Below are 72,089 nucleotides of genomic sequence, written 5' to 3' on the forward strand. Positions count from 1 at the left end.
ACCTTTATTCGAATAATGCATTGCTTCACTGACTGAACTGATCCAAATTAACTAAAGCTACTACAAGTATTACAGTAATCATAATCATCGCTGAACTAATTTGAATTGGGGGTGCATGGCTAGTATAACGACAACTATCCCGAGTTCCCGACAGACCACGCCTTCGTCCCGGACGGTAGCTAGGATTTTTTTCAGGCACCCGGCCGCCACATCTCAGAAATTAATTCCCATCTCCTCACATCCGTTAGATGTAGAACCATCAGATACTCCTTCCATAACCATATTATTAAATCAATAGGCTATACAGTCGACTCCTGTTGATACAAACTCAGTCTGACTTAGCAAAAACGTTTGTCGTATCGGAATTTTGTGTCACTAGGAGTATCAGTCCAGTTCATTTTGCCCACGAATGCACAGTCGGACCGATGCTTCGTTAGCTATGACCGGAATTCGTCTTAGCAAAGTTTGTATTGACGGGAGCTGACTGGATATATTTTAATCGAGTGGTTTTATTCATTATCCAGTTCCCTTCTATTTTGCCCTCCTTTTTATACACTTTTTAATTACTGTTCCATGTTTATTATCCTTTTTACTTTCTCATTTGTTTTTCAGTCTTACATGCATTTTGTCTTATCTTGTCCTGTTTTATCTTGTCCGTCATGTAATGCATAGGCGTGCCCTTTTTTTACGAAGTTTTGTAAAGACTGACTTTTTCCATTCAAATGCCCTTTGTTCAACGGCTGCCCCCCCCAATAATTTGTAAAGAGTGCCCTTTTTTACGAAGTCCCCTTTTTTCTGAACAAGTGCCCTTTTCAAAAAAGAAGTGGTGCCTTTTTTTCAGAATTTCGCACCGTCGTCCTGAAAAGCACCATATATTGGCCCTTTGTGTCCAAATTGTCGGTTTTGAACAGCGCCCCCATCAACAGATGGTACCAGCCCCCCCCCTAATTTTACTTACAAATGTGCATATATTTTATATAGTTTGGTTTAATTTCTCTTGTTTATTACTAGTCTTTTTAATGTTCATGTTTATGTTTATTTGAATATTTGTAAATTCTGATGTAATTCAGCCCTTGGGCTGCCATGTCAATCTTTTTATCAATAAACCATTTATAATTATACCCAGGTAATTCCTTTTAAATCACTACAAAGTATACAATATACCATGTACGTCAGGGAAGAGAATTCCCACACAAGGGAACTATATTTATTTGGAGGAATTGGCTATTAAATACAAAACATATATATTTTTCATCACTTGAAATAATTACATGCTGTAAGCATTCTATGGAGTCCCTTCCCCTCAAATCAACACTGTCTTTTTCAGTCGACTGTATATAATTGTCCCACATAATTCTGGCGTATATCTGGCATTCATCTTTTGGTTATGTACTGAAAACAGCCTTTTCTTTTGGAAATGGTAAGTAAAACAGGAGAATTAAATTTCATGCAGTGTTATACATAAAGAAAAAATGAGCTTGGCAATATATCAGTTGAAAAAAAAACACTCACAGCAAATTGTCTGCATTTAACCTTGACCTTCTTTTGTGAAATTCAGTCATCCCAATGCTAACCTCAGCCACATACCACAATAATCGGAAACACAGATGACCAAATAACCTGGGCATATTTCCAGAACTTGGCTGAAAATAGTTTGTCAACAGATTCCAACAACAGACCTTCCATCGCTCATGGTTAGTTAAAGTGGAATACACATACTGTACAAAGAGGCAGTTCGGTGGAAATCAGGAAGTGCTTCCAGCAATGTCATGATGGTTATCATAAAAGGAACTCCAGACCTGCTATACTTTTTAAGCATTCCAACAACAATTCTGGTGAAAACCAACTACAAATTTTTAACATATCTTAAAGGCTTAAAGACGCAAATGTTGAGTTAAAGGAGGAACTTGGATTTGTCTAGCCCCTCTTATCCATACCTAAAGGGGGGTGTTCATCATTGACTGGAAGTCAGGATAATCCATGGCCTACGCTTCTGGTTGACCATTTGCTTGTTCCCCCACTTTGTCCGCCAGCACAAGATGAAGTACAGAATGTTGGTACGATCAGATACACGCATTAAAGGGAATATATAGCTTGAGGTGAGGCCAACATTTAGTTTGAAGCTATAGTACAGCTAAAGGAGAGCACCTAACTGCATCATAATAAATCTGATGCTCTCCACATCCATTCCATTATTTTTTTTGTATCTAAATGAGAAAAACATCAAAGGGGGAAGCAGGTGTATTTCTCCGCCTCCTATCAACACAATTTCAATAGGCCTCTGTATACTGATGACGTCACACTTTGATTATTTGTGCACTTTTTTAGTGGGCGCTGTGTTCCAATGGTTACGGTGTTCGACTCGTGTGCTGTGGTACATGGGTTCGAACCCTGACAGGGAACATGGTGCTTGTGATCTTGGACAAAGCACTTTACTAAGACTGCCTTTCTCCACCCAGGAGTATAAATGGGTACCTGTGAAGGTAGAGACTAAATTGCACTGATCTCGAGCTGCTGCAGAAAAAGTGGTCTCATTCCTGATGAACAGGGATAATAATTGTGATGCACATTTGATCATATACATATGGAGTTTGCGCAATATAAATGTCTAAATGATTATTATATATAATGGGGCTACGAAACCGCCATACTCACCAGGCACCCATAAGAAATCACAGTGTAAACAAAGTGTGATGTCATTAGTGCAAAGGCGTAATTTGGTAATTATATAGAGTATCGAAGTTTGACATCAACTGTCTTTGTTCTGGTTCACCAATGGTTCCCGCGCTGTCTTCACACAACACACTTTGGTACTCTATAACGCTTGAATAAATCCCTGTCATCTGATTGGTGGGTTGCTGCACGTCATTGAATTATACACGTCCCAACCCATAGCCTGGCCGTGCCGCAAGAATAACAATTCCATCCACTGCACGGTCACACTATTGATGGCGCTATAACATGGCTCTAATATGGCCTTGATGACCAAGATTCATTCAGGTGTTGTATAAAACAAATAATGAAGGTTTCATATTCATGCAATGGAAAGAATAATTCCACTAGGAATTATTATTAATTTAATAATAGGAACATTCCATCTGTCACCTCATGAAATTATACGCCGATTACCACTGCACCCATAAACATTTCAATTTTTGTATAACATGTCATTCTCTATTAAGAAGTTTCAATGATGCACTTACATTATACAACAACAAAAATGTGTGGCTGTGTGGCTGTGGCCCCTGATTAGGTTTTCAATCTAAAAATTTGTAAAAATTCTCTTACAAATCAATTAGGTTTCTGGTACAAAATATGTATACATATTAATGACTGGCTTCTGATTCTAGCTTGATTTTTGTCATAAACATATAATTGTTATTCTGTGCATATTGCAAACCTTGCATACTCCTCTGCAACTGACAGGCACTCCCTGACCTTTTGTCGACCTTTGCCCTGTGACCTGGCAAAGGTCATACTACCGCCACCCTTGCCCTGTAGCACCGACATCACAGGACCCATCCATGCATTGGCTGACAGCCTTCCCTTGGTCTTGACATGTAAAGAAACAACAGCACACAAAACAAACCAACAACAATTGTGTTTAAAAACTCCATGACTGATCCAAGGTATGAAGAAATATTCCTGTTTCAGTATGTAAACATTAGATACAAATAAAACTTACATGTTGTGGAAACCTAGTGAGTATCAATTGTTAATTGTTGACTGAGGTGATGTGGGATATGACGTTTTGTCAACACCCAAAAGGCACATGGCACCCTCGGCTTCGCCTCGGGTGCTATGCATCCAGGGAGGGGGGGGGGGGGCGGTTGCATAAAGCTCAGTTTGTTTTTCACAAAGTTTTCAGTCTGAATTTGTTAGGAGGTAATGGTATTTCCTTTGCACTGCTACCCATTTGCAAATCGCTGTGCCAAGCCCAATGCAGTGCACTTAATATCAAGATTGTGTCAGTGTAAAACTACATGTAGTGTGCATTTTTTGCCCATATTTGCAGAAAAGGCGGGGGAGCTGCATATTTGAGGAAAATACTCAATTGCAAAACATAGTTTTAACAACATTTCAAATATCCCAATGTAAGTTATATGTAACATCCAATTACGTAACTTTCAATTGACCATGTTAATCTCTACAGTTGCATGAAATATAGCCCATGAGTCCATTCTCCTATGTGTACTAATTGACATTGTGTACAATGTCAATGCCCCTGAGATAGATAAATAACAGTTGTTGCAGAGAAAATCCTTTAAACCTTCCAAAGTGAAACTGTTTTTCTATAATTTGATTTTGGTTTGGAAGATTTCTTTATCAATTTACTGGGTTATAATTCTGGGGTGAACTAATCAACTGGTGGCAAAATGAAGTCACAGAACATATATGATGGTGGGTTTCAGCGATTTCACTCTGGTCAGTTTTGCTTTTTAGATGTTTATTCCGGGACTCCATCTCAGTAGTGAGTACAGTGTATGTAGAAGGTAGTCCATATATGGGCTACATGAAAAATCATTCAAGAAAGTACGCCACACAAACTGTTGAGGGCTGATTACAGAACATTTTATCTAATTGTTTCTCCTGAATTTGTAACTATAGTTGTACAAAATATTTGCAATAATGCATAGCTACACCAAGTTTAGCTGCGCAACAAGTTTGTTGCATAAATCATATGCATGATTTATAAGTTACTAAACCTGAAATCAGTTGCAGGTTTGACAGGGACAGATTGATACCAGTGGCTAATGATCAGGTGGCAGGCTCACCTTGGGAACCATGCAGATGGCAGCCACATCGTCCTTGCAACCACTGATCAGCATGAGAGGGGTGTCTGGTAACATCTTGGCTAGCTCCTTGGCAATCTCAAGTAGTAACTGAGCAAGTGTAAAATACCGGTAATAGGATAAACTGGCATCTCCACAATCACATACCTTATCAAAATTCTTTAAATTGATGAAACCCAGTTTAAAAAAACATTTACAAGCTCCTTAATTTAGCATCTCTTCTTAGTAACCCATTTGTCACTCTGTCAATTGAGCTGTTTTATCTGTAGTATTTTCTTTAATATAAATACTATTTTATTCCCTGTGACCAGTGTCTATCTTATTGTCCATTATTTTGTTTCTATCTCTTGCTCTAAAATTGTCAATGTATACTTAAAAATAACAGCGTTGCTGTTGAAACCCCTCAGCCAGAGTCAAGTTATCATCCGGAAACCATTTACCTTTAACTCAACGTGGTGACCTTGACCTTTGGCCTTTGACCCCAGAACCAGTCCCAACATGCCTGTACCAATGGGAAACCCCCTACCGAAGTTAGACACCAACATTTCATTTCTAACTCAAGTTATCATTCGGAACCATTTACATTGAACTCACCACGGTGACCTTGACCTTTGACCTTTTGACCCCAAAACCAATCCCAACTTGCCTGTACCCAAGGGCAAACCCCTACCTCAGTCAGACACCAAAATCTCATTTCTAACTCAAGTTATCATCCGGAAACCATTTACCTTTAACTCACCATGCTGACCTTGACCTTTGACCTTTTGACCCCAAAACCAATCCCAACTTGCCTTCTCCCAAGGGGAACCCTCTTCCAAAGTTAGACACCAAAATCGCATTTCTAACTCAAGTTATCATCCGGAAACCATTTACCTTTAACTCACAATGGTGACCTTGACCTTTGACCTTTTGACCCCAAAACCAATCCCAACTTGCCTACTCCCAAGGGCAACCCTCTACCAAAGTTAGACACCAAAATCTCATTTCTAACTCAAGTTATCATCCTGAAACCATTTACATTTAACTCACCACGGTGACCTTGACCTTTGACCTTTTGACCCCAAAACCAATCCCAACTTGCCTACTCCCAAGGGCAACCCCCTATCAAAGTTAGACACCAAAATCTCATTTCTAACTCAAGTTATCATCCGGAAACCATTTACCTTTATCTCACCATGCTGACCTTGACCTTTGACCTTTTGACCCCAAAACCAATCCCAACTTGCCTTCTCCCAAGGGGAACCCTCTTCCAAAGTTAGACACCAAAATCGCATTTCTAACTCAAGTTATCATCCGGAAACCATTTACCTTTAACTCACAATGGTGACCTTGACCTTTGACCTTTTGACCCCAAAACCAATCCCAACTTGCCTACTCCCAAGGGCAACCCTCTACCAAAGTTAGACACCAAAATCTCATTTCTAACTCAAGTTATCATCCTGAAACCATTTACATTTAACTCACCACGGTGACCTTGACCTTTGACCTTTTGACCCCAAAACCAATCCCAACTTGCCTACTCCCAAGGGCAACCCCCTATCAAAGTTAGACACCAAAATCTCATTTCTAACTCAAGTTATCATCCGGAAACCATTTACCTTTATCTCACCATGCTGACCTTGACCTTTGACCTTTTGACCCCAAAACCAATCCCAACTTGCCTTCTCCCAAGGGGAACCCTCTTCCAAAGTTAGACACCAAAATCTCATTTCTAACTCAAGTTATCATCCGGAAACCATTTACATTTAACTCACCACGGTGACCTTGACCTTTGACCTTTTGACCTCAAAACCAATCCCAACTTGCCTACTCCCAAGGGCAACCCCCTACCGAAGTTACAACCCCAAACAACATTTCTAACTCAAGTTATCATCCGGAAACTAAGCTGCCCGGACGGACGGACGGACGTCCGTTCCAGCCAGACGGAATTGTGGGGTGATAGCATTGTGTTCCCATTATCCCTTTTTCTAAAGATTCCCTTCTGGGGTGATGTTTTTCTATTGTGAAAAAAGTGGGGTGATGTGTCCTGAAAGGAACATCACCCCACAAGGGTGGTATGGTCAGAACGGACACACACACATCCGGACGGACGGACGCCCTAGGCGATGACAATACCCCTCGAGCCTCTCGGCTGAGGGGTAAAAACTATATACAATTGTGTTCAGACATATCCATACCAGATTAACCTCTCAGACTCACACCTGAACTTCATAAAATGATTAACGGTCATCCAGTAACTTGTGGATTATTACTTGATGTTGTCAGGAATGCACGATCCAAATGTTTTATTTGTCAGAGTTTCCATTTAAAAAAAATAATTCTCACTTTATCACTCGATCCTGTTCAAACCTCTGAGGGAAAATCATCATGCAAAGGAATTGCATTGATCCCTACCAAAAACAAAACATGTGGTTTCTACATTTGGTAATGGTAACACAAACAACTCAACTGCAAATGCACTCACAAATCTACTGATCAGATTGATGCAGCAGCAGTATTAAGTAACCTTCAAAAAGCAACAACAATTTCAATGGTTATTGTATTCTATGAAATTTGAGTTTCAATGATTACCTTTGAGTTGATTTCATTTGTGACATTTCGGACAAGGTAAGGTGGGACATTGGCATCAGAGGATGATTCTTGGTAGTCAGAGTAAAGGCTTCCAACAATCTACAATTGAAACAAAAACTCTGTCATTGTAAAATAGATAGTGTCGGTTTGGCTATAATATATTAGTGCATTTAATCAATGATTAGGAGTACTTCATGTTCATTCATGTTTCATTCAAATGTAATATTACTTTTAATTCACAGTTAATCCCAGACCACTTTACATCACTGCTCGCTTTCAATTGTTCGAAAAACATGGGGTTGTTTTAGCTCAACTCTATCCACAAGTAAAATATATTGCATTTCCAGCTTTTCATGCTTCTTCGTGTTCTGGGGGGTGGGGGGGGGGGGGGGGGGGAGAAGGCAGGGACATATAGAAGACATTTGGTTATACAATGATAATAGATAACAGCTGTCCAATTATGTCACTGGTAACTCTGAAACTGTGGGTGCAGAATTGGGGGTGCTGTTGGGGTGCAGAATTGGCGAACTATTTGCACAGAATTTTCCGTATTTTTCTTCCTGGTGATGCTGTCTCGTTCAAAAATCAAATTTCTGATCTCGTCTTTGGAACAAGAGAGAAAATTCTTCTTTGAAGGCGACATTGTCATCTGCCAACATTATTACGGTGAAATTACAGCGCAATTTGTACACTTAAAAAAAGCAGACAAGCAGTGATGAACGATGAAAACAACAATGACGGTTGTAGCAGAAATAGTGCTTCACTGTCCCACATGGCATATCTCACAGGAACATACATCAACTTGCGTAGTACCAGCGTAGCTACAACCTCATACCTGAGGTCACACTAATCTAATATAAGTTACGCGGTTCGACACTTCCAACAGCGGGAAAGATCAAGGTAATGTACCATGTGTCACATGATCCATCTCGACCAATAAAACTTGACAATCTTTTACCGTGGTATAACAATATCTTATGTAGCACAGTCCACATCCATCTCCGCGTAACAGGCTATTCCAAGATGCGAATGCCATTTCAGCTGCACACGCACTCGTGGAACGTGGAAAATGCAGTGCATCTGTGTCCCATATACCCTTCAGCCTCGTGGCATGTGGGACGCAGATGCACTACATTATTCTGTGTTCCAATCGAGCTCGCGGGATGATGTATAGGTGCTATGTTCCATCTAAAGCTACATCTGAACAAATCAAATTGGATAAAATGACATATGTTCAAGTTGCTTGCCTGTTTGACCTTTGACCTCTCTGCCATCTTCTCCGTTTGTTTAACCTTCTCCCTCATGGCATGAATTTGTTGATTAATAGTTTCCTTTCTCCGGGCTTCTATCCAGGTGGTGTCTAAGGTTGTAGCAAGTAGATCCAGGGATTGTTTCACATTTGTAATTTCCGCTATGGTGTCACTGCACAACAGTGATTTCAACTGTAAGAAAGAAGAGATGTACGGCAATGCAATTAGGATCATATTTTGTTCTTATTAACCTGTTTTACTCTCGTTAAAAACAACATGTTTGCAGTGAAGAATAGGCACACATTTTTGAGTCATTGGATTGGAAAGTCATATTTTCTTTTTTTATTCAAGGCTTGGTTCAGTTGCACTGATATTCAAAGTCGAGGAAGTAGTACGAAAGACAAGGGCACCATTCCTGACAGCATTCCGTGATTCAACCACACAACTCCACTTGTAATAATTATTTGTACATGGTAAAGCAATTAGGCTCGTCTTTTTCTTCCAACAAATGCCAGTGAAATGTATCACTAACGCTCTCTTAGTCTTAGCCATCCTCAAGATAATTATCATGATTTTTAAAGCATTGCATTTTGTACAACTAAATCTGAAACCTCCGAAAATTGCACATGTTGGATTTTATCCCCTGGATGTTCAAGAGCAGATGAGGGTACCCGTACCTAACTGGCCATGTGCTAGCGGGCGGCACAGTTGCATATCATCTTGCGCAGTTGTACATGCATGCAGCACACACTGTATTAGTGTGACACATGATTTTTCCATGTCACAGGTCATTGCTTAACCTTTTATCCAGCCGGAAAAGGCTCTGATCAGTGTTGGCCTAGGTGTCGTAGAAACACTCCATTAACGACTGGTGAAAGAGATTGAACCTACGCGTGCGATTTTAACGTGCCATTTTCATCGACTTTTCATCGACTCTTCTTCCAAACTATGATTTAAATATAATGTCATATTGTGGAAAAAGTCGTTAAAGAAAATATGAAAATCGTTGAAAAATTCAAAAAGTCGGATTTCTGATTAAAATCGCAAAGTTTCATCTCTGCAGGCAGAACAACTAGGCTGCCCTACTGAGTAGGATGATAATTTACCTGGCTATCCAGCTCAGTTACTCGTTGTTGAAGGGTATTGGCGACATAGTCAGCTGATAGTGCATCATTGCCAGTGATGGCTGTGAGTCGACGGACACCCGCACTCACTTGCCGCTGAGCTGTGACGAGCAGCTTCTTAATATGACCAGTATTGCACACATGACTACAAATGCAAACAAATAATAGACATACTATCCATAAAAACCAAAACACACAACTTAGAATTCATTGAAACATCTTCACTTAGACTTCACAACCAATTTAAAAGTCAGCTGCTTACTGTTGCAAACCAAATTAATTGATGAAAAAACTTCTTAACTCTAAATGCTTTCAACAAACCATTAACTTTCCCTCAACAGTTTTGCATGGTTTGCTCTATGAAATACAAAAAAAATATCTTTGAAATCTAGCGCTTACTTTCCCCCACACAGTTCCACGGGATAATGCTTAGCTGCCGCACCCTCCAAAACCTCTGGAATGGGAACAGCTACAGAAACCACAGTCACAGGGTCAGTGTAGGCCTCCTCAAATACTGCCCTTACTCCCTCTGTGGTCTTGATGGTTGCTAGGGGAACCAACCCTCTGTAGACAGGATGTTTCTTAGTGATGATGTCATTGACAATCTGGGTCACTTGTTGCAGTTGCGAGTGGTCAAGAGCTGCCTGAAAATGAACAATAGACTGTTCCTGAGTGGGCCATCTACATCTACATCTACGATGGGTTTCATCAAAGCAGCATGTCCATGTTGATTTGTCTATGCTCAGAGCTAAATGGGGTCATCCACACAATTTTATTCATCTTAAATATTTTTCATGGTTTCATTTTGGTTTTGGAAATGGGGGAAACTCATTTCTTCAGTTTATCCAGCTACCTGGTGTCTGATTGCATTTCCTTTACATTTGTTTACCAGTTTGTACATAAAAGGTAATATGTATAACATTTGCTTTTGCTGTAATTTTAAAGGATGGATTTGGGGGTTTGAATTTGTTAAAATGGTAAAAAAACATTATGCTAATTTATGAAACAAAGAACAATGACGTCACATCATTGTTATTATTTAGTGAATTAGTTACATATAAAGCATTTAAAAGAACTGCAGTCCCTGAGCTACTACAGTGCCCATTGGTTAACAAAATGAGCTATGATTCCCTGGTTCGAATCCTGCCATGTCCATTTTTCCAACGACTTTTTTCTCATTGAAGGGCAAGAAGGAGCTCAAAACCTAAGTGTCTTACTGTGATTCTGTGAAATTACTTAATTATAAGAGTGGTAAGACATCTGCACTAGAAAGCAGGAGGTCGTGGGTTCGAGTCCCACCCGAGTGATTTTTTCCAACTTTCACTCGGGAGGTAACACACTGAGTATACAGTGTTTAAACGTTGGTGAAGGGCAAAACCTAATTTGGTACTTAATTATATTTAAGTAGCTTCACCCACCTCATGAAAAAAAATCTGCACGCCGCACGCCATTCGTCGGTTTTTTCCAATGCTGGTCGGCTTACCATCATTGGAAATCGATACAAAAATTCCACTTTTTTTGAAAATGAGAGAACACCAGGTGTCATGATTTCACAGGATGCTTGATGAGGCTATTATCCAGTCAATGGATGTATTTGATATTAATCTGGGCCCAATGTCATGGCTCTGCTTACTGTTAGCCAAAAATCTGTGTTTATTATACCGGAAAATACTGTGCTTATGGTTAAGCGTATTTCACAGGGAGGAATTTTGGCTTCTGCGCAGGCGTACAACCCTTAAATAAGGATTCTGTGCTTACAAGGTTTGTACAGAATTTTTCGGCTAGCGCAGTTAGCACAGAATGGTGATCATAAGCGCGGAATTCTGTGGTAAGTGTTTTTTTATGTTTGTGAATGTTGTATATTACCTTTGAGTACACAAGCAGTCCCATTTTATGTTAAACTAACATGCAGGGTTTCATTGAACCCAAGTAAGATTTGAGGCTTTGCATGGTGGAGATACTAATGAATAAAAGGTTCGCGGAAACACCATGTGCCAATAGTTTCTCAACTAACAGAATGGTTCTGAAAAGAACCAGAGGTATAAACTCGACGTTCCGGTCAGTATGCTCTGAAGACCGTCAGAGCATACTGACCGGAACGTCGAGCTTATACCTCTGGTTCTTTTCAGAACCATTCTCTTAGTTTGAGAAATTATTCGCACATGGTGTTTCTGCAGACCTTTCATTCATTCATTAAACCTATTGGTTTGTTGACATTTCTCACAGAGCATATGACTGAGTTTGACCGAGCTAATGGCAAACAATGTCCATGACAACTGTTGTTAAGTCACTTGATCAAATGGCATGATGACTATGAAGACATGAAGAAAGGCCCCATGAAAAATTACATAAAAAGTTTTAGATACAGGCCTGTTAAGAATAATAAAATGACGTGATCTTGCACACTGCATAGAACATAGGGACCTATCATGAGCATTGATTGCTGTGGGTGGGCAGCGCCTAAAACCAAACCCTAAGGGTCATTTAATAGTTTCTTAATGAAACTGGGTATGCCGAGTCACAATTGCAGGCCTACCTTTGCTGTGAAGTCAAAGCGTAGACGATCCTGGGCAACCAATGAACCACGCTGCTCCAGATCACCTAGGACCTCCCGCAAAGCAAAGTTGAGTATGTGAGTTGCTGTATGATTCCGCATTATCTTCTGTCTTCGTACCTAAAAACAAAGGAGAGATCATGCTGTTACCTCAAAAAGAACAAAACGTTGGTGTCAAAAATAAACACATGGATTATTGTAGATAACGATCAGGATGAGGTGCACAATGACTTCAACAAAACTCATAAAATCATGTTTAGAAACTTATATTTGTATTGATACAAGCAAAATATTTGTGGTCTTCTGAAGTGGAATGGTTTTCCATTCAGTTAAGTCCCTCAAAAACATAGCATAGTGTTCTCTGAGGACTTGGGAGAAAGAATTCACAAGCTTACTCGGAAGGGAATCGAACCCACTACTTCCTGCTTTCTAGTGCAGATGTCTTAACACTCGACCCTTCAGCTTACCGGGGTTGGTTGGCTGGTTCAAATCAGGATGGGTACTGCAATCAATCATGATTGGAGACTTTTGGAGCGAAGTTTGGAATTGGGGATATACGCTTTTGGGTGTTTTTTTTTTAAACATTGGCATTGGAAACATTGGCATTAATTATTTTATGTCACCTTGTTTAGAAACAGCATGAGATTGTCACCAGGTTTAACAGTCTCCACTGCAGTGCCTACATGCAACACATAGCCAGCATACAATTGCACATTCTCCACCTGAAAGACTACTTCCTGTAGAATAAGAAACACAAACAATAGTGTTATATGTGGAATTAGATTATAACACCGCGCTCCCACTTAAATTGGGAAAAGGTGGATCAAGATCCGGCATTTTGGTGCGATCGTTATCTTACCGCAACGAAACCACAAGAAAGGTGGATCTGATCCTGATCCACATTATAACGGTTAGCGTTCCCACTACACACAATTGCCGGATCTGATCCACCAATTGGGGGATCTGATCCGTCAATTTGGCAAAAGGTGGATCAGATCCCCCAATTGGTGGATCAAGTGGGAACGGGGTCTAACATTTCATTTCTTTTCACCCTGTTTATGTGACATTTCAGAATTTCCAGAATGACCACTGGATAACTCTGGAGAGTACTTCACTAATCTTCACAATAACCATTTCAAGAAGCACTATGATCAGTCATACCTCAAATTAAAATGGATAACCCATAGTAACCTACATTCATTTAAATTTTTATAAACAATTTCAAGAAACTTACCGTGACCTCCATTCACTAAAATTCCATGGGGACAATGTGTGACTTGTGGTAAGTTATACATGTAATGAGTCTATTGGTTATCCAATAATACAAGTGTTGTTTGCGCAACATTTCAATTTCTTTTGACACATTTCACCAAAGTTTCACAAGGGGCAAATCTGTAACGTTGGAAATATATTATAGTAAAACTTATGCAGTCATTTTAGGTGGCATAAGTTACGGCATACAAATAAAAAAAACACTATGCACTGCCACACAATTCCAAGGAGAGTAGGTCAAAACTATTTCAATAAAGAAGCTGGAGCTAATTCAATGTCTTTTTTGCGACTGATACTAAATCATACACAAACAGTCGAACACGTTTAATAGCATTGATTTGAAGTAAACTGTGCAGCTGAACAACAGCTCTGCTGTGTAAATTCTGCACATGGCATATATAAGTTACCGTACACACTTGCGTGAAATTGGATGCTGAAGACAGAGCCAACTCACCTCATTTTTGACTGAGTTCAGATGCCCCTCGTCCCACTCTTGTCCCCCTTGCTCGGCATAGAAATTGGTACAGTCTAAGACAATGCCGCATTCTTCACCACTGCTGACCACACTAGCAAATCCCTTGTCTGTTTTCAGTGCCAAGACCCGGGCAGGTAGTGGAGGGAATACTACAGAGACAATGTTGACATCAATCAAATATGACCTGGGTCATATAGGCCTAGTGGTTAACAGAACAGCTGTGCTATGCATATGCAGATGGACCCGGGCATGTCATCACTATACACTTATGAGGCCCCCTTCAATGGAGAAACCATTGTGCACGCTATAGGGCTCGCTCAATGACGGCCATCTCTGTAGGAGAACTACAGCTGCGAATCTTACGCAATCAAGTACGCATTGCGCAGTGTTGAAAATGTTCCAAACACGCGCGCTTGTTGCTGGAAATGTGTTCGAATTATGATGCAGCCAATGCGCGTTATGCAAGTTGACGCTCAAAATGCCGATGCACGTGGACGTTCTGTAGGAAATGACATCATTTGAACGAGACCTATTGTACAAAGTAGCTGTCATCACTATACACTCATGAGGCCCCCTTCAATGGAGAAACCACTGTGCATGCTACTGTACAAAGCAACTGCCCCATGACAAATTATCTGAACAGCAGCAAACACAATGCATTAGCCATTGAAGGGGGCCTCTGTGATATAATTGATAGCATGCCCAGATTAGTCTATATCATTCTGATTATTTCAGCTCATTTTACAAAGGGCTGATAATACTGGAGAATGATGCTTGGTGATGATTGATGGGTTTAAGCCCATAGAAAATCTTGTCGATATTTAAATTTGCTGCCAAACCTGAACTGAGCCATTGTTTACACAAGAATCTTGAAAACTTGTTAAACTGCACAGAACTTGAGAGTTGATTTGCAGCAGTAGATGTTACATCTGGTAATAATGTTGCCAACGTAAGGGTCATCACTACAAGCCTTCATGTGTTTCTAGATGGCCCTCACTCATATCATCCCAAAATACTTAATTATTGTTGAAATGTTACTGTGAAGATGAGTAAAATTAAACCAAACTTTAAACTGCCTGGTTTTGAAGAATTCACCAAGAGTTTCACTTATTTAGGGCTCTGCTTTAGCAACGACTCTTCAACTACTGTAGAAATATTGCACAAACAGAAAGTTTTTTAGTGGTTCAAAAGGATTCTGTGATGAAAGGACTAGCAATGATTATCTAGGCTGGTGCTGTTAGCATAGAATGGTCAACAGAAGTGCAGAATGTCACGGTTAGCTGAGCCATGAAGTAGGGCCCAGTGCTTGAGTGCCTTACCATATTTTCCCGAGTCTGTGTAGCTATAGTCATACTTGGGAGAGTCATTAGTGAACTTGACTTTCTTCCTCTGTAAGATGCTGAGGTCGATTGCATCCAAGCGGATCCGTGGCAGTTGGCCAAGGTTCTTCATGCCTCCTTGAGAAGTTACCTGAGAGATGAAGGAACATCAAGTACATTATGACGATTCAACTATGAATTGAATGTACCAACGCTAGTATCAAGGGAATAATCAAGACTGCTTGAATGATCAATATCAATACAAGTGGAAAAAAATCAATATTGTAGTAACATATAACTAGGAATATAAACAAATAAGTACCTATGTGAACATAAATGGTTAATAACAAAATCAATGAAACTATGAGTTGGGATATCAATGTATGATTCTTGTTTTTTTTTCCATTCCATTTAAATTAATCATTGAAATTATCAAAATCAATTATCAACAAAAACATCAATGAAATAATCACTACATGGAATAAAAACAATAAATATTAATGAGATATCGCCAGAACCGCACCTGAATAATCAACACTTATATGTATGTGGAACACTAAATATAAATATCAATGCAAAAAGTAAATGAAAAGTCCGTCAGATTGTGCAAAATACAATCAATAGAGATAAATTCCTGACAGTGCTAATATCTGCACATGGTAGTGTGCAGATATTAGCACTGTCAGTTTACCTCGTATGCCTTTAATCTAGCCCCCTCATATCCCTCCATGTCAATCTGGATACCATGTCAATTCAGGTTACCTCATATGCCTTTAATCTAGCCCCCTCATATCCCTCCATGTCAATCTGGATACCATGTCAATTCAGTTTACCGCATATGCCTTTAATCTAGCCCCCTCATATCCCTCCATGTCAATCTGGATACCATGTCAATTCAGGTTACCTCATATACCTTTATTCTAGCCCCCTCATACCCCTCCATGTCAATCTGGATACCATGTCAATTCAGGTTACCTCATATACCTTTATTCTAGCCCCCTCATACCCCTCCATGTCAATCTGGATACCATGTCAATTCAGGTTACCTCATATACCTTTATTCTAGCCCCCTCATACCCCTCCATGTCAATCTGGATACCATGTCAATTCAGGTTACCTCATACGCCTTTAATCTAGCCCCCTCATATCCCTCCATGTCAATCTGGATACCATGTCAATTCAGGTTACCTCATACGCCTTTAATCTAGCCCCCTCATATCCCTCCATGTCAATCTGGATACCATCTAGCCCCCTCATATCCCTCCATGTCAATCTGGATACCATGTCAATTCAGTTTACCTCATATACTTTTAATCTAGCCCCTTCATTTTCCTCCATGCCAATCTGGATACCATGGCAATTCAGGTTACCTCATATGCCTTTAATCTAGCCCCCTCATATCCCTCCATGTCAATCTGGATACCATGTCAATTCAGGTTACCTCATATACCTTTATTCTAGCCCCCTCATATCCCTCCATGTCAATCTGGTTACCATGTCAATTCAGGTTACCTCATATACCTTTAATCTAGCCCCTTCATTTTCCTCCATGCCAATCTGGATACCATGTCAATTCAGGTTACCTCATATGCCTTTAATCTAGCCCCCTCATATCTCTCCAATGTCAATCTGGATACCATGTCAATTCAGGTTACCTCATATACCTTTATTCTAGCCCCCTCATACCCCTCCATGTCAATCTGGATACCATGTCAATTCAGGTTACCTCATATACCTTTATTCTAGCCCCCTCATACCCCTCCATGTCAATCTGGATACCATGTCAATTCAGGTTACCTCATACGCCTTTAATCTAGCCCCCTCATATCCCTCCATGTCAATCTGGATACCATGTCAATTCAGGTTACCTCATACGCCTTTAATCTAGCCCCCTCATATCCCTCCATGTCAATCTGGATACCATCTAGCCCCCTCATATCCCTCCATGTCAATCTGGATACCATGTCAATTCAGTTTACCTCATATACTTTTAATCTAGCCCCTTCATTTTCCTCCATGCCAATCTGGATACCATGGCAATTCAGGTTACCTCATATGCCTTTAATCTAGCCCCCTCATATCCCTCCATGTCAATCTGGATACCATGTCAATTCAGGTTACCTCATATACCTTTATTCTAGCCCCCTCATATCCCTCCATGTCAATCTGGTTACCATGTCAATTCAGGTTACCTCATATACCTTTAATCTAGCCCCTTCATTTTCCTCCATGCCAATCTGGATACCATGTCAATTCAGGTTACCTCATATGCCTTTAATCTAGCCCCCTCATATCTCTCCAATGTCAATCTGGATACCATGTCAATTCAGGTTACCTCATACGCCTTTAATCTAGCCCCCTCATATCTCTCCAATGTCAATTCAATTTACCTCATATGCCTTTAATCTAACCTTCTCATATCCCTCCATGTCAATCTGGATACCATGTCAATTCAGGTTACCTCATACGCCTTTAATCTAGCCCCCTCATATCCCTCCATGTCAATTTGGATACCATGTCAATTCAGTTTACCTCATATACCTTTAATCTAGCCCCCTCATATCCCTCCATGTCAATCTGGATACCATGTCAATTCAGTTTACCGCATATGCCTTTAATCTAGCCCCCTCATATTCCTCCATGTCAATCTGGATACCATGTCAATTCAGTTTACCGCATATGCCTTTAATCTAGCCCCCTCATATCCCTCCATGTCAATCTGGATACCATGTCAATTCAGTTTACCGCATATGCCTTTAATCTAGCCCCCTCATATCCCTCCATGTCAATCTGGATACCATGTCAATTCAGTTTACCGCATATGCCTTTAATCTAGCCCCCTCATATCCCTCCATGTCAAACTGGATACCATGTCAATTCAGGTTACCTCATACGCCTTTAATCTAGCCCCCTCATATCTCTCCAATGTCAATTCAATTTACCTCATATGCCTTTAATCTAACCTTCTCATATCCCTCCATGTCAATCTGGATACCATGTCAATTCAGGTTACCTCATACGCCTTTAATCTAGCCCCCTCATATCCCTCCATGTCAATTTGGATACCATGTCAATTCAGTTTACCTCATATACCTTTAATCTAGCCCCCTCATATCCCTCCATGTCAATCTGGATACCATGTCAATTCAGTTTACCGCATATGCCTTTAATCTAGCCCCCTCATATCCCTCCATGTCAATCTGGATACCATGTCAATTTAGTTTACCTCATATACCTTTAATCTAGCCTTCTCATATCCCTCCATGTCAATCTGGATACCATGCCAATTCAGGTTACCTCATATGCCTTTAATCTAGCCTTCTCATATCCCTCAATGTCAATCTGGATACCATGTCAATTCAGGTTACCTCATATGCCTTTATTCTAGCCCCCTCATATCCCTCCATGTCAATCTGGATACCATGTCAAATCAGGTTACCTCATATGCCTTTAATCTAGCCCCCTCATATCCCTCCATGTCAATCTGGATACCATGTCAAATCAGGTTACCTCATATGCCTTTAATCTAGCCCCCTCATACCCCTCCATGTCAATCTGGATACCATGTTCCTCAGCCACCAATGTTGTCAAGTCAAGTGGGAAACCATATCCATCGTACATCTTCCAGGCAACATCACCTGCAAATATTGAAACATTTCAGTATGAGTACTTCATGAAAGTAAATGAAAGTAAAGCTGTATTAAAAGCAGAATAACATCCATGACAAGTACTTGAAGTATAATTTAAGAAAAATGACAAACATCATGCCATAGAGTGCCACCCAAGCAAGGCAGTGACCAACTACCAACATAGGGCTAAACAGCAGATATGGAAATCTAGATGTTGCAGGTTTGAGTTCTACTGTTATTATTTAACTCTCTTTGCTCATCTGAAAATTGTGCAATGTACCTGACAGCTTAGATCCAGCTGGCAGTTTGGATAGACTTTTGGACAGGAATTTCTGGCCCTTTTTGAGAGTTTTCAGAAACTGGTGTTCTTCAGCAGAGATGATGTCCATGATGTGTTGTGGATCTTGTCTCAGTTCAGGATACATGCTACCCTGTGAGAATGCAATGTGGAATTCAATAAGATATTACATAATAAATATGATCGTCATATTAAAATATCCAAATCATTATAAAATAGTTTACTTAGTTGAACAGGAACTATGACATTGAATTCACTATGAAAGTATTCTGTTTTTCATGCTGAGTGGCATATAAGGCAAAACAGAAAATATATCAAAAATTCTTTTAAAAAAATGCCAAGATGTATGGAGATTTCTCCAATGTTTTCTTAATGTAATGATACAATTCACCAAATTACATGTTTTTATAAAGTGTACTAACATTAATAACAGGAGATGGATAACATTCTCAGTGGTAAAGAAATGTTTTTGTTTTAAAATCATGTTCTATTTAAAGCTGCACCCCCTGTGCTATTTTGGAGTTTCACCGCAATTTTGGAGTTTCACCGCAATATAGAGATTATTTTCTTCATAATTTTAAGTTGCCAATTTTCTAGAAATACAAAAGTTAGTCAATTTTTAATGAAACATTCTAAGAAAAAAATCTGTCCAAGTTTAGTTATGGAATAACTACTTTTCAAAATTTGATTTATTTGCAACCCAACTATAAGTCAGGTGGGTCTTTTTGAGAGTTCCAGGTGCAAATGTAACCCAAAGTAAAAGCCTTTGTAAAGGGTTGCAGACACCTACAAATTGAAACAAGTGGTCCACGGACCGCATGTGTCGCCCCTTTTTGTTTTGTGATCTTAACAAAAGTAAAAATGTGGGCATTTTTAAACGACCTGAAATGACCCCTAGATGACCTTTGACCTCCAATTTTGGAAGACTTGTGATGAACCCCCACCCAAGGATCACTCCAGCCAGGTTACGTGAAAATCCATCAAATTTTGTAGACAAAGAAACATTTGAAGCATATTTGAACTATTACCTCTATTGACCCCTACATGACCTTTGACCTCCGATGAGGAATTGTGTCTTTCCACCCAAGGGTCACTGCATCCAAGTTTCATAAAAATCCATAAAAGCGAGTAGAAGTTATGCATGTTTTGCACAAACTTAACCTAAACCTCTGTAAATTGCATCATAATTGACCTCATTTGACCTTTGACCTGAAATTTATTCCACATTAGCTTTGGTACTCAATGACCCTTGTGTCCCAGTTTCATGGAAATCAGTAGTCTAGGGGTTAGAAGTTGCATGGTTTGATACCCGATAACCCGCTGCAGCAATAACCCGCCGCCGCGAGAGGGCGCTATCACGACTAACCAATATTGCCCATGGACTTGTCAGTAGCAACGTGAATCTCCTGAAATCTCCCCCCTGAAAAATGGGGGACACTAGTGCGCATGCGTGACTTCTGCAGTCAATTACGGTTCATTTTCAGTCCCACACATACTACACATAACAAAAGAGCTGACCAGTGAAGTTGCACAAAGGTCTTACTGCCTCTTTTATTGAACTGGAAGAAATTTGAGAGTTTGCTTCGGAACTACTATACATTTTTGAATTGCGTGCTGCATATATTAGGCCAAACAGGTGCGCGCGCATTACACAACCAATAGGAGATTCCCTAGATGTTGCTACTGACAAGTCTGTGGACGATATTGGTTGGTCGTGATAGCGCCCTCTCGCGGCGGCGGGTCATCGCATATCAAACCATGCAACGTCTAGCCCCTAGACTAGGAATTCAGGGGCGTGTTTTCGCGACTGTGACCAGAAACATGTTTCGGCTTTGGTCATTGGTCGAGCGTTTTCGTGTCTTCGGTTGGCTGGAGTGACTGTTCCAAACAAAACCAAACCAAGGCCAAGGGTCGGTTACGAAGTGCATTTCAAGATGGCGGAAAGATAAATACCCAACATTCAACAAAAGTGTTGGGAAAAATAAACTTGCAATGCTTATTTTTAATACGTACATCGCAAGTTTGTACATTTTAAGTGGCCTGTAATAAAATGTCTACAACTAAAAAGCCCACAAGGTATTATCCCAAATTTCGCAGGGACTGGCGGCAAACACCTAAGATTTATCGATGATGTTGAAATGTCCGCCATGTTTGTTTACAACTTTTTGACACTGTTTTCGGTTCAGCGTTTTTGTGCGCATGTGCAAACATGTTTCTGGTCGCGGTCACGAAAACACGTCCCTGGTGAATACTTTGGCAATGAGAGTAATTTGAAAAACTGTAACATAAACTTTAACATTCGGTCATACGGTCATACGTTCGTACGCTCCACGGGTACTTCCGGGGTACCGTCCTGTTCAGACTTGTACTCCACAATTTTTTCCTTCGAAAAACAGTACCCCACAAGTGAAATACAAAAGAAGGGAAATAAAGGACGAACAATGCACCTACCCCACAAGTCTCATCCGTGAAGTCAGTCATACAGAATGTAGGACTGGCAAGTGTCTCCCGAAACATTCGTTTGGGTGACACAAAAAGGGAGTTTTGGTTAAAATAAAGACGTACAAATTGAAACGTCTTTAGGGAAAAAGATTTGAATATGTTGCAAAGTGGAGGGAGAGGACCTTTTCCGTCGAGTATATATCACAGAGTTATTTAACAGAAACCAAACTTGCCACTGCTTACAGTTTTTTATAACACATTGAGCAGCTTCAACTCCAAATTTGGTATTGTGTTTGCACAAAATGATTTGACCACTTTGGCATAATGCTGACTTACCAAGGAGTCTATGACCACCGGAACCAGACTAGCCAGTAACCCTGGAGGAGCGTGTAGTTTCTCAGTTGCATAGCGCACAGCTCGACGTACAACTCGCTTCAACACATATCTAGGGAGATGACAACCAATTATGATGAGGGGATGTTTTATCCATCCAACTTCTCACTACACTTTAGTTTTTCTCACAGGTCTGTCATTAACTGACTTACTTAAAACTAAGACAGTTGTGGACATGAAACAATGATATGAATTTCATGGGTTGCATGTGCGCTCCTTCACGAAACTTTAGATGTGGGAATATGCAAACAATGCTGACTGGGTGTTAGGAATGAACATGTATGTGGTTCAAAACAATCTGCGTGCATATTTGGAATAAAAAAGCGGTTCCCTCAAACACTGTGCCGTGATTGGCCACTACCCAAATGGGTAATTTAGCTCATAGACTGTGTACACACGTCTGGCAGATTGACTAAGTCTGGATTTCTGAACTCACATAAAAATAACATGTATGTGTACATTTTTAACATGCTGGTCTGGCAGTGATGCGTGAGGGCGCGCATTATACACAGCTCATATCTTGACTGTGCAGTGCAGTGTGTAGGCATACGTAAATATTGTATGTGTGCGTTTACTGAACAAACCAAGCGAAACCCAGACTTGGGCCAAGTCTAGGGGAAAGTAAGAACCTAGAGTTTTAGGGGGAGGGGGGATCAATCTCCCATACCACACCACTCCCCTCTTGCTGCTTGATCATGTTATACAATTTATCCAATCCACGTTTCCACCTAGGATCAAACTCACCCTCGTTTGAAATAATCTGGTTGCCCGCCGTCGGCAATGGCTACTGTAAGCATCCTAGCATGGTCCGCTACTACTCGGTAGGCTGTGTCGATATAGTCAGAGTCTAAAGCACCAGTTAACCCACTGTAAGGCCGGGAACCAGACCCCTGTTGCAGGAAGGTGGACAAATTAATGATTGAAAAACAAAAACTTTTGTGAACAGGACAACAAATATTGCTATGGAATCTGTCAACAAATACGCCTTCTAACAATGAGAATCATAACATCTATTATTAGGTGAGAGTAATTTAGTGACATTTCTTGTTGGAATACTTGTGTCCTAAGAAAGCATCTCTCTAGCCAAAAGTGCATACATGTGATATGCTTTATCATGTAGAGTCGATTATGAACAATCAGTTGAAACCTGATTGACTACACTGCCATTTCCACTGAGGGTTCAAGTTGACTTTGCCAAAGCAGCTTTTGCTATGTGAGTGTTCTCACTTGGCTCTGGTAAGTAAGCAGACACAATGCCCTTGACAGTTCCCGTTCACAGTCCTGGAAGGACTTTATGTGACAGGAATTATGTAGACACTTGGCCATGTACAAAAAAGGGATGTATGCCCTTTGTTAGATATCATGGTATTATTAACAGACGTCTTCTTGCCTACCGCAGATTTACATGTTGCTGTATTCTTACACGTGTCTGGCCTTCGTTAATGTACATAAATTGCCATTGATTGAAATTAACTGCTCTCTTTGGCTCTTATGGGTCGCCATACAGTGCCCTGAGCCACATATATGGCTTCTTACATTTTCAATGGCCTTGAGTAGCGGCAAGAATAAGTCAGTCTCATAGTTGGATTCAACACCTTGTAGTATCGCCACAAGCCGCTCTAGCCCCATGCCTGCATCCACATGTTGCTGAGGCAACAGCTTCAAGCTGCCATCTGTTTGTCTGAAAATGACAGGTGCATTTTCATCAGAGTATGCTTAAACAAAGCTAATCAACATTTTCTGACAAGAAGTTGTCTGCTTTTGAGTTTCATTTTTGAGCTAGTTTAGAAGGCATAGTTATTGGTTTCACAAATCATTAATGCCCATGGTCAAGATGTTCAAATGGATTATTGACATCTGTGGCAAACTTGTTGCTTCTGATAATGCAAAGCCACAAAACCGACAAACTGAAGAATATTGGAGACATGGAGACATTGGCAGATATGGAACCTTGCCTTCCACCCAGGTTTAAGTCCTACATCATGTAATTAGGTTTGTTAGTCCCCATGATTCAATTGGTTTTCCTTACAACTAATTGAGCTTTTCCACCCATTTCTAAAACTTGCATTTCTAAAACTGAAACTGCAATTTTCTTCATCACCACTTTCAAAATCAAAGTTCTTATAGATGCGCAGTGTTAAAGCATTAATTAAATGGATACCCACACTAAATTAAAAACAAAATAAAATAAACGAAATGTTCTGCTAAATCCTCTTGCTAACTACATGTAAGCATTTCAACATATCTTAAAGGGACACTGCATCCTGGAATACACCCAACTGGGCTACAAAACGCGTTTTGAACAAAATGATGGTAATGGGAAAGAACATTTAAAAGTAGGATATAAACATCTACAAACTATCCTTTAAACTAGAACGGCGAAGCCGCCATGGCTCGCTGTTCAAGGCAGGAAGGGAGGCTGAAGGTAGGGTTGGGGATGGGCATGATGGAGATCAGGATTCTCGTTGATGTGCCTAGGTGTAGGGGTCAGTTTTTAAATGTCAACATAAAAAGTCAACAGATTACCTAATAAATACATGTGTATATAGGTTAGCCGTCACTGTATTATGGGGGAGTTTTCCATTGTTAGGGTAATTAGGACCCAGTTGTGGATTTTTGCAGCCTCAACAGTGTCTTCTGCTCCCCATACTTGTATTACCATGGGAAAACTCTTGTGTAGTCGCCACAAATGCAGAACAAGAATGGGTATACATGTACATGTAGACACAGCACCATCACCACCTCCCCCAAACCTTACCCCATCCAAAAACCATCCCATCCTCCCCTAACCATCCCCACCCTATCACCTACACATCCCAACCCCACCCAAACTCCAATCCCTATCTCCTTCCCCGTACCCTCCCCTACCCCAACCCCCAACAACACCTACCCTATCTTCCCCTATCTGTCCTTACCCACCCTACACATCCCCACCCTAACCCTTACTCGAATTCCAATATCCCGCCCACCCCATTCCCCCACCCATACATCCCCACCTGACCCCATGCAGCCCCTACTCTGATCCCTATATATTGCCCCCTCCCCTTATCCAACCCCTACAACAACCCATCCCTACACATCCCCAACCCAACCCAACCCCTACTCCGATCCTATATCCCGCCCCCTGACCAACCCCCTCCTAACCCAACCCCTAAGTCCATGCCCATCCTCTCTCTACCTGTCTCCCCTACCTGTCTCTCCCTACCTGTTCCCACCCCACCCCTACAAATCCCCACCCCACCCCAACCCAGTATTCCAACCCCTCTCCCCACCCCACCCCACCCAAACCCACCCCGCCCCACCCATCCTAGCTCCCCTACTCATCCTACTCACACAAACCCTAACTCCAACCCTATCCCCCAACCCACCCCACCCCACCCCATCCCTACTCCAACCCCATCAACTAAAAGATCAAACCAGAAGCTCATGCACATCCCCAAAATGCAAAGTGTACATGTACATGTTATACCGGTATACAAACACATACATGTTAAACCAGTATACATGTACTTGTAACAATTAAAAACTTTAACATTTCCTTGAATTAAAGTTCCTCAATAAAATCATAAAATTTACTGCAATGATATGAACCTAACTGAACGGACGTTCTGACCATACCACCCTTGTGGAGTGATGTTCCTTTCAGGACACATCACCCCACTTTTTTCACAATAGAAAAACATCACCCCAGAGGGGAATCTTTAGAAAAAGGGATAATGGGAACACAATGCTATCACCCCACAATTCCGTCTGGCTGGAACGTCCGGACGGGCGCCCGGACAGACGGACGGAAATTGGTATTACATAGGCTCGCATCTGCTTCGCAGCTCGCCAAAAACTGGGCGCTGTTGTAGTATTCTTGAGTTATTCGTGCGAGAATTACTTTTGGGGTCCACTTTTGCGACCCCAAAAAGTCGGGCTGTCGTGCTAGTTGTGATTCCAGCTGTAAGGGTTCGCCTTTTGCGGACGTGTAAGAAATCACATTTTGTGCATTGGTGATTGGTCACCGCTATTTGTGAGCACGGTGCTGTGTATGTGTGTAATACTAGACACACACAACGTGTATCGTACATTGTACATGTATGAAAATGACGTACATTGTATCATACTCCCTCGTATTCGATGTAAACAATCAGGGGATTTTCTTTTCTTTTCTCGGGAACTGTAAGACATTAGGTTGGTTTCCTTTCAACCACGTGTTTGAAATAGGATAAGTAAACAATCCAAAACATGAAATTTTCGGTGATTTCAGGACGCAGTGCCCCTTTAGGTTAAAGGTAGAAATAAGCTGTGTAACCTTTAGATGGAACAGTTTTATATCACACACAACTCATTTAAAGCAATTCACAACATTTCATGTACCCCAGCATGCCCCATCCCAACAGAACCTTACCTGTTATATTCCATAAAAACCAGATTCCAGACTTCCAGGACATCTGAACAGGGATCATTGACTAGCTTGGAGGCATCTCGGTTACCATGACGATCATAATGAATCTCACTGCAGGGTCCACAGGGACCTATCCCTCCCATTTCCCAGAAATTGTCGGCCATTCCGGAGGGAAGAACTCGCTCTGGAGGCACACTGTCAGACCAAGTTAAACCAAACAAAAAGGACAATTTTTACATGACAATCAGAAAGCTCTGCTGCAACTCTATAAGTGTATCATTATCAAGTTTACCCTAATTTTCTTAGTACTTTTGTTAGAAATCTTCCCAAATCTGAAAAAAACTAACCTTTGTTTGGATCTAGAGTCCTGAATCTACCCAAGACCTCATATTAGGAGATTGGATTTTAAAGAATTCAAGATTTTGTATGTAGATAGAAGTAACAAGTGATCTGCCGATTGCACGTGTCGCCTTTTCTGCAGTCGCTTCCCATATGTTCTGTGTTCTTAAAAAAGTCAAATTTTGTGCCTTTTTAAACGACATAACATGACCCTAGATGACCTTTGACCTCCATTTTCTGAAGAGTTGTGATGAACCCCCACACAAGGAATGGCATACAAGTTACATTAAAATCCATATTCTGTGGACATAGAAACATTTGAAGCATATTTGAACAATGACCTCTAATGACCCCTACATCACCTTTGACCTCAGTAATCCGATGAAGAATTGTGTCTTCCTACCCAAGGGTCACTGCATCCAAGTTTCATCAAAATCCATGAAAGTTATACATTCTTTCAAAACTTTAAGATACATGAGGGTCTATGAGTCACAGGTCTATGAGTCTACGGGTCTACGGTCATACAGAATTTAGGACTGGTTAGTGTCTCCCAAAACTTTGTTTAGGTGACCTTAAGTACAATTTAACAATTTAAAGCTATTAAGACGCGCATGGAAAATATCTCAATGAGATGTAAATATACTACCCAAGTTCAATCCATATATCTCGACACTCTGTATCAGCTTGAAGGTTCAGTAACAGGTCTCCCTTGAAGTATGTGACGTACAGTTGGTCCTTGGGAATGCCATATACTCTGGTCAGTAGGTCCCACGCCATGCAACATGCTTCTCTCTGTAAGTTATTAAATTCAAGATAATAGTGATTGGCAAACAAAGTTTGTATGAAACATTGTTTATACCATTTATATTCTGAGAAGACTAATTTATTAAAGAAGGACACAGTCCCACATTTTCTTTTGAGTGTACCCCCTAAAAAAATCTGGATATCATTTGTCTGGTGGCTGCAAAAAGAAATAAAGTCATTGGTTCCTTCAGGCTAACTTGGGACACTATAAGAAGGACTTGGGTTCAACTACTGATTGCTGTTACGACATACACACAGCACTGAAACCAAAACCACTTCACAAGAACAGGGCTTTATCGGAGTGAAGTCAATTAAGTTCCAGTGCAGAGAGCAACCACTCTAATTGTGAAGAGTCTAGTGCAAATCTGGACTGAGTGTTCTGCTATTCCTCTTTGTAGATTGGTGTATTTTGTCTTGGCCATTTCAATGTGCTGCGTTACGTTATCCTGGAACAAACAAATGAGTCTGTGTCTTTGGATAGGCCAACCATTAGTGTTTGGACTAGAGTGAGTTTGGTTGACTCATATTAGTGTCCCCAGAACAACTACATTGTGTATGTACAGATCTCAATAGGGCATTCTTCAATGAGACTTTTTTGCACCTCGAAATCTCCTCAGCTCATGGTGCAAGTTTTGCAAACATCTAGCAATGTTAAAAGTTAATTTGAACCAATTTATACATTTCTTTCTAGTTTTGATGAGTTCAATTTAATGAATCTTTGGATAATTTTGTGTGAAATTTTTGAAAACCTTGGTTGTGATTCTGTTGCGAGTTTAGGAATTCTCCACAATTTTGGTTAATAAGTCTTTAATAGGGAAGTTTTCTGACCTGTAACAAATTGTTAATGTTGACAATGCCTTGATGACCTTAGCATGTAAAACAATTAAAAGACCAGAAAGCCAGGTGTTCCCTTCAAGAACAATTCCCAGCGTTCTAGTCCTTGTTTCATATTTTACCTTGAAGTAGTCACCGAATGACCAATTGCCAAGCATTTCAAAGAATGTATGGTGATGTACATCCCTTCCTACATCGTCCAAGTCATTGTGTTTACCTCCAGCCCGGATGCACTTCTGAGAATTCACAACTCGCTGGTGATTAGCACCTTCTGCATGAGGGTGGTTGGTGCCTTGAAAAATGTCCTTGAACTGGTAAAAAGGAAATAAAACAAATATTTAGAGATTTCGAGACAGTAGTATGTGTGTTCTGATGGTTAAATCTCCATCTAGATTTCTCTCTGCCGAGAAATTAGAAAGACAACTACAATTGTACTGTATTTGGTCCAACAATAAATTTGTTCATTTTATATTCTTACAAAGATTAATCTGCAACCACACAGTTTGAACTAGCAATACAAATGCTCCTGGCACAAAATATGAAACTTAATTGATCTGTTTTGTTTTTTTTATGTTTTTTTTCCCCAAGAAAGGGGGGACTTTAGATGAGGAGTCTTTGGACAGCTCATAACTAGGAACTTGGAAATATTTCCTTTTAAATGTTTCTATGGTTATGATTCCAGAGGGAATATCTTATATTAAAACCATCATGATCAAGATTCGGAAGGGGTGGAGGCACTGGCTCTTGGGATTTTGCCAAACACTCTTTTTACAGATGGAATGTTTCATATAAAAATACACAAACATTAGTTTAATATATTGAGTCACATAAGACAACTTGAATTCCAAAGAAGACAAGGCATGCAGGGTACACACAATGACTTTCAGCTAACAATCACAGATTTGTTTTGCATGACAGCCAAACCTGATTCATTCCTGCATTTGTGAAGAGCAGTGTTCGATCCTGTTGGGGTATAACAGAAGCTGAAGGCACAACAGTGTGCCCATGCTGATCCCTGAAATATTCAATGAAGGTTTGTCTGATCTCATTAGCAGACTGTACAGTCCTGGCTGGTTTGACCTCCTCATGACTGCATGTCCGTTGGGTAACTCGATGGGTTCCTGATGAGGGGGTACTCTCACTGCTTGAGAACCTTGCTAATCCATTGCAGAGATATCGTGGGGCTGGCCTATGATGCCAATGTTGGCTGCAGTACTTGCAGAACCTGAATAATAGGGGCAATGACCTCGAGAAGGTTGCCACAGGAACCATGATGGACTGCTACATGGTGAACATCATGTTGCACTGGGGAAGATAAACATAATTCATTGTTAGGAGGCAATTGTATGTTTCATTTGAATCTTCTGAAATGCCATCAACTAGAGGACTTGCAAAGCTAAAAAGCACTTTTTGTTTAGGGGTGGGGTAAAACAGGTTTGGCATATATGCATACGACACCGTCAATAATCAGTTATAACACTTTGCAGTATAACAAATATTTGAGCAACACAAACCAGAATTTTTTCTTTTTTGGCGTAAACATTTGGCACTGAGGACTGCTACAAAAACACATTTAACATCACATTTATGGTGTCACGTGACTCATGATGACTCATGATGGCGTCATGATGACGTCAACGTCAACGAGGCCTCGTGATTGGCCCGTCTGACGCCGCCCGCTATATGCGCTAGTATAAGACGGTGTCTGTCAATGTCTGTGGGTGGTACCCAGACCAAAAGACTCTGACGTCATGCCAACAACGCTTCGCTTGCACGTTAAAACTCAAACTGTAGCTTCGGTACAGAAATGGGACTGTTTTCATCATTTTTTTGCACCATTGGGATCAATTCAACTCTTATGTTTTAAGCGGAAAAAATGTTGCAATCTGCATGACCTGACGCCACTTCAGGCATTTGTCAGGGTTGTGTACAAACTACAAAGTCTATGGAGAGTCAAGAAAATTTTCTAAGTATTTCCTAACAAAATTGGAAATGTTTCCCAGTCCCAGTTTCATGTCTTATTTATCATCATTTTTGCAATGACTGACCTTCATTGAGCTGAGATGATGATAAGAAAAAAGTGGCGTCAGGTTGCAATATTTTTCCCCGATCGCCAAACACGACCGACTCCGAGTATCAGCTGATCAGAAAATGTTTTGAAAAAATCAGAAGTTTTTTCTCACCAACGAACGATGCGACACGAAGTGCACGGATGGGCGTACCTAGTTGGTTGAAGTCCGTCTGAGCTGAGCTATCGAAAAGGAGAAAGGGTGTTAGGCCTATGCCTAGGCTAGTGTGACTGACGGTCACCGCACGTACCGATTACTACTACTAGCGACAGATTTCTAAGTTTTAACCGCCGTCGCCATGTTTGTTTTCCTGGCAATGAGGGCGCTTTAGATGTAAACAAACGCACGTGTAAATTCGCTAGGGATCGTACCCCCGGCGGCGCGGCCATCTCTGTTGCTACTATCGGTGGGCGCTGCCCGCCCTAGCCCTGCAAACAGGACGCGGGGAAGGGCTGAAGAATTCACGCTCTGATTGGAAAGATTTTGCGTGACCTGTGACCTGCAAGTCATGGCCCTTGCAAGGTTTTCAACGGCCATCAAGACAGAGTCATTCATCACTCTTTTTATTCCCATTCATAAATGCCTTTTTTTTCCTTTGTAAAAAAACGTAATAATGTAGGGAAATGATCTGTAAATCTGATCTGTTTTGTAAATTTTTAACTCCCGTCCGTTGCTCATAGCAGGCTCAGCCGTTTCGAATTCACGAAGGGTCGAAATGCATATTATATGTATTCAACACTCAAAATTTGTCCGCATGGTCCGCAATGAAAAAGAAATCACATCCGGTATGGAATGTATGCATTTCTATGAAAGTTTTCGGATAGCATTTGCGCGCATAAAGCCATTGAGGAACAAAACGCCATTGAACATGAAGCTCTCCAATTTCAAGTCGAAATGCAACAACGTCAGCTAAAACTCGAACAACGAAGGAGAGCAGCGGAGCTGAAAATGAAATACGCCAGAGCCGACGCTCTGGAGAGGATCTACGCCGAGGCGCCCGGGAAGAGGCCAGTTCAAAAGTGTGCTTCAAACCAACCCAACCTACACCTTATGCAAATCCAAATGTTACACCGAAGCACCCTCTGGTAAGCGAGCCTACTCCCGTCCAATCTTGCCACTCCAACTTAAAGGGAATATACATCATTTGCTTTTGCTGTAATTTTCAGAAATGGATGGAATTGGGGGGTTGAAAATATAAAGCAAATATAGTTACACTGACTTTTTGGAGGTTTTGGGTTCGAAAATGCTATAAAAACCAAGAAAAACGATCATTTTCCTGTAGTCTGGTTCCCTGACTCCATATAAGAAGAAACAGAGCAGTTTACATAAATTGGGGAATTGTAAGGTCAGGGAACCAGTCTAGCTGGCTCGTACCCGTTCATAGGTTTGTAATCGATTGCAAACAAGTGCAATGGTCAATTGGGGCCAGTATTTGAAAAAAAGCCAGTTGTTTCCAACGCTGATCGGCCGATCAGCGTTGGAAATTGATACAAAAATACCACTTTTCTTGAAAATGACAGTATACCAGGTGCCATAATTTTACAGGATGCTTTAGACGGTCATTTACCAACATCCTATTAAGGTATTTCGCAAACACTTGGTAGTTTTATTTTTCGATGTTTGCAAATGTTGTATATTCCCTTTAATACCAACACCTTTCTCCATCTCGACTCCTGCTGCTCCAATCCAACAATACACGGTTCCACCAGCAATCCTTGGTGGAAGCTCTTCATCAGCTGCCCAAAGCTGATGCAACCTTTATGGGGACCCTCTGACATATTGGTCTTTCATTCGAGCGTTCCATAATACCGTTGACAAAGAAACGATCAGCTATGGTGGAAAACTTACCAGGCTCGAGCTCCTACGGTACTGCACTGGGAAGGTTAAACGACTACTCTAGTGCTGCACAGTCAAGGAACCATCCGAAGGTTATGCTCTGGCACTTCGTCTACTCAAGGAGAGATTTGGTGATGAGCATACCATAGCACCAGTGGCGTAGGGGGGGGGGGGGCGCTGGAACATTTCATGTGGGGGGGGGGGGGGGGGGCGTCAAGCAGGGGCGTCAATAGCTTCTCAAAAGTGGGGGGGGGGGGGGGAACATACCTTGATCATAACTGATGCAAGCGCGAAGCCCTTAACGGCGTGGGGTTCGGGGCCCGCTTAAGGGCCCCGAAAAAATTGGATTCCAGATGTTCTGTGGTGTGATTTGAAGCAATTTCTTACGACTTTCCTCCATGCTTTAACTAATATTTTCTTGGCAAAAGATAATTATTTGAACATCGTTTTCGAGGTTGGAGACATTGAATCAGCTATCGGTATTCTGAGCTATTGGCGTGGGGTTCGGGGCCCGCTTAAGGGCCCCGAAAAAAATTGGATTTTCGATGCTCTGTGGTGTGATCGGAGGCAATTTCTTACCACTTTTATCAATAATTATCTTAGCACAAAAGATAATAATTTAAACATAATTTTCGAGGTTTTCTCAGCTAAAGACATAAGAAAATTTTGTGAACATTGTTTTCGAGGTTGGAGTCATTGAATCAGCTACCAGAATTCTGAGCTATAGGCGTGGGGTTCGGGGCCCGCTAAGGGCCCCGAAATTTTTTTGATTCTAAATGCTCTGTGGTGCTATCTGAGGCAATTTCTGACCACTTTAACCAATATTTTCTAAGCAAAAGATACATTGTAGTACATAATAGGGCCCTGTAAATAAGACACGAGTTCAAAAATGGGGGGGGGGGGGACATTTGATATTGTGTCCCCCACTCTTCAAAAGGTGGGGGGGGGGGTGACGTGTACCCCTGTCCCCCCAGGATTGACGCCCATGGCGCCATGTAGATCAATGATAATTTTTTTAGAAACTCAAAATCTCAGTGGGGGGCGACTGGGGGTCGCCCCCCCCCCCCACGCCCCCCCCCCCGGTGGCTACGCCACTGCATAGCACAGGCCTGGAATGAAAAAGTAACTGACAGGCCAAACATCCATGACAATCAATTGCTCCCTGCAGGATCTCGCAGATGATTTGCGGTGCTACCGTGAAACTCTTGACACCATGGGGGTACCTTAATGAGCTCAACAAAAGAAGTAGTCTTCTGCTTATCGTAAAAAAAACCCTCAATATCACCTGAAGTCCAGCTGGCTGAAAGAAGTCCACAGAATAAAGACTTCCCAAACTAGACCTCCCAACATTGATGATGTCACAAAGTTCGTGACATAATGGCGGCCGAAGTAGCTCACGACCCAGTGTTTGGAAAGATCGTCCAAAACTAGCTCTAGTAAAGGAAATGTCAAGCAAAGGGATAAGACAATTAAGTGACCGACGGATGAATTTTGGTGTTCAAGCCACATCTTCACGAAACCTGGGTGACAAGCCCAAGTCAAGGCCGCCTTCACCTCCTCTGGACCCCTGCCCCAGCTGCGGGCAATCACATCATCTAAATCAGTGAAGGGCCGGCTTGCGTTGGTACAAAGCAAGAAGCTCTGCGTCAACTGCTACAAGCCCGACCATTTGGGCAAGGACTGTCCTCGACCCTTTGTGTGCTCCATCCATGGATGCGGCACTGAGAACAAGAAACACAACAAATATCTACACCTCCCACGCCCACAGAACGACCCGAATTCTTCAGGTGCTACTAGTACAAGTAGGCATCCAACACCGAGTGGACCATCAAACCCACCTCAAGCGCAACCGACGGTCAGCCCTATAGTTTTCTGTAATTCCACTGGGGTCGGCCCTGGAAAGGTAGCTCGTTCCCATCAAAGTCAGGGGTCGTGGGGAACAGCAGTTTGTGGAAACGTACGTATGCCCTGTTGGATACTGGCTCTTCACATAGCTTCTGCTCAGAAACCCTGACACGCCGCCTTGGAATCCCTGGTGAGACAGACACCATCAGACTCACCACACTTGACCAGAAGGAAGTTCAAGTAGACACCAGTGTCGCCCATCTTGAGGTGGCTGACCTTGCTGATACACACCTATTTTCTTTGTCTCATGTTCTGACCAGGCCCGAGTTGAATATCGGTCTTAACAGTCTCGTCGTACAAGAAGATCTTATCCGGTGGCCACACCTCCGTGATGTAGTGCTACCAGTCAACGTCGATGATGTGCACCTTCTAATCGGGCCAGATGCCCCAGATGTGATGATACCTGTACAGAGAGGTTCATGCTGGCTTGAAGGGCGAACCCTATGCCACCAAAACTGATTTGGGATGGACCCTAAATAGTCCAGTAAACCATCAGAAGAGAACCACGTCTTCATCTTCCTACTTTGTAGGAAGACGAGACCCTTCAACTTCAAGTTGAAAAATTCTGGAAGATGGACGAAGTGCAGAACCTAGAGAGTGACACCAAAATGCTGTCTGTGAGCCAAAGGAAAGTTCTTTCGATCTGGGAGAACTCACTACACCGTGATGGACCTAACTACACCATGGATATATCGTTCAAGAAAAGGTCACCACATCTGCCAGACGACAGGTCAATGGCGGAACACCGACTCAAGCTGCTGGGTATGCGTCTTTCCAGGGACCCATCACTCAAGAGAAGTACACCATTGGCATCCACGATCTTCTTGAAAAGGGATATGCAGAGCCAGTCCTCGAAAGGGACGTCCGCAGACAAGACTACGTATGGTGCCTTCCACACAATCCATCGTGTTCGACTGTGCAGCCCGGTACCAAGGTACCTCGCTCAACGACACTGTATATCAAGGACCTGCATGACCTGACGAACAAGCTCATATAGTGCGTTTCCGACAGGAACGTGTAACCGGGATGCCCTTCGCTTCCTTTGGTGGAAAGGTTATGATGTTGAAGGTCAACCACTGATGTACAGGATGACAGCCCACATATTTAGAGGAGTCTGGGGCCCTAGTTGTGCCAACTTTGCACTAAAGCGCGCCGCTCTTGACTATAACACCAAGTATGATGTAGATGTCCCATCGGGAACACTTCTCTAAGGTAATTTCTTAAATGTTATCTTGCGTATGTCTGACCCAACACTTATTTAATTAAAGAACCCGTGAAAAGTAATTTTCAATGCAAACCTTCAATACACATCTTTGTGTCACATTTAACCTTATTTTCAAGTTTTATTTTTCCATTTTGAAGGGTGTTTTTGGTGCCTTCTCCATTTTTATGCTGATGCAAAGTTCCATTTTCGTAAGAAAACCTTTGATGTCATTCCGGGCAGATCAGCAGAATTTTGGAAATTTTGCTGTCAGAAATTTCTTTTCTTTGATGATTCTTTGTTGTGTCAGTACGTGTCATTAAGTCAATGAGCAATCCTTTCTCATAAATCATTGTTTTCAATTAGCACATTTTGGCTGAATAATTGGAACGAAAACCCCTAAACTGAACGGTGTCTACCTGAACTCACATCACAGCAACAGCGGGCCCAGTAGTTCGGAAAAGCATGGGAACTTGTAAATGTTAAAGACGTGCACTTTGCAATAAAACTAACCAACAAATGATGTCAAAATGTAGGTTTTCCTGGCCTATGTCAACAAGCTTTCATTCAATTTAATGCCTGGCCCATTCAATTTAGGTTGAAATTGAAAAAATCGCGCAGATCGTCATTCAACAATAAAAAAGAATCATTTATTTTCACGATCGGAGCATTCTATAATCTTTAAGCTTCGCTCGTCCCGTTGATGCATTCAAATTAAAAGTACCCTAAACCAGGAGTAGGGGTTGATCTAGCCTTTCGCCAAGGCCATCGTGGCTTAGAGCGGCGGAGCTGCGAAAGCATGAAGCGACTGGAGCAAAGTCAGCACGCACGAGTGGCGAGGCCAATCACAACGCGGATCCGTATCTGTATCTGTATGGGTACGTTGCAGAAACTTTAATATTCAGGCATTAACGCAACGGAGAGAGAGGGTGTACGCTGGGGTGTTACAATGAGTGAGGTCCGTGGCCGAGGAGGGTTTTAAACCTCTTGACCGAGTCGGCTTGAACAAGGTTTTCCTCAAGATGGTTCCAGTCTATAATTGATTTGTTAAAGAATGAATTTTTAAGTTGATCTGTGTTGCACCAGGATACTTTGAAGCACTTGGAGTTCATGGCGATGGAACTTTCTATAGTATTCGATGACGGATGTACCGTCAATCTTTCTTTGCCTAATTTTCTGCCTTGTTTTCTGGGTGTTAGGTATAGATGTGAGGGGATGGCCGGAACCAGTCCTGCAACTACCTTCTACAGGAGTATCAGGCGTAGTTGCTTTCGTCTTTCCTGAAGGGATGGTAATTTCAGGGTTTGCAGCATTTTAGTAATACATTCTGTTTGCCGTGATCTGTAGTCGCCAGTGATGAAACGGGCAGCACGGTGTTGGATGCGCTCAAGGCAATCGATGTTGGCAGTTGGTAACAGTATGGGGGTCCCAGACCACTGCCCCATATTCAAGGGCTGATCGCACCAAGGCCATGTAGGATGTCCGTTTACAGCTTGGTGGGCAGTTTCTGAGGTTCCTCCGTAGAAATCCTAATGTGGAGTTGGCTCTCTTGGTGATGTTGGATACATGTAAGTTCCATTTGAGATCTTCTGAAATGTGTATGCCCAGGTCAGGTAGCGGATGTTCGACACTTGTTGTAGGATGGTATTACTGAGGCTATAGAAGTGTGTTGATTTGTTCCGGATGCTCAATATACTGCATTTCAATGACTTTCAATGCCAATAGCATTGAAGCGCATTCCCCACTGATGAGCCCAGGTTTCCAGGTTTTCTAGGTCATGTTGCAAGGTGACGTGATCATTGGTTGAGTTGATTTGACGATACAGGAGACAGTCGTCTGCAAAAAGGCGAACTTGGGATGTAACACTGCCTGGGAGGTCGTTAATGTGGCACAGGAAGAGTAACGGTCCCAACACTGTTCCTTGGGGGACCCCAGAGCCAACAGGCACTTCCTCTGATGCTACACCCTCCAGTACGACTTTCATGTTTCGCTGTGTGAGGAAGCAGGTAAGCCACTGGTGTAGCATACCACTGATGCCATAACTGTGTAGTTTGTGAAGAAGTTTTCTGTGGGGTATGGTGTCGAATGCTTTCGAAAAATCCAGTACGGCTATGTCGACTTGCTTTTTTGTGTCCAAGGATTTGAGTAGGTCATCAACTGTAACGATGAGCTGGGTTTCGCAAGAGTAGCCACTGCGGAATCCATGGTTTAGGTGCGTCAGTATATTATGTTTTTCCAGGTGAGCCATGATTTGCCTGTAGATGATGTGCTCAAGCTGTTTGCATATCACAGACGTTACGGAGATAGGCCGATAGTTTTCAGCAAGGTTTTATCCCCTTTTTTGAACACACATGATATGTTGGCATTCAGCCAGTCTGTCGGTAGGTCGCCAGAGTCAAGCGATTTCTGATAGATGACGGCCAGTGCTGGGGCGATGTTTACAGCACAGTTTTTTTTAAAACGATGTTGGGGATGTTGTCAGGTCCGCAAGCCTTGTTGACATTCAAATTACCTAGGAGTTTGGTCACTCCAGCTGAATGAATGACAATGCGACCAATTTGTTCAACAAGTTTACTCACTTGGGGAAGCTCGTCATGGGTATCGTGAGTGAAAACTGATTTGAAGTGATCTATTAAAATTCTTGCCTTGGATGAGCTATCGTTGATTAGGGTGCCTTTGCTCTTCAGGGGGGCAACACCTACATTGTCCTGTCGCCTGGCTTTAATGTACCTCCAGAACGGCTTGGTGTTGTTGTTACTAAGGCCTTCCTGGATGACTTTGTTTATATAGTCCCATTCTGCCCTTCTGATTTGTTTCTTGCATTCCTTCTGGAAGCAGCGATATGCTTGCCATTTGTTGTGTTTCTTGGCACGCCTATAGAGTCTCCTTTTTCGTTTGGTCAGTTTTTTGATGGTTCTGTTAAACCAAGGTAGAGAGCTGTTTCCTTTCCTCATTTTGTAGGGGATGTGTTTGTCGATTGCCCTCAGGAGAGTTGATTTAAACTGGTCCCACATCTGGTGTACATCAGAGCCATTGTCTTGCATGTTTATGATATCTTGGGAAAGAGTATCCATGTCTTCAGCTAAAATCTTCCAGTTTGCACGTGAGTACAAGTAGCATTTTTTGGGTGCATGATGAACGTGAAATGTTTGTGTCGATGTCAGTTATCACGATGTCATGATCAGAGATTCCTGGCGCACAAACTGAAGACTTCACCAAGGAGGAGTTTGATTGCCTAGTTGCTTCCATTTGTGAAAGAAGGGTGAGTAAAGAAAACGTAAGAGCAAATAACTTAAGTTCAGATGAAAAATAAGTTCATACACTCAAATAATTTCTTGAAATACTTTTATAAGTAAAATTAAAATAAGATAATGTAAGAACAATTACGCGGTCACGATATCGTGGAAAACTAGACTCGCACTTTTTGTTTGATGATTGGTTGGAATTTTGCTACCTTTTGCATGTTTTGGGGTAGCAAAAAATCAAGATTGTAAAGAAAAACATAAGAAATTCTTGACAAGTTGGAAAAGGCCCTCGTGGCTTCGCCACTCGCGTGTGTGGTCTCCCGCTCCAGTCGCTTCGCTTTTTCGCCGCTTTGTCTAATGCCGACAAGTTAAGCTACGATGGCCTTGGCGAAAGGCTGGGGTTGATCGGGCATTCGTTTTCATTAATTGGCAAACATATTTCAACTGTTTTCAAGCATATTTTATGTCTTTACTGGTCATTTATTCACCAAATAAGTACTTTTGAATTACAGCATGACTTGTGGGGAAAAGGAGTCCTCTCATAAATCTTAAATATAACTTTTACTATATTAATAAATTAAAGTTATCACATCTTTGGCTTTAGCTTTTTCAATACATAGAATAAATACATAATTTAATCTGATTTCTAAAATTATTGACCTTTGTTAATAATCAAGTGTCTTTTGTTTATACTTTCATCTCGATAGTTAGATATTATCAGATGACTATTTTATTTGGTTAAAGACCTGTTGACGTTATGCCTTGTCAACTACCAAAACGTTTTAATTCAAGTAATTATTGTCGTGAGCTTTATTCATAATATTTAAGTTAACCCTTATCTGTCATTTCCTTTGATCTTCTTTTTTCTCGCAAACTCATTGCAACTTAATTTATTATAAATTTTCACCTTAAGAACTCCTACCCCCGGTTGATGCTGATTATAATAGCTTTTGTGAGTGGACGGTGGGGCGGCGGCGGAGAAAATTTGAATCTGCCAAGCAGAAAATGGCTGCTGTCTTGTTGCTGGCACAACTATTACTGAAGCTTCACATGTCTCCCTGTACGTCTTGGTTGTACATAAACAGGTTACAGTGAATTTTCCATTGTACTTATGATTTGCACGTGTGGTCTAGCGGTGGAGCACAGGATCGAGAGGTTGTGGGTTCGAACCCCACCGTGGCCATGCGTGTTGTGCCCTTGAGTAAGGCACTTCACCTCAATTACTCCTCTCAACCCAGGTGTTACATGGGTACCGGCATTGTTCAATGCTGGGAAGGTAACAGACTCGCTGTGGAGGAGGTGTGGCGATCCCCCCACAGCAGCATATGAGTCTGGCCCAATCGCTATGAAAGAGAGATGGGCACTCCGTTCCTGTGAATACAGGTTCGTCCCCTTTACTTTTACTTTTTTATGATTTGCATTTTCATGGTTATGTAACCACGTACTAAATGGACTAGTTCAGCTTTCTGCTTTTTTCGCTGTGATTCTTTTGTAAGTGCCAGTGCAGCTCACAACTCCTGTTGGGTTGTGATGCACTCAATAATTGAATGACCATTCATCCATAAATTTCATTAACTGTTACTTAATTTATTTTTAAGACATTCCTGCATATCCGTGTTCCTGTAAATGTCTGGGCTATAGCGAATATCATATTCATTTCATTGTCTTCGAACCCGGCGTAGAAGCACGCGGCGTACACCTCTCTCTTAAATTTATAGTCTTCAGACAGACAAGATGGCGGCCCGTGGCAATTACCGTAGTGTACAAAATGTGGAAAGGGAGAGTTCGATCGAGACATTCGAGAACAACAACGCCGATTATCCAGAGCTAGCGGATACTCTGGGAATCAAGAGAGCGACTGCCAGATCCACTGTGGTCAATTATCTACGCAGCTGCTGGTCGCCTTCAAAGACTGCCAACGGGAGGGGCTCACAACACCAAGATGGACGAAGAAATGATGAGGAACGAGCTTTAACACCTGCTAGACTTGAACCCCCTTCTAACTCTAAAACAATTGAAAGAAGACCTGGCGCATGCCCTCCCTGACAACATTGCTTGAGCTTTGGATGGTATGTTGATGACCCTGAAGCTAGTAGAGGAGATGCCTGAAACAAGGAACTCCCAACGCGTACTTAACATGCGCGTCGAGTACGGGCAGTGGTTTCTGCATCCGTGGTTAGCCCATGTCTTCATCGACGAGACAGGCTACAATATCTGGACGAGACGTTCGTTCGGACGAGCCCTCCCCGGAGTCCCGGCGAGAAGAGTGGTCCATGGGAAACGTGATCGCAATTGCAATATAGCCTAACTTTTGCAGTTTCTGGTGAGGTTGGACTGGTACATCATCGCATTGCGTTTGAGACCGTTACAAGAGAGAGGTTCGAGAAATTCCTGGCGGCAACAGCACGCTAGTGCGAGAAAATATTTCCCTGGGACGAGCCGATCTTTCTGATCTATAATAACGCCCGCCCAGCTGATCCCCTGATCCGCTATAAAGCGACTCCCTCCCGACTCACCGTTCCTAAATATGACGGAAATGACCCACGCTGCCTTCAAAGCTAGAGTCAAGAGAGACATGGCCCTCCCAGATTGGCAGCAAAGAGTCGGGGACCGAGAAGCCGCGCATGAAGCAGGAATGAACCTACAGGAGTGGAGATGTGATCTTCTGATGGAAGAGGCCCAAGAAAACACTGGACAATTATTACCCAAGGGAAGTGTTCCCGATGGTACAACAATATTGCTAAATATACATGCCACGATGTCTTGCGCGTCAAGAGATTGATGGGTGAATTGCAGCATACAAAACAGAGCGAAAAGGAGACAGTAAATCAAATTTAAAGGATGAATAAACATGTCAACATAAAGATGTCCCTTACAGATTTGTTCAAACTTTTAAACAAGTTTAAACATTCAACAGTGAAAAAGGAAATTCCGTAACCTTTTTCATTTCATTATTTTGATATATTATCATTTATCCCTCATATCAGTTAATTTGTTAATTATAAATTTTACAGACACAAAGATTTTGAAACAAAAAACCCCAAGAAGAAATAGGAAACTTTATTCATTAAGTGGTTTTTTTTTAATTTGAGTGGCCAAACGATGAAAACGATTGCCCATAAACGAATAAGAAAAAAAAGAGCAAGGTATATAATATAGGTTTTCCCGGCCAATTTCGCAAAAAATAACGTTCGAATAGCATCTTCATAATGGCCAATTTGAAGCGAAGTAGCGCTCTGCTGTCATTCCTTTGGTCCTTATTAAATTTCAGGCGTTCAAATTCGTTTTTAGACCTGGCATTTTCATGTTTAACACATCCTAAATTGAAGTTTTGTCATTCGGTTTAAGTGATCATACATTCAATTTAGCAAACGGTTCGGTTTAGAGTTATTTGCATGAGATTCTTGTTTTCGTTTTCATTTCCGCGCATTCTATTTAGCACTTTTTTTCATTCAAAATAAAAGTCAACGAAGGTATACGACGCGAGTTTTTCATTTCTTTCACTTTTTCATTATTTCTGCTTCATGTCGTGGTCCATTTCTGTGTTTCTGGCCCCTCCTCTTGGCAGGTTTTCCCGTCTGCCAGATCTCAGATACGTCCTACAATTGACCTGGCAGTAGATATCTGTTTATGCCAAGATTGTCTGCAAGTTCAAGATAGTTTTGGGCATCAAACGAACACGGTCTACAATTGAAATTCCATGTAACGCCCATGAGCTGGCATATTGATATTTCTAGTGCTTCAATCCAACAGTTTGCGTGGTGATCAGAGTAGTGGCAGAGTCTTGTGGGAGACAGGTTTTTATATCTTTATTTCCAAATTGGAACAAAAGCACTCCATCTTATTCAAACAAACGACGGAACGACATGGACCTATTTCGAATTACTTTGCTTACTTTACACACATGCTTGTTTAATGGTGAATTCGAATGACCAAATTTACACAGCTGGAAGCTGCGGCGAATTTGGATGCTCGTTTGTGCAATTTTGATTTGAATGCCCTAGGCCTATTGTTGAAATTGCATGATTAAAATGTGAAATCGCATGCTTCTAATGTGAAATTGATTGGTGTTATTAGGTAATTGAATGTTGATCTCAACGTGCATTAAAATTCGTGCGAAAATGGGCGATTGGTCGCCAATTTGGCCGCCACTAATTGAAATTGCTAACTTGGCCGGGAAACCTACATCATATGCGCACCGACGTTCGCTAATTTGAATGCGTCCACCGTCAAAAGATACCATAAACTTAATTTAAGAACGTCGCAAACTAAATCTTGAATGCACCTTAACGAAATAGAATGCCCCAAAACGAAAACGAACGTTTGGGACACAATCTTGGGTGCCTAAAAATGAAATCGAATGTCCCAACGATGAAAAAGAAACCCCATTTGATCGGATGCTTAGAAATCAGACGAAATTGAATGGCTATTAATGAAAATGATCAGAAAAAAAGATGAATTTGGCCGGGAAAACCTATAGATTTCATACATTTCAGAGTAGTAGAAAGCAGGCGCGGTTCTACGGGAGGGGCTAGGGGGTCCCAAAAAAAATTGTGTCTAGCCCCCCCCAAAAATAAATTCCGTAAAAAGAAATTGCTTCAGCAAAAAGAAGGATTGTGATGTACATGCGAACGGTCTCCCCCTAAAGAAATAGTCGTGACATGGGTGCATTTGTAGTTAATATAGTGTGAATGATTTTAGGATTTTATTTGCGCTTCCCATTGAAAATATGGCAAATAAGAAAACTACAATTAAGTCTTGAATGCACCAAAACGAAATAGAATGCCCCAACACGAAAACGAACGTTTAGAGCAAAATTTTGGCTGCCTAAAAATGAAATTGAATGCCCAAATGAAAAAGAAACCCCAATTTGATCCCACGTGCAAAAATCACGCGAAATTGACTAACTGATAATAACAAATATTTAGAACAATTCAAAAATTGGTCGGGAAAACCAAAATTAGATGCAAAATATGACGTCATCGTCACAGGTCCCAGGTCTGCATGTGCAGATCCCTATAGGTTTCCCGGCTATTTTAAAACGTTTATCATTCAAATTCACCTTTTCCAATATTTAAATTCGTCCATTAACATCGATTTCGTGCACCTCAAATTTTGTTATATCGTCTTTTGTCAGACCATTTCAAATTCAGTTCAAGCAATTCAAACACGATTTCGTCCCGGGGTATGCTATTCGATTTCGTCTCGTGTACGCCAAACCTTGTTATTCAAAAATAAAATAAAATTCGTCTAATTGATTGATATACTACGGATTCGATCTCTGAACGCTGCTATTCAGCAACAGCTCAGACGAATGTGATCTGTAATGACCAATATTCTCGACCCGGTGACTTAAAATTTGGTTATTTACAGTTTGTTAATAGCGTGTGAAATTTTTGGTGAACGAAATTGAATGACGGTGAATTTGAATAAAAAATCTTATAGCCAAGAAAACCTTTACCATTTTCTTCCTATCAGCTTTTCAGAGAAGGCCCTTTGGTTGTATATGAAGAAGTGACGTCAACATGACGTCATTAGAATGCGATTAAAAACATTCGACGTGGTCTGACCGTCATTCAACTTAGTGGGCAATAATATGGAGACCTAGAGTATGCAAAACATTTTCAAAGTTTTTCAGTATTTTCTCTTTGCAAAATTTCACATTGTTTGAGATTATCAAATTTATCGTCATTAAATTTAGATCATTTAATGACGATCATATAAACGCCGTGGAATTATTGAGTTTAGATGTCCGAAAACTTTGGGAATCTATATTAAAAAAATACCGGTTTACAATGCATCATACAGTTAATCAGCTAATCTTTCAGGGATGGTCAAAACGTATGTGAGCCATACCCAGAAATTGAACAGAAACTTTGCTCTTTTGAAACGGAACAAAGTTCTAAATATAAATAACCAGATCTTGACGGAGAAATTCTCATTAAAAAAAACAACATAATTTAGGTTTTCCCGGCCAATTTCCTAAAATGTTCATCACTTCTGAAAATCGGCCATTCATTTTCGTCTGAATTTGAGAACCGTTCTGAACATGCGTTTCATTTTTGCTACCAGAACATTCGATTCCATTTCAGTTCAATCAATTAAATAATTGAGCAGCACCTTTCGTTCATGTTCATTCAGATTCGTTTACAAGACTACTTTTTCGCTTTTAGAGGGCGATTTCAAACATTGACCGTTCTATTTCACTTTAAGTTTAATGTTCTGTGATCTAATCTGCTATTTTGAATGAGAAAAACGTACTTTTGATAAATTGAGAAATTGTATTCCAGAACTCTGCGCGAAAAGGTATGCTTGTGTAATGTATGCACAGGTAACGTAATTGGCCGTGTCTGTTTCTCAAAACCGAATGCACGGACAATGAAAACGACTCTTTCGTCGAGAAAACGACTGACTAATGTTCAGAAGTGACTGAACATTTTAGGAAATTGGCTGGGAAAACCTATAGGCCCCCTAAATAAAAAAAAATTGTGGCTTAAACTAGACATTTTATATGTAGGTTTCCCGTGGCCAATTTCCTGATATGTTCATTCACTTCTGAAAATCGGTCATTCATTTTCGTGTGAATTAGAATGAACGTCTTTAATCCCATTTCAATTCAACGAAAGTTCACTATGATCGTTTTTGTCCGTGCATTCGGTTTTGAGATACAGACGGCCAATAACGTTACCTGAGTGCATACATTACGCAAGCATACCTTTTCGCGCAGAGTTCTGGAATACAATTTCGTTAATGTGCAATCAAAAGTACGTTTTTCTCATTCAAAATAGCAGATTACATCACAGAACATTAAACTGAAAGTGAAATAGAATGGTCAATGTTTGAAATAGCCTTCTAAAAGCGAAAAATAGTCTTTCCAATTCCCCATTAATCAATCTCATTCATGCGTTTAGAAGCCATCTCTTCAAAAAAGTCATGCCCCGTTTTTGATGCCCACAAAGCACTTCGCAAAGGGGGCGGGTACGTCCCAACACTTTAGACGTGTAACCAGGAACTGGTATGTACAATGTACACGTGTACGTATTCGTCCTCTACAAGCTCGATCGTTGCATAACCTCTCCCTTTGCTTGAAAATTCAGAAATAATAATTGATTTTATATTAATTACAATGTAAAACCTATATTATCTTGGTATATGAATACTCATTTAATGAAAAAGGGGAATAAAACAGTACAGTGAATAAATTAATGATTCAGCTTTTTTGCATGAAGCAATGAATACCGGCTTGAGATGTAGTCCACTAGTGACCAAAGGTCACACCTCATATCGGAGTTTGCGCACTTTCGAACATCCTTTACTAGACAAGATGGCGGCCACCTTGTTGTACCTTGGCAGTGTGTAATAATCACGAGACACAGTTTGTTTTACATGACTGCTCGGCCAAATAAATAACTGCCAGGTATTGCATGCTGTACGATAGATAACATGACATATGAATTTTAATTTTAACTTGTAATTTCAGACTGAGGTTTTATGCTTCCATTGTAAAACATTGCCGGAAATAGTTTATCATGTTTATTGTCTCGACCGTCGTGCACTGGCACTTGTCCTATCCATTTGTCCGTGCAGCATCCCGCAAAGGAAGGGGGGTAAATGGGGTGTCAGACAACTCGACCGTTGAGACAACTCTACTCAGGATAGCCCCCTAAATGTGGCCAATTTACTGGACTACCTCCGTAAATAAAGGCCACACTTGGGGCGATCGTGTAGTGTAGGGCCCCTGTTTTGACTTTTGTTTTGTTGAACAAATTAGATTAGAGTCAAAAATGTTTTTTTATTGCTAAAAAATTACCTTTACAATCAAAAGCAGACTTTTTTCAATTGCAATGACACCCATTTTGCAATTTTGAACAGCTACTTGTGGTAGAATTCACAATTTTCCTGCGAAGTTTGTGCCTTGCGATTCAGCACGCCGTGCGCACTCGCAGTACATCACGTAGTGATCGCCATCTTTATTTTTGGGTTGTGTGTTGTCGCCGCGCTGTCATTGTCATTTTACCCCCAAATTTCCCTCAAAAATCTAAACCATGCCCTCTATCTATAACATTCCCCATACCTGTTTATTGAGAATGTCGCCAACTAGTTTGGTCGGTGTAATCATTTTTAAGTGGATTCTGTTCCCAGCCCTACACTACACGATCGCCACACTTGAAATGTGTACCCGAAAATGTAGAACATTATTAAATTATCAAGTTTTTATTTTCACCAGACTTTGTACTTCAACACTTAGTCCCTAGAACTTAGAAGCACACTCACCCTCTTTTAAGCGATAGAAAATGAGTCCCTCCCTTTTTCAGACGTCTGCTTCCGTGTAATTTCCAGGTTCATCTGCACACGTTAGCGTATCTTAAATTCCAACACGAAATTACACGAATGGCACATTTCGAATTCAATTTTTGTATCTGCTAGTACCATGTTGAAGATTCCCTCCAGCCCTATATGACAACCCAATGAAAAATATAGGGCTGAGGTAACTTCAGCTATGTAGGGCCCATGTTAAGCATTTAGTTTCGATCAAATTAGAGTCGAGGGTGTCTTTTATTGCTCAATAATGACCTTTTCAACCTAAAGCAGACTTCTCTCAATTATAATGACACCTTTTTTGTAATTTTGGAAAGAATGTTGCAACCTGACGCTACTTCAGTGTTTTTGTGCAAAGTCTATGGAGAGTCAAGAATATTTTCTAAGTAATTCCTAACAAAATTGGAAATGTTTCTCAGTCCCAGATTTATGTCTTATCATCATTTTTGCAATGACCTTCATTAAGACGATATATGAAGAAAAAAACAGTGTCAGGTTGCAACATTCTTTCCGTTAATTTTAACAGTTTCTTAGGGTAGAAATGACAATTTTTCTAAGCGGTGTATGGTTGGTGCCTTGCCAGTCAGTGTGCTGTGCGCGTTCACGGTACATCGCGCGGTGATTGCCATCTTTATTTTCATGTTGCGTTTTGTCGTTGTCATCGTTAAGTTACCCCCAAATTTCCCTCAAAAATTGTGGGCCACTTGTTTGGTATCACATCAGTGCCAGGCCCATTGGTAATGATGTCACTGCTTCCGTATTCGAACGATTGGAACTTAACTTGTCAACGAGTGAACTGTGTAGCTCTTGGGTTTGAATGGGAATTTGTCTGTTACTCTGAACTGTAGGTTACCTAAGCACCACCATTTCTCTACTGCATCCTGAGGTGAGGTATTGGCATAGAGCTATATTAAATTACTAGAGCGCTAAGTCTTCATTCTTGCGCGCGGAGATGCTTTGAAGCCATCCTGGGCGCAGACATTTTGAATTCATGTGCGTGTTTGTACAACATAACGAAATTAGATGGATTGAATTTACAGTACACTGTACTGTAAATGCAACACGCAAGTATAGAACGTAACAACTTAAGCGCGTCACGACAGTTTAAAAAAAGAGTCACACTAATCATTTGCAGTGGAGACATGCATGCGCTGCACTGTTTGCGCAGAGTAAAACAAAACGCTCATTTGCTGATCGTGCGGTGCGGTTCAGTTGGGCATATCGGCCTTGATAATGTATGTTAAAACAGGCATTTTAGAGTTTGTGTTTCTCTGACTATTCTGTCCCTTTGAATTCACACCTTAAACTTACTGTGAAAAGTGCAAAATGAGCTCTTAATTCTGGTTAATTAATGTGATAACAGTTGAAATGTTTGTGATGTTTAATTGATGGGAAATAATAAGTTATTGCAAACGCAGTTGTCTGGTAGAAAGTCTGGTGGAGTTATTGCGCACATATCATGCAAAGTTTGCAAATTTAAATGTGCGTGTGTAAATATTAAAATTTGTGACTTCTCAACTTTCCAAAGTTGTCCTGCATACACCATTAAAGGACAGGAACAGTGAAAGAATGTAGAATCCGGATGCTGCTTCTTTCAATATAATTTAATTGTAATGCTCACCTGAAATCTGCTCACTCATATTTAACATTTGCGTGATGTCAAAATTGCGCTCAACAGAGCTCCAACCATCTGGATGCACATGCTCAAGGAAGGGAACATGTTTGATCTCATGACGTCACAACTTTCAAACAATGTCTTAAAAAAGGGTATCTTTTTGTAAGAAATTTGTAGGTACGATGTATGGGGCATAAATACAAGAACCATTTTAAATCTGACAAATCCAAATGTCACACTGTGCCGATATCTTTTTGGGTTCAGTTTTAAGATATTTTAGGATATTGAAAAATTAGAAACATCAAACTGTGGTGAGCCTTTTATGATTTCTTCTTTCAATCATGGAATTGTTAATGCCATACATATTTTAATAGAACTTCAAATCAAAGTGCACTGCAGTAACTTAGTTTGAAGGTTTTTGTTGTTGAGATTTTCTTGTATTGTTTATAATTCCAGAGGTTACATAATGGCGTCGGTAGTAATGAGGGAGAACAAAGACACAGCAAGTTACTACACAACAAAACACTCGTGGAGAGGAAAGTAAGTTTGGATTTATGGCTCAAAAGCTGAACTATATTTTCACACTTCCGAGTGTTCGCTGATGTACTTGAAATGAGACCAGCTTGCTCCAGACGAGAGGTTGCTTAATTACATAGACTGCTTCAGTCAATTCAGTTGGACTGATTTCCTGTTCCTAAATACTTGACTCTGACTTCGAGTGTAGGGACTGGTACTGCCCCATGGAATTAACATAATAATAGGAAAAAGTAATAGTAATAATAATAATAATAATATTAATACCAGTGCTTATATAACGCAGTTCCAAAGTATTGATCAATGCACTTTACAAAAAGATTACAAAAAAATAACAAATGCAAACAATTACACTAAAAGGGATAAATAGCAAGATCAAGCAAACAGGTGTGTTTTGGGGAGATATTGGAATGCTTGTGGGCTAGCTAGGAGCCAGTCTGATGGTTGATTGGAGATCATTCCACAATCTAGAAGCACAGATAGAGAATGACCTCTCCGCAACCATACACGGGGATAGGGGTGTGCATTTACGGGTAGTACAGGAACACGGTACCCTTTTGAAAAAAATACAGGTACCCGGGTACCCGTCAAAGAAACCCAAGCCGAACATTCAAATCTGGGAAGTTGCTGTTCAGATTTTTCATAAAGGTCTGCATGATAATACTACCACATCGGTGCGGCAATACGGCTAGATAGGGTGTAAACAGTGAGCTATTTAGCTATGTGGTGAAAACTGCAACTCTCACAATCATCATAAAACGTGAAATTGGTTTTGATTTTCCCATGTAACCTGTTTTTTAATTTTTGAAATGTTCCCACTGACTTTCGAAACATTTCGTTTTCATTGACTGAGAAGTTTAATAATACTAAGTAATTTGTAAAGTTGGTTACGAGTACTTACGAGTTCCATTATCTGGAACCGGTTCCTGACATTAAAGGGAAAATACAACATTTGCATACATCAAAAAAATAAAACTACCAAATCATTTTGAAATTCCTTGCTGGACTGTAAGTGAATGAGAGTGTAAAGCATCCTGTAAAGTCATGGCACCTGGTATACTGTCATTTTCAAGAAAAGTGGTATTTTTGTATCAATTTCCAACGCTGGTCGGCCGACCAGCGTTGGAAAAAAACTGGCTTTTTTTCAAATACTGGCCCCAATTGACCATCGCACTTGTTTGCAATCGATTACACACCTATGAACGGGTACAAGCCAGCTAGACTGGTTCCCTGACCTTACAATTCCCCAATGTATGTAAACTGCTCTGTTTCTTCTTATATGGAGTCAGGGAACCAGACTACAGGAAAATGATTGTTTTTCTTGGTTTTTATAGCATTTTCGAACCCAAAACCTCAAAAAGTCAGTGTAACTATATTTGCTATATATTTCCAACCCCCCAATTCCATCCATTTCTGAAAATTACAGCAAAAGCAAATGATGTATATTCCCTTTAACGGTCGGGTACTCGGGTACTCGGGTACTCGGTTCTGATGCTTAGCCCTACACAGGGAGGAGTTCTGCCTGGTGTATGCTAATTACAATTAGCATATTGGCATTCCCACAATGCAACGAGTCTTGGGGATTCTCTCAGTCCCTTGCGTATGATACAGACACAGGGTAGGGAATGTTTGGTCATGCTTACCTCCTTGACTGCTGCATTGTTTCAGAGATTTTAATGCCTTGGGTGTGTGCAGAGGGAATCGTGTACATTTTATAGTGGTAGTACTAGCAGGCACACATAGCCCGTTTTCATATCTACATGTACTGTTTCTGGCTTGCGCTCACAATTAATTGGTCCATGCAGATTACTTCTTCACGTGGGGTTGTTGATGCCACGCAATCTGTAACTGCATTTACCTGGGTTTTTTTCTGTACCATGTGGCAACTGGATATTTGTTTATGTAAACATCATCTCCAAAAATAAAAATGTCTTTCCAAGCACGCGCAAATGTTGTCTAATCAAAAGCTTCATATGTGAGATAGCTACCAGTCCCTTTATTTTATGGGAGTGGAAACCAGTCTTTCAAGTCAGTCCGTAAATCAAATCTTGAGATTTTTAATTTCACTTAAAGAGCAACCCAAGGATGGTTGAGCTTTTCTGCTGAAAATAGGTTGCTATAACGTGCGCATTTACACAACTAAACTACTAGTGTTTTCCTAATGAAGTGCAAGGAATGGTATATTTCAAAGGTGTTTTATCCGAAGCTGCCGGGAGTTGTTCTATTAACCCTTACTCTCTGAGGGTAGTTTACTGCATGTCAGTTGGTTATGCCAATGCCCTCCAGCTGCAGTTTATTGGAGGATACTTTGATGTAGCAGTGAAGGCTCCAATTGGCAGGAGTTGGAGGCCCTGGAGGGTGCCTGATACTGACCAGCTGGGGGCACTTGATTGTTATCAGAGGACTCTCATTGTTCTCTGTGGCATGTATTGGAAGGCCTGTCCAGTTACCCTTGAAATGACATGGCAGATATTGGAGGGCCATGCAAAAAACATAGGAGATTTTCTTGAGGCACATATTGGCATGCGTTGGAGGGTCTAGTAGGGTAAGGGTTAATAGAGGTTGGAAGGTTTGTGCTAAAACCATGTAAATAATATATCTTTAGAGAGGTGTGGTTCAGAGAAAAACCAGTTGTTTTAACTTGACAACTGGTTCCTCTCAGAATTAAGAATGCATGCTTCAACAAAACTTTCAGTGTGACTGTTTAAAAAAAAAGTTTTTAACTGTTTTTTGTGTATGTGACTACAGTATTGCATGCACCTGTCTAGAACCAAAATACTCTTTGTCTGCCATGTCTTGTGTACATAACCTCAAAGTGATCTCATTGTCATTTAGATTCATCCCATGTGGGATCTGAGGATCAAAAACATCTTGGGATATAACTAAAAAGCACTGCACAATTACAGGACAGATATCATAAAGCCAACCGCTGCATTGTGGTAACCCTGTAGTAACTTATGTACAACGTAACCGTTCTGAAACAGGTTAATTCTTCATTCCAACTTTATTGTCTTTAACCGTTTTCAAACATGTTAAATCTTCTTTTTAACTTGATTGTCTTTTATTTGACCAAAGATACAAGCGTGTGTTCTCTGTCGGGGACAAAGGCATAACAACTTACAATCCCAACACACTGGAAGTAACAAACCAGGTAAGAACCAGCACTGTACTCTATCCAACACTTAGGAGGGGCCACACAGATCTATATAATTGATTTCATAACTGAGCCAATTGTAAATGTGAGAGCGACATTTTGATTTTATCAGAATCTTTCTCAAAAGAAGAAAATATAATAATAATTAATAATGATAATAATAATAAACAGTTCTTATACAGTATGTCCCCCAAAAAAGTCCGTCTGACCAGTTTTGAAATAACTACAAAACCTCGAGGTCAATTTTGAAAATGTTTGGTTAGCCTCAATCCCTATGAGTGTCATGTAATTGCAGTCACGCATCGCTACACAGTTGTCAATTGATCACAACATCATTTTTTGACACTGTGTTCCTTGCCTTATTCAATTTCATGACTCTCAGTTCTCAATATCTGGTGATGGACCTCAAGTTTCGATGATGGCCAATGACGCTCTAGGCACCTGAGACTTTACTCAGTTCATTGTTATACCAAAGGTGCATTTGGGCGACATGTTATCAAACGTGATAGAAGGGGGGCATGTTTTTCCAGGAGGTTGCTGAGAACAGCCTCATAATGTGTGATCAAATGATCTAATACTGAACGAACCTAGTGCTAAAAAAGAATGAAACATTGACCATCACTCCAAACAAGGGCCCCCCCCCCCCAAAAAAAAACCCCAACAAAAGATTGTACATGCCCACCCAGCCTATTTTTCATTGATAAAGAAAACCTGACTCTCTTTGTTCAGCTTAACATAGTAGAAAAAAATGCAAGAAAGATTTGCTTACAACACACACATTACATGTACATGGAAAGGAAATGACAGACAAATGATACAAATTGTCAAATGACACTACTTGTACCAAAAAATCGAAAGAATGCATGACTAGTTTGACTTTCTTTTTCTGCAGTGGGCGTATGCAGATTTCTTTGGTATCGCTCCCAACTCCAAATCTCAAACCATCAATGAGTTTGTCATCAACATCAGAAAAGGGAAGAAGACGGAATCCATGAGGTTTTCCACGGATCACCGACCTGACGTTCTCACAGAAGCATTAGTAAGTTATAACTCTTGTTCCATTCAGCTCATATGCACTGAAATTTGCGGAGCACCGAAAAGGTTAGGCTTAGAATAAAAACAAGAGACAAACAAATGAATGAATGATCAAAACGATTGACAAAAATTATAAGCTAAAATGTCATGTGATGTATATTTGTTATAATTGGATTTCAGGTGATTTTTTCCTGCTGCATGAAATTGGAAGCCGGTTATGTCTAACAGGGCTTGCAGTAACGGACCCTATCCAAATGAAATAACGCTTTGAAATCTCTCCTTTTCACTCTTTATAACAATGTTTTTTTTTCTTGGTTTTTTTTTAATATAACATTGACTAGATTGGTTGTCTTCTGTTCTTATCTGTGTTAAATGTAAAAAGAAAAATGCAAAAGGAGGTCTTGTCATGCTGAAATTTCATTGCCACACAAAATGAAGTATATGTAGTTGTAATTTGTGATCAAGTTCTGTGCACATGTGAGAACTGGTTTTCTTTTTTCTCTTATCTCAGAAATTCCGGAAGGATTTCGCGGGTGGGAATAAGTACGATGAGCCGGTAAGTGTTACCAAAAGAGTTTTCTATTTTCAATTATTTGTTTTGTTTTTTATGAGAAGTATGTTTGAAAATCATTTGTTCTTTGTAATGCATAACATTACAAAGATAGAAAAGCGAAAAAAATAAGACACATCTGTGTTAAAGTACACTTGAGAAGTCTTGCGTCTGTCTTTACTTTTTATTGTCTGTATGGGCATTGTTAAATATTATACAAATACTGAGTGGCTCAGCGTGGAATGGGAGGAATATTATCGCAAGGTAAAATCTGGACTTTTCCATTTCACGAGAAGAAGCCGAGTGAACTGGAAAAGTCCAGATTTTACCGAGCGACAATATTTCTCCCATTTCACAATTTATAGCCACTCAATATTTGTTTTATATAACTGACATATAGATCCTTGTCATTTGATATATTTGAACTTTTATTTCAATACAAAACTGGAGGAAAATGTATTTCTCTTTTCCAAACCACCTTCACGAAAATGTTTGAACCCAACGCTGTAGCGCTGGCTCTTTGGAACAATACGCGCTAAGCGCAACGCTGAACGCGCACACCAGCATGCATTTGCACACAAATACCGCGTCATGGAACAAGAATGATCCTAACTGTTCAATAGTATTTCCCATTCCCCATGGGCGGATAGTACTTTTTGAGCCGCGGTGTGAATGGGAGCATTAAGGAATGTCACGTGATGTGAGTTCCACCAATCAAATGACAAGGATCTGTATGTCGGTTATATAACATTGAGTAGTTACTCTTTGCCATAAAAGTACTGATGTTATTTGATATTGCTGTATCTCATTTAGAACAATCAAAGATGACAGATATTGACTACATCATAACTATGGGACAAAGCTACTTTGTCATGATAGCACAGATTTCAGTGGTTACAATGTAGAAGAGTCATGAGATTGAGCCCTGATGTGAAGACATGAGATCATTGATAACCTAGAGTTATGAGATTGAGCCCTGATGTGAAGACATGAGATCATTGATAACCTAGAGTTATGAGATTGAGCCCTGATGTGAAGACATGAGATCATTGATAACCTAGAGTTATGAGATTGAGCCCTGATGTGAAGACATGAGATCATTGATAACCTAGAGTTATGAGATTGAGCCCTGATGTGAAGACATGAGATCATTGATAACCTAGAGTTATGAGATTGAGCCCTGATGTGAAGACATGAGATCATTGATAACCTAGAGTTATGAGATTGAGCCCTGATGTGAAGACATGAGATCATTGATAACCTAGAGTTATGAGATTGAGCCCTGATGTGAAGACATGAGATCATTGATAACCTAGAGTCATGAGATTGAGCCCTGATGTGAAGACATGAGATCATTGATAACCTAGAGTTATGAGATTGAGCCCTGATGTGAAGACATGAGATCATTGATAACCTAGAGTCATGAGATTGAGCCCTGATGTGAAGACATGAGATCATTGATAACCTAGAGTTATGAGATTGAGCCCTGATGTGAAGACATGAGATCATTGATAACCTAGAGTTATGAGATTGAGCCCTGATGTGAAGACATGAGATCATTGATAACCTAGAGTTATGAGATTGAGCCCTGATGTGAAGACATGAGATCATTGATAACCTAGAGTTATGAGATTGAGCCCTGATGTGAAGACATGAGATCATTGATAACCTAGAGTTATGAGATTGAGCCCTGATGTGAAGACATGAGATCATTGATAACCTAGAGTTATGAGATTGAGCCCTGATGTGAAGACATGAGATCATTGATAACCTAGAGTCATGAGATTGAGCCCTGATGTGAAGACATGAGATCATTGATAACCTTATTGTCTCTTTGCAGCGATTCAATGCATACAAGCAGCACTGGTCAGATTCACGCAGGCAGGTCATACTGGAAATCAACGCCTGCGGAATAGATCAGATCAACCCTTCCAACAACAAAGTCTTGTGTTCCTACTACTACAGAGACATTGATGCATTTACAGAGGTACGAAACGCTGTTCATATTATCCAGCAAACAAGTCTATCAAAAAGGACTGTACAGTTTTTGCATGACACCCAACTCTTTTGATTATTATTATTTATTTTTTTTAAACCAAGTCGATTTGTGTCCAATCTTTATGAGCTGTACAACGCTACCCTCCCTCCAAACTTCAAACAGAACATTTTTTTTTTCATTCAGTAGGCTTCATTCTTGTGAACGTTGTTTTTTGTTTCATTCAGTAAGGTGCACTGAATAGTTCTAAGGAGTAAGGAATGAAGAGCTGATTGAATTTTGTTGTAACTTCATGCACCCATGATGGAAATTATAAAGCAGAAAAAGTAGTAGTTTATAAAATAAGAAGTAATACAAATGCATAATACTTGCCACCTTTGCCATGTGTGCAGCCTTACCATGGGTCAACTAACTGCATTCAACTCCTGCATTTAAAAGTAATGCGCCTATCAAATGTTACTGAGGTCACCTCAAGCTCCACCCTGAAGGATATTTTTCAGAGTTTTAAGGGGATCGAAGTGTTATCTGCAAAATCAGCCGACATTTGAAGAAGAAAAAAGTATGGGCAAAAACATCTTGTGTCGCCGCACCACTTTCGGTGCAAACTCCATACCAAAAACCAGAGACTTTGTTTTGGGCTTAAAAAATTATTTTTGTCATAGCATTTGAATGTTTTGTTTGTGATGGACACTGGTTTTCTGATCTTGCATTGTCTTTTCATCTTGAAATTGTTGTTATAGGTTACTGGTTACCCAGGAGGCTTTGCTGTGATTCATGGGGGCTTCGGCAGACTAGTAAGTTGTATTAAAAAGATGCTTCATTTTCTCTCAGACAAATACACATATCACTGCATTGGTATTTTAAGATAGAGTCCCTTTATTGACCCATAAACATACTTCCCTTTACTTTATTACTAGTTTTTGTTTGTTTATTTTGTGCAGCATATATTCGCTTGTGATCGGAGAGATGAGCTTTTAAAGAAAGCCATGGAGTACGCTAGTACCTATGTGGGTGTGACAATCAGAAAGAGGAAAGAAACCATGACCTTGGACCAGAGCATCATCAACAAGATGGGCAAGTACAGGTAAGGACTGCCTGCTTGTGGTTTTTTGTGGCCTTTGATGAACATGACTACTACCTCGGCAGTCAAAATGCATTACTTTCACCAAAGAAGAAATTTACTGTTAAGGGTCATTCCGTGTCACTTCACTCCAAAAATTGAAATTTTAAACCCCATGCCCTTCAAATTGCTTCATGTTTAGTGTATGGGTTAATTTAGGCTGAAAAAGCTTAAATTTTTAGCACCATCGGACTAACGTTTTTTTTCGCTACCGCGTGTCATATTTTTGCAATTTTGGCCAAAAAACGGCATGGTGACCAAGTTTCAGTGACCGTATCTACATAACCTGAGGGCAAAATTTGTTAATCTTTGTTTCGTTGGAAAGGTAACATAATAAGGAATACAAATTTGTTCATGTCAGAGCAGTTTGAAGTGTGATGACCTTTTTTCCCTTGATTTTGACCTTGAATTGACCTTGCAGATCATGTGACCTTGTATGAACAAATATAAACAAATTTGCAGGGGGTGGGGTTTAACCCATCGGGTGATTTGACACAGAATGACCCGTTATCAAAGGACAAGAGAGCACTATTTCTATGTGTTCCCATATTTTGCCGGGATTGATTTGGGTTATCTTGGTTATCTTGCACATTGTAGTAATGATGAGAGCCTGACATCATTAGCTGAGTTCAACGTTCAGAAGTGGTCCAGTCGCCATGAAGAGCCAGCCAAGAGGGTGTTGTGCCTAACAGAGACATGTATCGTGGAGCGAGACCCTGCTAGCTATAGTGTGGTTACAGTCAAACCACTCTGCAACGTAAGTACATGTACACTGGCCAAACAGTTTGATTGAGGACAGTGTCTGGAATTCCAATTCTAAATGAGGGAATTTCTTGTTATTTTCAAAATTTTTGGGACAGCTTTTTTGCTTTGTGAAATAAATCTATATTGAACCGAAACCCTACAGGAAGTACAGTTACGTTATCTGATGAAATTATTATAAGGCGGATTTTGCATTTTTCTTTGGCCTTTAAATCTGATAGTTGAAAGAAATTGAAAATAATGAATCCTACAAAATGCATTAACTAAAAAGTGATGTAGTTATGCGTCTTACTCTTGGACAGGTATTTGCCATTGTGCGGAGCATGGAGAATCCCCAGGAATTCCATCTAGAATCAGTGAAAGGCACAGTGACCAAGTACACATCCACTGACAGGTAAAAATGTATGCATACTGCACAGACCAAGTGCAGCACTCAACTTGGGCCAAGTCTATCTAATCTGAGGCATTATGCTGTGTTATATAATTGACATGAAAATATCTGGGTTGTTTTCGTCCACGGAATCCCTGGTTACTGCAAGCAGTGCTCAAGGATGATTGTTTCAGCCCAATTGCTATCTGTAGAGTCCAGATGTACTTCTGTAAACCCTGATACTAAGGTAGTTGGCAACCAAACCCTCTCAAGTTGTTTTTTGTGTTATTCCATTTTGGGAAATCAGTACAGGAATACAGAAATAATTTTCTAAAAGTCAATAAAATTGCTGTTGAGTTCAATTGGGTTTCTGTGTATGGATATGTCAGCTATTTATGACAATATGACTGACTACCACTGTCACTGAGACTGTACCAGAAATAAAAATTGTTCAATATTACACTTAATGTGTGGCAGAACAAAAATTTACTTTGGTAACATGAAAATTACCTTAATTAAACTAAAAGATGTCTCCACCCAATAAAGATTGTTCTTTAAATACTTGTCCAAGTATCTGCATTGAGATGGCGTTGCTTGCTTGAAGTTTACAGAGTTGCCTATTTGTTGCTAAATTGATTAACCTTTACATTTGCTATCCTTGCAGGGAACATCCCTTAATCCTCTAAAATTCAACACTCCGCATTAACTCAAAGGCAGTTCTTAACACAAACATTTTGAAATATATGAAACAACATCAAGTGAGCTCTTTAGGCCTATATCCAAATTGATCACCCCAGTACATCACCATCAACCAATCTGTTTATTGTGAAATTGAATGAATGATTCATTTTGTTTAAACCATTTGTTTTGTTTGTTTATCAGGGATAATCTGATAGCCAGTGTGCTAGATGGTGTCCGTGCCAGTGGTAATCGAGACGTCTGTGTCAAGCTAGTCATGACTAATCGTGGGCAGAGGCAGGACCCTTTGTTTGTTCCTGTAGAGGAGGAGGTTGAAGCTCATTGCTTACGCTTCCTGGCTCAACCTCCAAGTAAGTCGTGAAACCAAGGATTTCACTGTGCCCCCAATTTACCAACTTTAGTTAGTCCGCATTTTGTTTGCAATCTGTTACACATCCATGAATAGGTGCCAGCTGGCCAGTCTGGTTCCCTGACCTGACAATTCTCTGACGTCTATAAATTGCTCTGTTTCGTCTGAAGTAGGGTCAGGGAACCAGACTACTAGAACAGCATTTTTTCTTGATTTGTCCAGCATCTATGAACACAAAACTTCAAACAAGTCAAAGTAACATTATTTGTTATAAAATACTTACCCCCATATCCATCCATTTCTGAAAATTACATCAAAAACAAATGTATATTGCCTTTAAAAAAACACATACCTTAGTTTTAATATTGAATTGTTTAATAATAAAAATAATCTTGAGAAAAATTGGATTAAGCACCATGAGTTAACCTGTGATTGATTGACAATGAACACGATGAACCTTGCAGATGAGTTCAACATTGGTAATCATCAGAGTTCTTGATGGAAGCTGCTTCTTTTTGGTTATCATGGTATTCAGGGTTAACTACATGCATTTTTCAATAACTTGCACAAAATGTTTTATGTCAATTTGTTCTGTCCCTGCTTGAAACTTTTTGTGTGTCCTCAAATTAATATCTGTTTGAATCCCTAGACAATGACTTCAACTTGGCTGTAATGAGGTTCAACAACAATGTGTCATATAGTGGCCTACTCCATGCCGTTACACAAGATGTAAGTAGCAATCTTGGCAAGAATCTAGGGCTGTCCCGAAATACCGAATATTGGAATATTTGAATAATTGATCATCATCCGAATATTTGAATAACTTTCTGCCGGTTCAAATATTCATAAAAACAATGATAGTTAACGGTATAGAAAAATGCACTGCGGAACTTATCTATGTCCCTTGCAAACATAGAATCACTTTCTCCACCTCCCTTTCGGATGTTTCCACTCTGAACAAATAAAATTTTAAAATAAGTAACCTAAACCTCGCCAATGTCTCCCCAAAGTGAATTCCATACCGAGTCTGTCGGTGTTTGCGGTATTGTGGCAACATCACTCGATATTGTTTGGTTAAAAAAAACCTGCACTACCAGATGCCACATTTTGTCAATGGCAGCTTTTTTGTCATCAGCGGTTCATTGTTCCCATCCCTTGAGCGGATGAAATCCATTGACAGTTATAAAACAATGACTGCAAAGCACTCAAGTGGCCCATAATATCAATGGCTGCATGCAAGCATACATGCAAACTTTAACCAGCGTACTTGCGTGCAACTTTTGACCGGCGCAGCACACAGCTGCAGCTGGCGTGTGCGGAACTTGATCAGCGAGTTTCGAATACTTGAATATTCGGTCAAACACAGTTTCGAATAATTGAATACTTAATTGTTCAAAAAGGAAATTGTTTTCCCTTTTCCCCCCCTCCCCTTTTTTTTGAGGGGAGGGGGTGGTGTCTCTTGAAAAATTGGTCATGGTCTGTGCTCGGTACCATTTGACTTGCTATGTCACATAGCGTAATGCTAGGGGCAGCTATGTCCTTGTGGTTGAAACTTTGATTTTTGTTGTTTCCAGAGTTTCTTTGCAGAGAACAAAGAGAAGTTGATCAGGGGAGCAATCACAGCCATCCTGGCCAGAGATGGTAAAATCTAAGGGTCTTTTCTCATTTTGTAGTCTATGTAGTCTTCACCAAATGTAAAGAATTTATTCAGATGCCTAGTGGTAAAGCTTTGGTTTCAGCATTTCAGTGCCCACACATTCCATTTCTAGTTTCATTTTTAAAATTTTAATAAGGAAATAAATATGTGCTTGGCCGGTTTAAAACAAGCACGTTTAAAAGCGGTTTGAGACTGGACACTGATAATGGCCTGAGCGCACTTGTTTAATACGTGCCAAGCACATATGTATTCCTGTTCATAAATGCCTTTCGCTCAAAAAGTCAAAATAAGTCAAAATTATAAATTTCCACTAATTTTGTTCAACAATTTCACTTCATGTTGTGTGAAACACCCTCTACCGGTAGCTATGTTTATGGTATGTGCCTCACGCGGGTAGTACTAAAAATCTCCTTATATGGAGATTGGTATGCGCATGACGTGTGGCGCGTACTGCCCGATGTGGCGCAGAATGCAGCGGTGCTGGTGTAGTGTGAATTTAGGACTATGAAATACGAACTCATTGGTAGTATTGCGTATGCCTAAGTAAAGACTGTGAATGTTCAACCAATACAAGGGTAAAAGGGACCAGATTTCATTCATGTGACACTGGAAAAAAATGTTTAAACCAATTGGTGTTTTATCAACCATTTAAACCACCCATGTGACAGGCTCTTGACCAGTAGGAATGGGTAAACTGTCTCAGGTATTTATGAATTAAAATTAAATCAATATGTAATTACCTTGTAACTTACACAAATTCATTTGTTCTTCAGGAATTCTGTTATCAATTCTTTTAATTGCACAGATGACCCAGTAGCAATGCCTGCGAAGGAGTTAGAAGGCATTTTCCAAGCGTTACGGAGATTAGTGGCCTCTAAGGCTGGCTTCATGGCCTTCACCTCATTACCAAAGTGAGTTGTCCAAAATACGCATGACTACATGTACTAGATTGTGTTGTAATTTTTGCCTTTTTTGGTCTCGTTCAATGTTAATCCATTCACCTTGAAACCTGAGATCGCTGGCTCGTGTAATGAACGTGTTGGGTGTAGATTCAGCAGCTTTTATGGAAATTGCTATGGTACTGGGAGGTTGAAAACAATTGTTAGCAATGAAGCCTGCTGCACACCTTTCTGATTTTACCGGTTCACCGGATCATCGGACCATTGGACGGGGGTGTGCCCTGAAAAATCTGACCTATCTGACTGTACACCAGGTGACTGGATGATATCCAACACGTGATTTCACCGGATGCGATGTCACTGGAAAGGTGTGCGGGCAACACTCCGATTTCACTGAACGCAATATTTATGTTAACCAATCAGATTCACGAAGGAAGTCACATGATTCCGAATTGACGGCTGCCATTTTGTCATCATGTGACTGATCATCATGTAACCGATTAAAGAATGGAATCATGTGTGCGGGTTAAAATTGTGGTCTTCGCAACGGTCAAAACAACTGTACCGGTGATCCATTGAACCAGTGAACAGGGTGAACCGGTGAATCGGTAAAATCGGAAAGGTGTGCAGCGGGCTTTACATGAATAAGGAGCTTTTTTTCCAATGAAGGCTGTATAGTGTGGAGGTAACACTTGAATACTTGAATAGTCATTGAGGTTTTTGTTATAACTTCAGAATACAACTTATTATTTATTTAAGGCAATTTTTTCAACAAATTTGAATTTGATAATCCTTGATTACAATAATTGAGTTCACACATAACCTTGTTTTGCAATACATAAACTTTTAGCCCAAATAGATAATCACGAAACACTGTAGGAACAATTTTTATTGTTTGTTTTCTTTTGCAAGGTTCCGTGAGCGAGTTGGGTTAAAGATCATCAAAATCTTGAAGAGACAAGATGATTTTGTGATCCATGCAGCCATTGATATGCTGTGTGCCTTGATGCAGGTAGGATAGCGCTGTAGATACATAGAACATCTCACTAGTTTCTGTTCTAATCAAGCTATCTTGCGTGTACCATAACATGTCTTGTGATTGACACGTTAGTGCATTGCTTCCTTGATGCCGCTGCATATTGCAAATGCCTCGAGATGTCACTTATAATGAGCATTAAACACATGACTGCACCCTACTATAAACCACAGACTAAAACAATACCAAATGAAATTTAGGTCCTTAGTTCAAACCATTGTAACCTGTTGTCAGTACCATTATAGATGTAGGTTCAAAGAGACAAATATGTCTTTCGACCTTGAGTCAACAGGCTTTTTCAGTACAGTAGACTGTACCTTGATCCTGATATCCCTCCCCAAGTCTACAAATTTGGTCAGAAATGTAGGTAAATACTAAAATGTCAGTGTTGAATTTAACGTTCATGTGCTTTTACATGAAGTAGCTGAGATATAAATGGAACATATTGGTGGTTATATTTCGTTGAAGCCCATGCATGATGATTACGACCTGAGACAGGAACAGCTCAACAAGTCGTCTCTTCTCTCCTCCAAGAAGTTCCTATCCAGTCTACTGGAACTCTTCAACTTACATGTGGTAGGTTATGAAAGGAGTCTGTCAAAATACTGCATGGTTCCACAGACAATCTGGCTATCCTTGACATTTTGTTGGCATGGTGCAAAACCTTGAGTAGGTTTGCAAATTTTATATCAGGTATTGCGGGTATTATAGGTATTGCACTTCGTCAAGCTATTTTTTATATACCCACTTATCCTGCTTACTAGTACAGACGTCTTCTCTCTCGATCATGCACTGAGCTTGCCATGGTCCGCTGGCCGGTTCAAGTCTGATGTAGCAGCGGGTAACACAGCAAATATTTGTATAAGATGGAATTTGCGTCGGAGAGATGAAAAACATAGGTTTACAAAGTTTTCTTAAACTTGTGAGCACCTTTTCAGTAAGTCATTTTGATTGCAAAACAGATGTTTCTTGTGATATGGTGTATGACTTTTGTAACCCCTCGGGGAGGGAGGAACAGTAGCACCAAGTTTTTGGGCCTTGGTGCCATTTACCGCCTGTGGCTATTTCAAAACTCAATGGAAAATATCAAAAAGACAATTGGAAAGCAGCAGTGGATCTAGTCATTTTCTGTAGTCTGCCTGCATGTTGAGCAATCAGAATGCACCACTTTATTAGTGTCTTATTATTCCTTTGAATACAATGACAAAATTCCAGCTGATCCTATGTTATATCAGATCATGTTTGTCTTAATTGCCCGTTGTCTGTCTTATTTCAGAACCGTGGGACTGGTGCATTGGTCATCACTTCCCTGCTGGACTTCCTGACCTTTGCCCTGTGTGCTCCCTACAGTGAGACCACAGACGGTACCCTCTTTGACTCCTTGCTTGAGCTGGTGGCTGAACAAGGAAGAGTGCTCTTTAGGTTATTTCAGGTATTCAACCTCATTTTGCATATTCATAACATAGTTACTATTTAAGTGGATGAATATACATGTAGACAATTCCATGAGAATGTGGACATGGCTGAAAAATTAAAAAAAGTATGAAGTCTTCAAAACTGCAAGCATCACAACCTCAAATGTGGTATCAAAGTCTGTCAAAATCCATCATTCACTCTACTTCAGGTAATGCTTCAGGACCAAATCCATTGAAATTTACCACTGGTGCTGGTGGATTTTGATGGACTTGGTACACATGGCTTGTTTGCCCAAATCCCCCCGAATGGGGGGGGGGGGGTGGATTTTGATGGAGTTGGGAAGGTTAGGGTTAAGGCAGAAGAGGCTTATTGTGTCGCCTAAACAAAGTTTTGGGAGACTCTAACCAGTCCTAAATTCTGTATGACCGTAGATCCGTAGACCCATATGACTGTATGACCTTAGCCCCGTATGTATGTTAAAGTTTAGGTTGATTTTTTAAAAGTATTATCTTCTACATGCTTTCATGGATTTTGATGTAACTTGGATGCAGCGACTCATGGGTGGGAAGACACAATTCTTCATCGGATTACTGAGATCAAAGGTCATGTAGGGGTCATTAGAGGTCATGTTCAAATAAGCTTCAAATGTTTCTTTGTCTACGGAATTTGATGGATTTTAAATGTAACTTGGCTGGAGTGATCCTTGGGTGGGGGTTCATCACAAGTCTTCTGAAATTGGAGGTCAAAGGTCATCTAGAGGTCATTTGAGGTCGTTGTTTACAAACAATAGAAACGGGGATTGACAGCGGAAAAAGGCGACACATGCGATCAGCGGATCACTTGTATTTTATGTGAAAAGAGTTTTTTTGTTTGATTTTTGTTTCTCATATGCTTTAATTAACTTGTACCAAAGATGGGCCGACAAACTGTAACGCGAGTTACCATAACGCGAGTTTCTGAAATATATCCCTCTAGAGATTTTGTGACAGTTTTTTTAACTAATTGAAATGGTAGCATATTACTTACACCCTAATGATGTAAGGCCAAAAAAAAAGTCTCCAGTTTCTGGTATGCGCGCACGTCGCTGTAGCCATGCGCGTCGGCCAAATTAGAAAGTTTTTTTTTCAATGTAAGATGATGTCTCAAGACCGCCAAACTCACTGGTGTGACTGGAATCCTGCTGCTGCACAATTTTAACGTGTTTTTAGATGGGGTTACGATCAAGTATAAGCTTTATGTGGCCTCTCTGGGCTCCCATATATTTTGCACTAACTTTAGTCGGGCACCATTTGCAGATAGTGTTGTAATTTTGTAATTGTGCGTCTGGAAGCCAGACTGACGGAGCAGATGGTTGTGTATCTGGAACCTGTAAATGCTTTTAATTAGCTCAATATACTTCTCAAGCCTTATGGCCTTACTGAGGTCACCTCAGGCTGCACTCTGAAGGATATTTTGAGAGTTTTAAAGGGATTGAAGCGTCATCTGCAACATCAGCCGACATTTGAAGAGAAAAAAAAGTTTGGTAAAAAAAAAAAAAGGGCGTTGCCGCACCACTTTTGGGGCAAGCTCCATACCAGAAACCGGAGACTTTTTTTTTGGCCTAAGGGCACTAAAATGATGTTTCCATCAAAGCACAGAATAAGGAAGCTTTCAAATACAGGGTATTTACATTTTTGCCATGTCCTTTTCTTATGACGGGAGTTACCAATAAAAAATGCATTGCAAAACCAACATTTTTGTTAGCTTTTTTGTAGTTTATAGTCACTTAACTTAAAGGGATCTTCTGTGAGAAAAATCCACCTGAATGCTTTGACTTTATAGAATAACAGCACTGAGTTGAAAGAAGACCCCTGTTAATTGTAACACAAGTTACCATGGAATTGCCCATATTATATGCTGATTTCTTATGTCTTTTTTAATTTTATTTTTTCCTTTGACTTTTTTCCAGCATCCGTCCATGACCGTGGTGAAAGGAGCTGGTCTGGTCATGAAGGCAATCATTGAGGTAGGGCTTATCATGGAGTACTGTGGTTGTATCATGTTACCTGAACAAGTGTGAATGTATGGCTGTTGACCACTTTCCTCCTTGCCTTACACGTGATATATTGTGCAAATTGTTTTTGTCCTCTCTCACTTTTGTGGCTTGATGGCAAAGGAATGCAAATAACCTTTAATAATACTGAGATACACTACAGAGTAAACTGCATCAATAGTTTTCAGGACCATACTGAGCCAATGTTGTAATGAGTACACATCGGCAGTCAACTTCCAGATGCATATATTGGATGGGGATGGGGCAATTGGATACAAAACTGCCGAGACACTAATGACCTACACAATTTATCACCCACTTGCCAGAATTGTTTGAAATGGTTCCTTGAATGTTCCCGCCTAGGCCCAATGTCATAGCTCTGCTTAGCACAGAAGTCTGCACTTATGGTCACCGTTCTGTGCTTATACATGTAGAGCTAGCAAAGACATTTTGCGCTAACTCCGTAAGCGCAGAATCCTTAGTCATGCACACAAGCTACAATTCCTTGCCTACCCATGAAATATAGTTACCATTCATGCAGAGTTTGGTGATTCTTTGTGTATGGTCAGCAGAACCATGACATTGGACCTTTCATTAGTCACAGTGTGAATGAACTTAGTTATTCATCAGCAACACTTGTCTTATATTTAAAAAAAAAAATGCTTATTTGTGTTTTTAGGAAGGAGATGCCGAAATTGCAGCTAAGATGCAGGAGCTTGCCCTGGCAGAGGGCGCCCTTCCAAGACACTTACATGTTGCAATGTTCACATCTAGTACAGACACACGCATGCTGACAAACAGGTCTGTGTCAACAAATGTTTGTGTGCAGGCTGATTTATTCCTGTGAAAACACAGCATTTCATGATGATAGCAATATTTCACTTGCAACATTCATGACCCTGAAAAATTAATTTCTCACAAACTTGTGTAAAATACAATTCCAGCATTGGGCTGAATATATCGAAAAGAAGAGTCCCCAAACTAAGCCAAGGATGAATCACACATTACTCGGCTACTTATTGTAGTATTTGCCCTTTGTAAGTTATATTTGCTAAGTACCTCAATGTGTATGTGATTTGCTGTACTATGCAGTCTCCTTTTAATAAGGGAATAAATGTGTGCTCTGGAGGTTTTTATCACTCTGTTTAAGACCACTGAGTCTGGGTGCTGATAATTACCCGAGCCGGAGGCGAGGGTAATTATCAGCACCCAGACTCTAAGCGGTCTTAAACAGAGTGATAAATACCGACGGAGCACATATTTATTCCCATTCATAAATACCTTTTCGGTAAGAAAAAATCATATAATTCGTTCAAAACATCCCGATTTTGTTCAACAAATTCACTTTATGCTTTTTGAAACATCCCTCTTGCAAAATAATGGAGTGTTCAGCTGGCGAGTAAGATGTAAACAACCCTTTTATGGAGATTGACGCGCGCGTAGCATGTTCTGCGGGATGTCGCGCAGAACGCACCTGGCGCGTTGTGTATTGAATTTAGAACTATAAAATTCTGACTCCCTGGTAGTGTTGCGCATGCCTACGTGAGGATTGTGAACGTTCAACCAATGAAACGATAAGAGGCACTGGATTTTTAGGAGTCCACATTTTATTGTGACACTGGAAAAGTGTTTAAGACCAGCTAGCCATGTCTTTATCATCCGTTTAAGACCGGCCACGTGACGGGCTCTCGACCAATAGGAATGCGTAAACTGTCTTAGGTATTTATGAATAAGGGAATAAACATGTGCTTGGCCGGTTTTAAACAAGTACTTTTAAAACTGGCTTGGGGCCTACATGCTGATAATGGCCCGAGCCCAACATATTTGTTTCCATTCATAAATATCATTTGGTCAAAAAGTCAAAGCAAGTCAAACATTTTAAATTTCCAACGATTTTGTTTAACACGTTTACTTCATGTTTTTTTTAAACACCCTCTAGCGATGTTTATGGTCTGTGCCTCTCGCAAGTAGCACTAAAAATCTCCTTATATGGAGATTGGAGTGCGGGGGTGCTGGTGTAGTGTGAATTTAGGACTCTACAAAATACGGACTCATTGGTAGTGTTGCGCATGCCTAAGTGAAGATTGTGAACGTTCAACCAATAAAATGGTAAAAGGAACCAGATTTCATAGGAGTCCACATTCCACGTGACACTGGAAAAGTGTTTAAGACCAGCCAGTCAGTGTTTTATCAACTGTCTGAGGTATTAAGGAATAGAATTTGAAGGTTTTGGTCTGTTTTGTTTTGTTACTTACTTTTATAGACAGTTGAGTCGACATCTTGTTGCATTGTGGGTAACCGGCAACCCAACAGCACTAGGACTCCTAAAACGCAGTCTGGTAAGATTGTTGATACATACAATGTATGATGAAAAGATTTCTATAAAAATAATTGTCAAGTTGTAGTTGTCAATCTGAAGTGAAGTTATTCAAAAGTTGCCTTTGTGTGGGTACATTGAATCAAACACATGTAGCCCACCTTAGTTCATTATTTTAGCCACCTTATATCTTGTGTATATGACCTTACATTGATTGTATCTTTTCCTCTGATGGCAGCCTGCTGGGCTCCTGTTGTTCCTTGACTCGGAGGATAAAGTTCCAGAGAAGGAGAGGGACCTCATTCACATGAGAGACAATCTCAAGATGGCTCAGGTAACATTCAAGATCAACAAACAATTGCTTAATTAGATAAAACCCTCCCTCTCTGCCTGGCTAATTCAGCTACGCCAACAGCAGTCAAAATCAATCAAGTGACTGTTTTTTAACAGTTAAGAACCCCCTTGTTAATTTGATATAGCCATGCTTGGAGGTGATTGATATGCCAGCTGTACCTACCAGTTACCTCTTTTGTCTGTTGATGGAATTTGACTAGTCGCAGTGTTTACATGAATGTGATGAGACTGTTTTTTTTAGTCTGAATACAAATGCATGGCAGGGGAAGTGGAAGAAATTGACCGCGTTTACACTGGATCACGCAAGGGGGATTCGAGGGGGATCCGAACCGGCAAGGAGGATCGAAGTCTGCTTAACCGCAAGTGTAAACGCGAGGTGGTTCAAGCCTTTAGCCGGATCGGATCCCCCTAGCTGAATCCCCCTTTCGGGAAGGATTGGACCCTGCAATTGCGGGATCTGATCCCCCGATGTTTGAGTGTAAACGCAATTGGTGGATCGGACCCCGCAATTTGACCAAGCAACATCCTGTCAGCATAGAAAAGTCCGCGAAAATTATGATGTTGTTATTGACGATCAAGTCGCCGGCGCGAGGCCCGCATGAATGCTGTGATGGCTCCCAACGCGGTTCTGTGCACAGAACATATGCGCGGTTGGTACTCGGCCAGAATCCATCGGGGTTTCGTCCACGTGCATGAAAGTGGAGACCGGGACCGTCTTTCGTAGGAGTTTCGTTTTAGTCCTTTAAGTGTTTTTCGTTCCGAAATCATTTCTGCATTAAGCAGTCTTTTTTTTTATTCTCTAAAGTCCATTTTTTTGTAGGTTTGAACATTATCCTTGGTTAGAAAATGCGATTTTCTCACGCATTTTCAACTGATACCATCACGGTTCAGCACGGCCGCTCGATATACTGCTCGCCATCAACATTTTTTTTTTCGTGTTGCGTTTCGTCTTCATTGCTTTTTTAATTTTACTTCCAAAGATTTCTTAAAAACTTCAAACCCTGGTTGGTTTTAAATATTAATTAGTAGGTGGGTGACTCCTGGATCGCAGGGTTACGTTCTCTTTATTTGGAACGGGCCCCTTAACTACACAATCTCCTTGAAATCGCTATACCCACTGTGTAGTCATGTTTATGCCGATTTTATGTTGCTTTAGTTTCGTGATTTGATTCTCTAAATCTTTTCATATTCCCAATAAATATTTAAAAAATCTGAGTTAAATACTGCTAAATTCCTACCTCAATGGTATAAACAATTGCCCTGCAAAGTGGTTTGGAAGTCATGGCTTATAAGTAACGTTACTGCGATGTTATTCGTGGACTGTTGTGGACAATGCGTGGAGGATGAAGCTATCTAGATTAAGACTAAAATCGGGGGACAAGCGTGAGTAAAATATTAAGTAGTCATCAGTAGTCAAGCAGTGAGATAGCGATGAACGATATCTCTTAATTTTTGCAGTGATTAGCGCGCGAAATTGGCCGTCTTCTGCGCACACTCAATGACCTTCCTTCCGTTGTAAATGGGGGATTGGAGGGGGATCAGGATCGGGTGAAAACACGGCCCAGTTTACTTGCGGTTAGCTTCCCTGTAGTTTTACGCGACCGCAGGATGCGATCCACCTTTGCAGGATCCAGTGTAAACGCGGTGATTTTTGACTGTCTTTAATAGGAGGGTTTTAATGAGTGGCTAATCTGTGTTATACTTGGGCTTGTGCATAAAAATTCCATGCATGATTGGGTGAGGTTTTAACCTCACAGTCCTCAAACTTGGTTGGCTGATTCCAAATACAGTAAACTCTCGTTAAGTCAAATTTGGACAATTCGAAACTCAATTTATCTTGAAGTAATACCCCATTCCTGTCAAGAGAATAGGATATTATGTACATGACTACGCCCGTAACTCGAAATGCCTGCACTGGTACCTCCGTTTGTCTCCAATTTTTGTTTGGCCAGTCCATAGAAAACACTGCGAAAACACAGTGTTGTAGTCGAGTACTTTTTTCCGAGTACAGAGTACTGCCGAGTACTTAGGTTACTGAGTATGAGTACGAGTACTTGTACGTCTGAGTACAAGTTCAGGTCTCCGAGTACGAGTACTTGTACTTCTGAGTACGAGTACGAGTACTTGTATGTCGAGTACGAGTACGAGTACTTCTATTTCGGAATACGGCCATACGGCAAATGGTTCATTGTGCATAATTGGCCCAGGCCCAGTCAGACCGATACAGACCCACTCACGGCTAGCTGTTCAATATAGTTATCCTGACGTGCAGAGAGACAAAAATCAGGAAACTTTGATTTCTCTGCAAACAATCAACCATTTTCAACTGAAAATCTCGAAAATAAAACAAGCCCGTGGTAAGTCAAGCTATACAATTTTTTTCTGAGTACTCTTATTGGAGTAGGATTACTTTGATGATGGAGTACAATTTCGACATTTCGAGTACGAGTACTTTGCTGCCTGAGTACGAGTACCGTCGTTTCGAGCACGAGTACTTTGACATTCGAGTACGACTACTTTAAAAAGTACTTGAGTAGTACTTGAGTACCGAGTACGAGTACTACAACACTGTGAAAACAGTCACAAAAAAGTGTGAAAAGATCGTGTAACTTTTTCATGAGTCATTTCTGCCCAACGCACTTCGTCTTTTTATGTGTGGATGCAGCGTGCACGCTGTATTGTGATTGGACTCCAGCCCGTAACTGCAACAAATACTGGCTTTCTAGTAAGACTGATTGCTACCGCAGGCCCATTGTAGCCCCCATGCCGGCAGGCCAATCGCTGGCTCTTGTGGTAGCCAAGTGACCCCATTGAAATCTTTGCGGTGCACATGTGGCAGAGCCTGATCGCTGTTTCAGCTGGTGCGCCCTCTATCGATTAATAGGACCGACCATATGACCGCACATCAGAAAACCCGGAGTTATGTTATGTTTATCTATAGAGCAGATCATGATCAATATGAAAGTTGAGTAAAGTGATGATTTGTGACTGAAAATCATATACCATTAGAATGTAAAAAAGAAGGAAAGTGTATCAAACAATGAGTCCATTACGTTGCGAGTTATGGTGGAAGCCATTCATGTACATACTGTACATGAACATTGTATGACATAAACAATCGGGAACCTTGCT

The 72,089-nt window shown here is 40.6% G+C and overlaps 2 protein-coding genes across 5 annotated transcripts in view; one reads left to right on the top strand and one right to left on the bottom strand.

The window, feature by feature from the left end:
- Positions 1–1,168: 1,168 nt before the first annotated feature.
- LOC119722639 (alanine--tRNA ligase, cytoplasmic-like) lies at positions 1,169–30,884 on the bottom strand. Of its 2 annotated transcripts, none has more exons than XM_038192857.1 (20): positions 30,671–30,884; positions 29,412–29,792; positions 28,610–28,798; positions 27,496–27,641; positions 26,514–26,705; positions 23,657–23,801; positions 22,865–23,010; positions 22,064–22,172; positions 19,268–19,418; positions 18,869–18,996; positions 15,359–15,509; positions 14,019–14,188; positions 12,916–13,029; positions 12,275–12,412; positions 10,138–10,382; positions 9,721–9,883; positions 8,612–8,806; positions 7,365–7,463; positions 4,776–4,883; positions 1,169–3,552 (listed from the first exon to the last, which is right to left on the bottom strand). In XM_038192857.1, exons 2-20 carry the CDS (start codon positions 29,757–29,759, stop codon positions 3,379–3,381), a joined length of 3,111 nt encoding a protein of 1,036 aa, XP_038048785.1. In that variant the 5' UTR covers positions 29,760–29,792; positions 30,671–30,884; the 3' UTR covers positions 1,169–3,378. The 2 variants fall into 2 exon arrangements, with proteins under 2 accessions (XP_038048785.1, XP_038048786.1); XM_038192858.1 differs by lacking the exon at positions 30,671–30,884 and adding an exon at positions 30,536–30,643.
- Positions 30,885–46,038: 15,154 nt separating this feature from the next.
- Positions 46,039–72,089, top strand: part of LOC119722640 (dnaJ homolog subfamily C member 13-like) — a 65,067-nt gene continuing 39,016 nt past the window's right edge. For all 3 annotated transcript variants that reach the window (XM_038192859.1, XM_038192860.1, XM_038192862.1), the window contains exons 1-21: positions 46,039–46,160; positions 49,134–49,217; positions 52,287–52,362; positions 53,258–53,404; positions 53,912–53,956; positions 55,791–55,937; positions 56,687–56,740; positions 56,888–57,030; positions 57,664–57,823; positions 58,131–58,222; positions 59,081–59,247; positions 59,896–59,975; positions 60,821–60,887; positions 61,709–61,814; positions 62,715–62,814; positions 63,307–63,414; positions 64,115–64,270; positions 66,203–66,259; positions 66,966–67,087; positions 68,550–68,625; positions 68,842–68,937. In XM_038192859.1, the coding sequence (XP_038048787.1) occupies positions 49,144–49,217; positions 52,287–52,362; positions 53,258–53,404; positions 53,912–53,956; positions 55,791–55,937; positions 56,687–56,740; positions 56,888–57,030; positions 57,664–57,823; positions 58,131–58,222; positions 59,081–59,247; positions 59,896–59,975; positions 60,821–60,887; positions 61,709–61,814; positions 62,715–62,814; positions 63,307–63,414; positions 64,115–64,270; positions 66,203–66,259; positions 66,966–67,087; positions 68,550–68,625; positions 68,842–68,937 (2,073 nt within the window). In that variant the 5' untranslated portion in view covers positions 46,039–46,160; positions 49,134–49,143. The remainder of the gene's footprint in view (positions 46,161–49,133; positions 49,218–52,286; positions 52,363–53,257; positions 53,405–53,911; positions 53,957–55,790; positions 55,938–56,686; positions 56,741–56,887; positions 57,031–57,663; positions 57,824–58,130; positions 58,223–59,080; positions 59,248–59,895; positions 59,976–60,820; positions 60,888–61,708; positions 61,815–62,714; positions 62,815–63,306; positions 63,415–64,114; positions 64,271–66,202; positions 66,260–66,965; positions 67,088–68,549; positions 68,626–68,841; positions 68,938–72,089) is intronic.

Source organism: Patiria miniata, unplaced genomic scaffold (genome assembly GCF_015706575.1).
Source record: "Patiria miniata isolate m_02_andy unplaced genomic scaffold, ASM1570657v1 HiC_scaffold_16, whole genome shotgun sequence".
Lineage (NCBI taxonomy): Eukaryota > Metazoa > Echinodermata > Asteroidea > Valvatida > Asterinidae > Patiria > Patiria miniata.

Coding starts and splice junctions, on each gene's coding strand:
- LOC119722639 (XM_038192857.1), bottom strand. CDS start 29,759: ATGGTTCCTGTGGCAACCTTCTCGAGGTCATTGCCCCTATTATTCAGG. Junction 23,802..26,513: donor GTTTTTATGGAATATAACAG/GTAAGGTTCTGT, acceptor TGTCATTTTCAG/ACAAACAGATGGCAGCTTGA. Junction 10,383..12,274: donor GCTTTGACTTCACAGCAAAG/GTAGGCCTGCAA, acceptor GTTCATTTTCAG/GCAGCTCTTGACCACTCGCA.